Source organism: Hordeum vulgare, chromosome 3H (assembly GCF_904849725.1).
Source record: "Hordeum vulgare subsp. vulgare chromosome 3H, MorexV3_pseudomolecules_assembly, whole genome shotgun sequence".
In the NCBI taxonomy this organism is placed as follows: domain Eukaryota; kingdom Viridiplantae; phylum Streptophyta; class Magnoliopsida; order Poales; family Poaceae; genus Hordeum; species Hordeum vulgare.
The window spans coordinates 150,834,396-150,906,484 of record NC_058520.1 but is presented as its reverse complement, the minus strand read 5'-3'; the positions used below and the strand labels follow the sequence as shown (position 1 = coordinate 150,906,484).

The window sequence follows — 72,089 nt, the reverse complement described above, 5'->3', positions numbered from 1 at the left end:
ATAAGAGCAACCCAAATTCCTCAGAGCTTTCAAGAGTAAATCATCAGTGAGGAAATACACCACCCACCGAAACCACAAACCAAACCTAGTGATTGAGCATCACTGAAGAAGTTGTTCCTGTGTGGGACTGAAGCCTTTTACCTTTGAGGACTGTGCATCCTCCAGACGGTTAGGCGTCATGGTCTAGAGCAATCCAGCAGTCAATTCTGGATCGCCGGGTGACCGAGTTTGTGAGGGTTTGGAAGTCTGCCCTGAAGACTTACCATGAGTGTTGGGCGAGGACTGTGTGTCCTTAGCTCAAGGAGAGTACGGTAGGGACTGTGTGTCCCGGGACTGGGTGTCCTTTGGTTTCAATACCAAGCCGCTCCAAACCAGATGTACAACTGTCACAGCAGTTGGAACTGGGTCATCAACAACAGTCTTCACCAAGAATCGGGTTCTAATTCCTCAACTCTTTACATTCTCTGTATTATGTGTTGATGACATTCACTGTGACTGTTTGAAGAATTTGCTGAAGACTTTCTTTGAATTTCCTCAACCCCAAATTCTTCACTTGAGTTAATCATCATCTGTATTCTGCGTGCCTGCTTACTGTGCAATCTGTTTTCATAATCTTCACTCTGCAATACTGCTGTTGTGAACGATTGCACGACTGATCCTTAACTGTTTCCGCTGTAAGTTAGTCATCAGTGAGGAATTTCCTCAAAAGGAATTTCCTCAGTGATGAAATTCTAAAAATCTCCTATTCACCCCCCTCTAGTCGATATAACGCACTTTCACAAATCCCAGTCTTGATCCATACTAACTCAAGGACACCTTCGGAGATACCTGTAGAGCACCTTTATAGTCACCCAGTTACGTTGTGATGTTTGATACACACAAGGTATTCCTCCGGTACCAGTGAGTTATATGATCTCATGGTCATAGGAATAAATACTTGACACGCAGAAAACAATAGCAATAAAATGACACGATCAATATGCTACGTTCATAGTTTGGGTCTAGTCCATCACATGATTCTCCTAATGATGTGATCCAGTTATCGAGTGACAACACTTGCATATAGTCAGAAAACCTTGACTATCCTTCATCAACTGGCTAGCTAACTACAGGCTTGCTAGGGACATTGTTTTGTCTATGTATCCACACATGTATCTATGTTTTCCTTCAATATAATTATAGCATGGATAATAAACGATTATCTTGAAAGAGGAAATATAATGATAACTATTTTATCATTGCCTCTAGGGCATATTTCCAACAATCTCCCACTTGCACTAGAGTCAATAATCTAGTCCTCACATTGCCATGCGATTTACATTGTAATAAATCTAACACCCATAGTTCTGGTGTTGATCATGTTTACCCATCGAAGAGGTTTAGTCAACAGATCTGCTACATTCAGATCCGTGTGCACTTTGCAAATATTTACGTCCTGTCCTTCGACGTAGTCGCGGATGAGTTTGAAGGGTCGTTTGATGTGCTTGGCCTTTTTGTGAAACCTTGGTTCCTTTGGTAAAGCAATGGCACCAGTGTTGTCAAAGAACAGAGTTATTGGATTTAGTGCGCTCGACACAACTCCAAGATCCGTCATGAACTGCGTCATCCAGACACCCTCCTTAGCTGCCTCCGAGGTAGCCATGTACTCCGCTTCACATGTAGAATCTGCTGCGACGCTTTGCTTGGAACTGCATCAGCTTACCGCACCCCCATTAAGAATAAATACGTATCCAGTTTGAGACTTAGAGTCATCCGGATCAGTGTCAAAGCTTGCATCGACGCAACCCTTTATGACAAGCTCTTCGTCACCTCCATAAACGAGAAACATTTCCTTAGTCCTTTTCAGGTACTTCACAATACTCTTGACCGCCGTCCAGTGATCCACTCCTGGATTACTTTGAAACCTGCCTGCCATACTTATGACCAAGCTCACGTCCGGTCTAGTGCACAACATTGCATACATGATGGAACCTATGGCTGAAGCATAGGTGACGGAAATCATTTGTTCTCTATCTTCCGTAGTTGCTGGGCACTGAGTCTTACTCAATTTCATACCTTGTAATACTGGCAAGAACCCTTTCTTGGACTGATCCATTTTGAACTTCTTCAAAACTTTATCAAGGTATGTGCTTTGTGAAAGTCCTATGAGGCGTCTTGATCTATCCCTATAGATCTTAATGCCTAGAATGTAAGCAGCTTCTCCTAGGTCCTTCATAGAGAAACTTTTATTCAAGTAATCCTTCACGCTCTCCAAAAACTCGACGTTGTTTCCAATCAGCAATATGTCATCCACATATAATATTAGAAACGCCACAGAACTTCCACTCACTTTCTTGTAAATACAAGATTCTCCAACCACTTGTATAAACCCAAATGCTTTGATCACCTGATCAAAGCGCCTATTCCAACTCCGAGATGCTTGCACCAGACCATAAATGGATTGTTGGAGCTTGCATACTTTGTTAGCATTCTTTGGATCGACAAACCTTCGGGTTGCATCATATACAACTGTTCCTTAAGAAAACCGTTACGGAACGCCGATTTGACATCCATCTGCCAGATTTCATAATTGAAAAATGCAGCTATTTCTAACATGATTTGGACGGACTTAAGAATCGCCACTGGTGAGAACGTCTCGTCGTAGTAAACTCCTTGAACTTGTGAAAAACCCTTTGCCACAAGTCGAGCTTTATAAACGGTCACATTACCGTCTGCGTCCGTCTTCTTCTTAAAGATCCATTTGTTCTGAATAGCCTTGCGGCCTTCTGGTAATACTTCCAAAGTCCATACTTTGTTTTCATACATAGATCCTATCTCGGACTTCATGCTCTCCACCCATTTGTTGGAATCTGGGCCCACCATTGCTTCTTCCCAATTCGCAGGTTCATTGTTGTCTAACAACATAACTGATAAGACTGGATTACCATACCACTCAAGAGCAGTACGTGATATTGTCGACTTGCAGGTCCGATAGGAAATTGATCCAAAGTTTCATGATCATCATCATTAACTTCCTCCTCAACTGGTGTCGCTTCGACAGGGGTTTCCCCTTGCCCTGCACCACCATCTAGAGGGGTTAGAGGTTCGACAACCTCATCAAGTTCTATCTTTCTCCCACTCAATTCTTTCGAGAGAAACTCCTTCTCAAGAAAAGCTCCATTCTTAGCAACAAACACTTTTCCTTCGGATTTGAGATAGATGGTGTACCCAACTGTGTCCTTTGGGTAACCTATGAAGACACACTTTTCCGCTTTGGGTTCCAACTTTTTAGGCTGAAGCTTTTTGACCTAAGCATCACATCCCCAAACTTTAAGAAATGACAACTTTGGTCTTTTGCCATACAACAACTCATATGGTGTCGTCTCAACGGATTTTGATGGTGCCCTATTTAAAGTGAATGCAGCTGTCTCTAATGCATAACCCCAAAACGATAACGGCAAATCGGTAAGAGACATCATAGATCGCACCATTTCTAACAAAGTACGATTACGACGTTCGGAAACACCATTACGCTGTGGTGTTCCAAGCGGTGTCAAGTGCGAAACAATTCCACATTATCTTAAGTGACCACCAAACTCGAAACTCAGATATTCACCCCCACGGTCAGAACACAGGAACTTGATCTTCTTGTTACGATGATTTTCAACTTCACTCTGAAATTGCTTGAACTTCTCAAACGTTTCAGACTTGTGCTTCATCAAGTAGACATAACCATATCTACTCAAATCGTCAGTGAAGGTGAGAAAATAACAATATTCGCCGGGTGTCTTGCTACCTCTTGAGCTTGCGTTGGTTTTTCCCTTGAAGAGGAAAGGGTGATGCAGCACAGCAGCAGTAAGTATTTCCCTCAGTTTGAGAACCAAGGTATCAATCCAGTAGGAGTATCAAGCCAAGTCTAAAAAGTACCTACGTAAAAACAGCAAACTTGCACCCAACGCTACAAAGGGGTTGTCAATCCCTTCACGATTGATTGCAAGGTGAGATCTGAAGGCGGGAATTTCAACAAAGTAAAAGTGTAGGGCTGAAAATATGATGTTAAGTAGACCCGGGGGCCATAGTGTTCACTAGAGGCTTCTCTCATGATAGAAAATATTACGGTGGGTGAACGAATTACTATCGAGCAATTGATAGAACCGCGCAAAGGCATGACGATATCTAAGGCAATGATCATACATATAGGCATCACGTCCGAGACAAGTAGACTGATACTTTATGCATCTACTACTATTACTCCACACATCGACCGCTATCCACCATGCATCTACTGTATTGAGTTCATGACAAACAGAGTAACGCCTTAAGCAAGATGACATGATGTAGAGGGATAAATTCATGCAATAGATATAAACCCCATCTTTTTACCCTTGATGGCAACAACATGATGCGTGCCTCGCTCCCCTTCTGTCACTGGGTGAGGACACCGCACGGTATGAACCCAAAACAAGCACTTCTCCCATTGCAAGAACTGTAGATCAAGTTGGCCAAACAAAACTCACAACTCGAAGAGAATTACAAGGATACGAAATCATGCATATAAGAGATCAGAAGAAACTCAAATAAGATTCATAGATAATCTGATCATAAATCCACAATTCATCGGATCTCGACAAACACACCGCAAAAGAGGATTACATCGGATAGATCTCCATGAAGATCATGGAGAACTTTGTATTGAAGATCTAAGAGAGAGAAGAAGCCATCTAGCTACTAGCTATGGACCCGAAGGTCTGTGGTGAACTACTCACCCATCATCGGAGAGGCAATGGTGTTGATGAAGAAGCCCTCCGTGTCCGAATCCCCCCTCCGGCAGGGCACCGGAACGTGCCCCAGATGGGATCTTGCGGAGACAGAAGCTTGCGGCGGCAGAAAAGTATTTTCGTGGCTCTCTCCCGTGGTTTCAGATTTTTCGAGGATTTATAGGCGGAAGAAGTAGGGCAAAGGAGCCACGGGGGGCCCACAAGCCTGCTAGGCGCACCCCCAAGGCCGCGGCTAGGGGGCTTGTGGCCTCCCCCGGGAGCCTTTGCCTTGTTTCTCAAGCTTCCTGCGTATCGTCTGTTCCGGAAAAAAAATCTTTTCCGAGATTTTATTCCGTTTGGACCCTGTTTGATATTCTCCCCTGAAAAAGGTCAAAAACACAGAAAAAACATGAACTGGCACTTGGCACTGAGTTAATAAGTTAGTCCCAAAAAAGATATAAAATGCATATAAAACATCCAAAGTTTGACAAAATAATAGCATGGAACCATCAAAAATTATAGATACGTTAGAGACGTATCGTGCCTCCACACTCATTGGACCGCACACATCGGTATGTATGATTTCAAACAAGTCATTTGCACGCTTCATTGTTCCGGAGAACGGAGTCTTAGTCATCTTGCCCATGAGGCATGGTTCGCATGTGTCAAGTGATTCAAAATTAATTGACTCCAAAAGCCCATCAGAATGGAGTTTCTTCATGCGCTTTACACCAATATGACCTAAGCGGCAGTGCCACAAAACATGGCCCTATCATTGTTAAGTCTACATGTTTTGGTCTCAATGTTATGTATATGTGTATCATCGCTATCAAGATTTAATATGAACAATCCTCTCACATTGGGTGCATGACCATAAAAGATATTACGCATAGAAATAGAATAACCATTATTTTCTGACTTAAACGAGTAACCGGCTCGCAATAAACAAGATCTAGATATAATGTTCATGCTTAACGCAGGCACTAAATAACAAATATTCAAGTTCATAACTAATCCTGATGGTAACTGAAGTGAGACTGTGCCGACGGTGATTGCATCAACCTTGGAACCATTTCCCACGCACATCGTCACTTCATCCTTCGCCAGCCTTCGTTTATTCCGCAGTTCCTGCTTCGAGTTGCAAATATGAGCAACAAAACCGGTATCAAATACCCAGGAACTACTACGAGAGTTGGTTAAGTACACATCAATAACATGTATATCGAATATACCTGATTTTTCCTTGGCCGCCTTCTTATCAGCCAAATACTTGGGGCAGTTGCGCTTCTAGTGACCTAGTCCCTTGCAATAATAACACTCTGTTTCAGGCTTAGGTCCATCCTTGGGTTTCTTCGTCAGATTGGCAACATGCTTGCCTCTCTTCTTGGAGTTACCCTTCTTGCCTTTGCCGTTTCTCTTGAAACCAGTGGTCTTATTGACCATCAACACTTGATGCTCTTTCCGGAGTTCTGACTCTTCGACTTTCAGCATCGCGAATAACTCACCGGGTGAATTGTTCATCCCTTGCATGTTATAGTTCAACACAAAGCTCTTATAGGTAGATGGCAGTGATTGAAGAATTCTGTCAGTGATAGTCTCTTGCGGGAGTTGAATCCCCAGCTCAGCTAGACGGTTTGAGTACCCAGACATTTTGAGCACATGTTCATTGACAGACGAATTCTCCTCCATCTTGCAAGCATAGAATTTATTGGAGGTCTCATACCTCTCGATCCGGGTGTTCTTATGACAGATAAACTTCAACTCTTGGAACATCTCATATGCTCCATGTCGCTCAAAGCGACATTGAAGTCCCGGTTCCAAGCCATACAAGACTGCACATTGAACTACTGAGTAGTCCCCCTTATGTGTTAACCAGGTGTTCTTAACATCTTGGTCAGTCGTAGCGGGTGGTTCATCTCCTAGCGCAGCATTAAGGACATAATCCTTCTTCCCAGCTTGCACGAGCAGCTTTAGATTACGAGCCCAATCTACAAAGTTGCTTCCATCATCTTTCAACTTAGCTTTTCTATGAACGTATTAAAATTCAGGGTTGCTACTGCGTGAACCATTGATCTACAACACAAATATTGCAAAGTGGACTTAGACTATGTTTAAGATAATTAGAGTTGAACTAATCAAAATACTGATAAACTCCCACTCAAAAAGTACATCTCTCTAGTCATTTGAGTTGTAAATGATCGAAATCCACTAACTCAAGTCCGATCATCACGTGAGTTGAGATAAAGTTTCAGTGGTAAGCATCTCTATGCTAATCATATCAACTATACGATTCATGCTCGACCTTTCGGTCTCATGTGTTCCAAGGCCATGTGTGCACATGCTAGGCTCGTCAAGTTTAACCTGAGTGTTCCGCGTGTGCAACTATTTTGCACCCGTTGTATGTGAATGTTGAGTCTATCACACTCGATCATCACGTGGTGTCTCGAAACGATGAACTGTCGCAACGGTGCACAGTCGGGGAGAACAGAATTTCATCTTGAAATTTTAGTGAGAGATCACCTTATAATGCTACCGTCATTCTAAGCAAAATAAGGTGCATAAGAGGATTAACATCACATGCAATTCATAAGTGACAAGATATGGCCATCATCTTGTGCTTCTTGATCTGCATCACCAAAGCACCAACATGATCTTCTTGTCACCGGCGCCACACCATGATCTCCATAATCATGCCGCCATCGAGGTTGTCGTTCTATCTATGCTATTACTACTAAAGCTACGACCTAGCAGTATAGTAAATGCATCTGCAAACACAAACGTTAGTTTAAAGACAACCCTATGGCTCCTGCTGGTTGCCGTAGCGTCGACGTGCAAGTCGATATTAACTATTACAACATGATCATCTCATACATCCCATATATCACATCACATCATTGGCCATATCATATCACAAGCATACCATGCAAAGACAAGTTAGACGTCCTCTAATTTGTTGTTGCATGTTTTACGTGGCTGCTATGGGTATCTAGTATGATCGCATCTTACTTACGCAAAAACCACAACGGAGATGTGCAAATTGCTATTTAACCTCTCTCCAAGGACCGCCTCGGTCAAAACCAATTCAACTAAAGTTGAAGAAACAGGCACCCGCCAGTCATCTTTATGCAACGAGTTGCATGTTGGTCGATGAGACCAGTCTCTCGTAAGCGTACGAGTAAAGTCGGTTCGGGCCGCTTCAATCCAACAATACCGTCGAATCGAGAAAATACTAAGGAGGGCAGCAAATCGAACATCAACGTCCACAAAACCTTTTGTGTTCTACTCGAGATAGCATCTACGCATGAACCTAGCTCATGATGCCACTGATGGGGAACGTTGCATGGGAAACAAAAAATTTCCTACGCACACGAAGACCTATCATGGTGATGTTCATCTATGAGGGGAGAGTGGATCTAATACCCTTGTAGATCGCTAAGCGGGAAGAGCTAAGAAACGCGGTTGATGTAGTGGTACAACTTCGTGATTCAAATCACCGTCGTCCCACGATCTGTCCCACAATCTGTTCCGATCTAGCACCAAACGGACGACACCTCCGCGTTCAACACACGTACAAATCGATGACGATCTCGGCCATCTTGATCCATCAAGAGAGACGGAGAAGAAGATGAGTTCTCCGGCAGCATGACGGCGCTCCGGTGGTGGTGATGATCTACTCCTGCAGGGCTTTGCCCGAGCTACGCAGAAATCCGATCTAGAGGTAAAACTATGTGGTCTAGGTTTGAGTTGCATGTGGCAAAAGTTGTGTTTGAAAAACCCTAAAACCAGTAGTATATATAGGAGGAGGGGAGGGGCTAGCCTTGGGGCACAAGGGCCCCAAGGGTGCGCCGATCGAAGGAGGAGGAGGACTCCTCCTCCAATTCGGCTTGGGAAGGGGGAGTCCTCCTCTTCCTTCCCACCTCCCTCTTTCCTTTTTTTTTCTTTCTTTCCTTTGGTTTTTTCACATGTGGTGCCATAGCCTTCTTGGGCCGATTCCACCAGCCCACTAACGGATGGTGCGCCACCCTCAGGCCATGGGCTCACTCCCGGGTGGGTGGGCCCCTCTCGATGAACACCCGGAACCAATTCGTCACTCCCGATACACTGCCGGAATTGCCCGAAACTTTCCAGTAACCAAATGAAACCATCCTATATATCAATCTTCGTATCCGGACCATTCTGGAAACCCTCGTGACGTCCGTGATCTCATCTGGGACTCCGAATAGCATTCGCTAACCACACATATAACTCAACTATACTAAAACATGATCGAATCATAAGTGTGCAGACCCCGCGGGTTCGAGAACTATGTAGACATGACCCGAGACACTCCTCGGTCAATATCCAATAACGGGACGTGGATACCCATATTGTATCCAACATATTCTCCGAAGATCTTATCGGTTGAACCTCAGTGCCAAAGATTCATATAATCCCGTATGTCATTCCCTTTGTCCTTCGGTATGTTACTTGCCCGAGATTCGATCGTCGTTATTCGTATACCTATTTCAATCTCGTTACCGGCAAGTCTCTTTACTCGTTCTATAATACAAGATACCATTACTTACACTTAGTCACATTGCTTGCAAGGCTTTGTTTGTGATGTTGTATCACCGAGTGGGCCCCGAGATACCTCTCCGTCACACAGAGTGACAAATCCCAGTCTTGATCCATACTAACTCAACGGACACCTTCGGAGATACCTGTAGAGCACCTGTCACCCAATTACGTTGTGATGTTTGATACACCCAAGGTATTCCTCCAGTGCTAGTGAATTATATGATCTCATGGTCATAGGAATAAATACTTGACATGCAGAAAACAATAGCAATAAAATGACATGATCAATATGCTATGCTCATAGTTTGGGTCTAGTCCATCACATGATTCTCCTAATGATGTGATCCAGTTATCGACTGACAACGCTTGCATATAGTCAGAAAACCTTGACATCCTTGGTCAACTGGCTAGCTAACTAGAGGCTTTCTAGGACATTGTTTTGTCTATGTATCCACACATGTATCTATGTTTTCATTCAATACAATTATAGCATGGATAATAAACGATTATCTTGAAACAAGACATATAATAGTAACTATTCTATCATTTCCTCTAGGGCATATTTCCAACAAGTATTACCTGTGTGCTAAGATTATCCAGTTAAGAAGTAAAATTATGAATTTTAGGCAACTGGATAATGAACATGTTGCTCAAGCTTGGGAACGTATGAAATCTCTTGTTAAGAATTTCTCTACACATGGTTTGACTACTTGGATGGTTATACAAACTTCCTATGCAGGATTGAACTTTACCTCGCGGAATCTGTTAGACTCGGCCGCGGGAGGAACCTTTATGTCAACTACACTTGGTGCTTCCACAAAGCTATTGGATGAGATGATGACAAATTATTCTCCATGGCACACCGAGATAGCTCCAACAGGTAGGAAGGTAAACTTTGTTGAGGAGATCTCCTCCCTTAATGATAAGGTTAACATGATCATAACTTTACTTACTAAGCAAGATCCTATTGATCCTCATGATGCTCCTTTAAATTCTTTGGTTTCTCAAGAAAGAGAGCAAGTTGATGTTAATTTTATCTCTAGGAACAACTTTAATAATAATGCTTATAGGAGTAATTTTGGTAGCAATCCTAGACCGTTCCCATCCAACAACTATGGGAACAACAACACTTATCCTAGTACCTAAAACTCCACTTCTGAATTAGAGAGCATGCTTAAAGACTTTATCACTTCTCAAAAAGCCTTCAACAAGAGTGTATAACAGAAATTAGAAAAAATAGATAGTCTCTCTTTGAAGGTAGACAACATAGCTCATGATGTAGAGATGCTTAAAATTAGAACTTCCCCCTTGAGGAAAGGAACACCACACCCATGAATGCTATCCAAGTCCAAATTAATGAGAACATAAGAATGCTAGCCAATCTTAAATATAGGTGGGCTAGAGAAAAAGAAGAGGAAGATAGAATTAAGAGCCTTCCTACACATACTACCATTGCTACTATACAAGTTGTTGAGGACCTCAAAACTTTTAGCACCCATCACACCCCTAGTCCCAATGGACCTATTAATGGTGATGCTAATACCTCAACTATAGGCCAAGAAGGTCATTTGAATTTAGAGACTACCAAAAGAATGAACTTATATGACATTACCACCACTTTAATTAATGGTAGTAATCTTCATTTTGACAATTGTAGTCTTTCCGAAGTTATCACTTTTTTTTGCAAAGAATGGATAAAGACCCCCACACTAGTACACTCAATATTGCCTTCACCGAGCATATTACCAATGCTCTTATCAAAGCTAGGGAGGAGAAGATCAAGTTAGAGACTTCTATTCCTAGAAAACTAGAAGATTGTTGGGACCCTATGGTCAAAATTAAATTGAATAATATCTCTTGCTTCGCTTTATGTGATGTTGGAGCTAGTGCCTCCGTTATACCCAAAAGAATGTATGATATGCTTGATTTGAAACCTTTTGATCAATGTTCTTTTGGTGTTCGTCTTATTGATTCTTCCATAAAGAAACCTTTAGGGATAATTGATGATGTTCTTATTGTTTTCAATGATAATTATGTGCCCGTCGATTTTCTTATTATGGACATTGAGTGTGATCCCTCATGTCCAATTATTTTGGGACGTCCGTTTCTCCGCACCGTTGGTGCTATCATTGACATGAAAGAAGGGACCATTAGATTAAAATTTACCCTTAAAAAGGGAATGGAACACTTCCCTCGAAAGAATATTAAGTTACCTTGTGAGTCCGTTATTCGGGCAAGTTATTCTTATGGAGTTGATAATACTTGATCTTTTTGCATCATGCCTAGCTCAAAGGCATAAAAGAAAGCGCTTGTTGGGAGGCAACCCAATTTATTTTTAATTTAAGTTTAGTGGTCTTGATGCTTGTTACTACTGTATCAACATCATTGTATCTTTATTTTCAAGCTTTGTGCCAAGTTTTAGCCTCCGATTGCAAGAAAGTTCAAAAATTGTGACATGCTGTCCAGAAACAGATTCTGTCTGCTTGACCGAAAAATTCGCCAAAACTCACCAGTTTATCATTTTGATCTGAATATTATTGAAAACATGATTTATATAATTTTCTTTCTGGCATCTGTTCTGAGTTTTTTGATTTGAGTTGCAGAAGTGCCCCGAAAAAATTATTTACTACATGCTCTTGTGTTTTTCACAAATTCTGCCACGTTTTGCGTTTTGATCATTTTGCAAATCTTAAGCTTGATTTTCCTTTGCAAAAACCTTTTGGCAATCATGAATAACAATAGATTTTCAATAAAAGCTTTATTTACAGTAGATAATGAATTATTTTATCATGGGTACTAACCACTCTATTCAGCTTATGATGAGTTTCGTATGAAGAGAGTTTTCAAGTATGCGATGGAAGATGATGAAACAAGATCCAGGAATGTCAAGCGCTTAAGATTGTGGATGCCCCCATGCACCCCAAGAAATATTCAAGGAGACTCAAGCGTCTAAGCTTGGGGATGCCCCGTGCATCCCCTTCTCTATCAACAATCATTAGTTCGTCCATCTCCATGCTATATTTTTGTCACTTCATATGTTATGTGCTATACTTGAAGCGTCCCGCTCTTTACTTTTTAGTTTGTTTTAGTTTTCCTTGCTGTTCATAACAAGTCGGAACCTAGCCTTCCTTGTTTGGGAGAGAAACGCGCTCCATTCCACTCTAGAACACAACATAGGTTTGCATGCTTATCTTTTTTGTGTGTTCTCTATCTTTACATAGCCGTTGTCATGCTTAGCTCTTAATTTTCATGCTATATCTTTTTAAGAGCTTTTATTTAGGTTGACTTTGGAACTATCTTGAGTTATCATGCTTATCTTGTTTAGAGAGTTGGCTTGTTGCACTGAGTTGTGTGTCTTGCATGAATAGGTAATTGAGGTTGCGATTTAAGTATAATAGTAACTTGCAATAGTTCTGAGGTATTGATATAAGTAATGTTTGGACTGTTAGTGCCAACAACTTGAGCCTATTAGTGATAGGTGTCGTATTTTGGGAAATCTATGTGTTTTTCAAAAAACCAAAAATTAGTTGAGAATTCTAGCTACTAGATTGATCGCTAACTTCTGGAGGGGTTGGAATATATAGAGTACCCTCACGTTACCATGGGTCGAGGATGCGTAAGGATAACCAAACCCCCAAACACTCCTCCTCGGGGTACTTGTCTCTTTGTGAATTTCCTAACTAGATAGAGAGTTAGCGGTAATAAGTGTATGAGTTCTTTGGACTAATGCGAGTATTCGATGTTGGAACTTCCACCATCCATATTTTGCTAGCCTCTTCGGTACCTTGCATTGCCCTTTCTCATCTTGAGAGTTGGTGCAAACTTCGCCAATGCATCCAAACCCTTGGTATGATATGCTCTGTCATCATAAGATTCATCATATCTTTCCTCAAACAACCACCATACCTACCTATTAAGGCATTTCCATAGCCTTTCCGAGATACATTGCCATGCAACATCCACCATCTCATGACTTGATCTTCATGTCATACATGCTTTTGCTTGATCGAGGAGTCGCATGCTAGTTGGGCCTTGCCCTTATTATTGCTACATGACGCGCTAGTTTCATTGCATATCCTGCTACACTGCAAAGGCATACATTTGCATACATCATGATAGTTTTCATTTGTCTTTATGTGAGTACTTCTTATAAAGTGTGATGATCTTCTTTTTATTCTTGTAAAACATAGAGTGTTGCCCTTAAGTGAGGAAAAGATCCCAAAGAGGACAAATGAAAAGATCCCAAAGAGGACACATGAAAAGATCCCAAAGAGGACAAATGAGAGATAAATAGAAAGAGCCAAAGAGGCCACAAAAAAAAAGAAATAAAGAAATAAAAAGAGAGAAGGGGGCAACAATACTATTCCTTTTGAAAGATCCACACTCTTATTCGATTGTTATATTTGTACTCCATAGAGATTATCATTCATGCATAACTATGTGGGGACCCTTGCACTATAGAACTTTGATTGTAGATTCCAATGATGAGCCTCCTCAAATGAGCTCTAGGTCTTCATGAGCAAGCAAGTTGGATGCACCCCCACTAGTTCCATTGCAGAGCTTACCTTAGCTCATATGTGCATCCGTTGCATGGCAATCCCTACTCACATCATATCTATCATTTGGCTTTCTCCCACCTATGGTTGTCCTCATTGATGTGAGCCTTTCACACCTTTTTGTCTTCCTTGCCCATCATCATTGTTCCATGCTCTTTTGGGTGACATTGTTATATGTTTTGCTAAACTTTTATATCTTTTTACACATATTGGGACTAACCTACTAACTCAGTGCACCCAGTGCCAGTTTTTGTCTGCTGATGTCTTTTTTGCAGGGGCTTTTACCCAAATTTCCAGAGCCCAAAAAATTGTGAGAAAAATATATAAAAATCAGCATGACGGAAGCTTCCGGAGTAGCGAAGATGGGGCAGAGGGGAGCCAGGGGCTGCCCAGGCTACCTCCCGGCGTGGCCTGGCCCCTAGCCGTGCCCACAGGCCTCCTAGATGGGCTCCAGCTCCTCTGATGCCCTCCTTTGACCTATATTTACCCCTTCGATCGGAAACCCTTCCAGCATATCCAGAATCGCGAATTTCTCCATTGTTCCGCACCCTACCGGAGGGAGGATTGACCTCCGGGAGCTTCTCCACCGCCATGGACGCTTCCCGGACGTGCCGTGAGTAGTTGTCCTTGGACCATGAGTCCATGACCAGTAGCTATGTGATGCCTTCTCTCCAATCTTGTGCTTCAATGATTAGCCCTTGTGAGCTGCCCTACATGATCAAGGCATCTATGTATTTTTCTTGCTATTGCTATGCTCGGTTTGCTGGGATCCGATGGATTATGAGATTATGTTCAGATTGTGATGAGTTATATATTTGATTATCCTTTTATATTATGTTATTTAGTGATTCATGCATGTTCTCCGTTGCGTTTTATTGCTTTGGTTGAGTAGTAGATTGTAACTCCAAGAGGGAGCATTATGCATGATTGTGGGTACATGTCCCTCGATGTCTAGCTTGAGTGACAAAAACATGAGACTAGGGGATGTGTTGTTGCCACCAGGGAGAAATAACCATGCTTGCGACCGCGGTTGCAAGGATTATTGACCTTACACATAGTTCGTTAATGCAGTTGTTTGTTGCTTTGAGTTTACACTTTGGGTGGGGCTCGCAACTTAATACCAGCGAGATGTTCTCGATAGATATCTCAAGGTGGATGATTAGTAAGTAGATGCTGATGAATAAATGGTCTACTTGTCTTGGCATACTGCCCATTACTATTGAGCCTCTAACTTTCAAGTAGCATAATTAGCATTGCGGTGCGTTCATAATTCTGTCAATTGCCCAGCTGTAATTTGTTTACCCAAGCATAGTTTTTTATTGTATTTTGGGAGAGAGATGTCAGTAGTGAACATCATGTGACTCAGGTTCATATCACCACCATTGCTTACACCTCCACCATTTACTTCTTTCATTTACTTTTCTGTTGCAATCACTATCACTATTCCCGCTTGTGTTTTGATCCTTTGCAAACTACAAGGCCGGAGAGATTGACAACCTCTCTGTACTCGTTGGGAGAAAAGTTATTTGTTGTGTGTGCAGGTCCACAACTTCTGCTAGCGCCAAAGAAATGGACACCTACTTGTTGATCCTCGGAGTCCTCCTAGTTCGATAAACCTTACAGTCTTCGTGTAAGGGAAACTTGCTGATGACTACATCTCCACCTTCCACTTGGGGTAACCAAGGAGGGGTGAGAAGTATATCCCTCAACTCGTCATCAGATATCTGATAGAAATAGATATAAAAGATTGAAAGAACTAAAAGTAAAACAAAAGTAAATAAATGGCAGCAATATGTTTTCGGTATTTTTGGTTTATAGACCTGAAAATATAATGTGGAAAATAGACCTGGGGGCCATAGGTTTCACTGGAGGCTTCTGACATGAAGGAAAATAATACGGTGGGTGAACAAATTACTGCCGAGCAATGGATAAAAAAGTGAATAATCATGAAGATATCTAAGGCAATGATTATTCATATAGGCATCACGTCCGTGTCAAGTAGACCGAAATGATTCTGCATCTACTACTATTACTCCACACATCGACCGACTCCTGCGTGCATCTAGAGTATTAAGTTCATGAAGAACAGAGTAACGCATTAACTAAGATGACATGATGTAGAGGGCTAAACTGAAGCAATATGATGAAAACCCCATCTTTTTATCCTTGATGACAACAATACAATACGTGCCTCGCTACCCCTACTTTGTCACTGGGTGTGGACACCGCAAGATTGAACCCAAAAATAAGCACTTCTCCCATTGCAAGAACTACCAATCTAGTTGGCTAAACCAAACCAATAATTCGAAGAGACTTGCAAAGATATGAAATCATGCATATAAGAATTGAGGAAAGACTCAAATAATATTCATAGATAATCTGAACATAAACTCACAATTCATCGGATCTCGACAAACACACCGCAAAAGAGTAGTACATCGGATAGATCAACATGAAGATCATGGAGAACATGGTATTGAAGAACAAAGAGAGAAAAGAAGCCATGTAACTACTAACTATGGACCCGTAGGTCTGTGGTAAACTACTCACGCATCATCGGAGAGGCAATGGAGTTGATGTAGATGCCCTCCGTGATGGAATCCCCCTATGGCAGATTACCGGAAAAGGCTCCCAGATTGGATCTCTCAGAAAGAGAGGCTTCCAGCGGCGGACAAGTATTTTTTGGTGTCCTTCTCATAATGGGGGAATATTTGGGAATTTATAGGACAAGGATTAGGGTTAGGAGACCTGCTGGGGACACACAAGCCAGGGGGGCGCAGCCTACCACCCTGGCCGCGCCCTGCAGGCTTGTAGCCTCCCACCAGGTGCCCTGCCTCCCACTCCAAGTCTGGTAGGTCTCTTTTGTTCCAGAAAAAATCATTCCAGAGATTTTGTTCCGTTTGGACTCCATTTAATATTCCGTATCTGCAAAATCAAAAAATAAGAAAAAACTAAAACTAGCACTAGGCTCTAGATTAATAGGCTAGTCCCAAAAATAATATAAAACAACATATTAATGCTTATAAAACATCCAAAACAGATAATATAATAGCATGGAACAATCAAAAATTATAGATACGTTGGAGACGTATCAACCATCGCTTGCCATGCATCCTATAGAGACGTTTTGCTCTCGGTTAGTCATGTTATGCCAAGGTCATTATGTCCCTCCCATCTCTCGCCAAATCTGCTTTTGAGATATGGCAGGCCAAAGGTCCTCCACTATTGTTGCTTCCGATGCCTCTCCTACTGTCATCAATGGTGCGATTGCATGGATCTAGCTGTCTGCTAGCTTTGCTGACGGGTTGGCCACCTTAGCTTCTAATGCAGTCTTCGTGGCTCTGCCCCTTCGCCATCCCGAGAAGCTATAAGAGTTACCCCCTCCGCCCATAGTTCCTCTCCACCTAGCCCTAGCTACTCTCCTTCTTCGCTTGTTCACACACCGACGTGTTCAAGTCTCTCTCCCCTTTACCTAATGGAGCTCGTGGTTCATGGTCGTCCCACCTTGCTCGATGTCCATTACCCCATGATCCCTGATGAGAACACCATTGATTGCCTCATCAACATCTCCCCTCCTAATCCCAACTTCCTGCCAAGGCTCAAGCGGGTCTTCCAGCAGTGGCTCGGTACTACTTCAGTGCACTTCGCTGGGTGATAACCCACAAGTATAACGGAATGCGACAGTCTTCACGGGTAGTATTTCACCCTAATTTATTGATTCGACACAAGGGGAGCCAAAGAATATTTATTGTCCATAACAATTGAGTTGTCAATTCAACCACACTGGAATATCTTCCTGCAGCAAGTATTTAGTAGCACAACAACTTATAGTAGTAACAGTAATAGTGATAGCAGCAATTTTGGTAACAATAGTAACGGTAGCAATTTAGTAGCAGTTGTGACAGTAGCAGCAATAGTAGTAACTTCGCAAAATTCAGTATATGTGAAGCGTAGGCACATGGATCAGCAATGAATAATGATTCAGTAGCGTGACAGTAGTGTACACACTAGGGAGACACAGAACTAGCTCCAATACATCAATATAATGCAGGCATGTATTCTGTATATAGTCACACGTGCTTTAGATAAGAACTGGCATGGCATATGTTGTCCTACCCTCCCGTGGCAGCGGGGGCCTATTGGAAACTAAGGGATATTAAGGCCTCCTTTTAATAGAGAACCAGAACAAAGCATTAACACAGAGTGAATACATGAACTCCTCAAACCACGACAATCACCGGAAAGAATCTCAAGTATTTTCACCTTGGGGTATGCGGATCAAGACACGTAATAGGTAACTATAACTTGCAAGATAGGATCCAAATCACTATTATATTCATGAAAACATAATAGGTTCAGGTCTAAAATCATGGCACTCGGGCCCTAGTGACAAGCATTAAGCATAGCAAAGTCATAGTAACATCAATCTCATAACATAGTGGACACTAGGGATCAAGCCCTATGAAATTTAACTCGATTACATGATCAATCTCATCCAATCCCACTACTGTCTAGCAAGCCTACAAAGGAATTACTCACTCTCAGTGGTGATCATCATGGTGGTGTTGATGAAGAAGGGTTGGTGATGACAATGGCAACTTATCCCCCTCTCTAGAGCCCCAAACGGACTCCAAATCAGCCCTCCGGTAGAAGAACATGAGGTGGCAGCGGCTCCGTCTCGTGAAAAGTGATGAAAACTGAATACGAATTTATAGGAGTGGACTTAGGGTCAGAGGAGCCTCAATGGCCCCAGAAGCCATCAAGGCATGGCCTGGAGGCGCCCTGTTGTCTTGTGGCCCTCTGGCACTTCCCCTCCAGGAGGTCTTCACTCAATTAGTCCTTATAAATTTCAAAAATAATTCACAAAAAGTTTCATCCGATTCGGAGAACTTTTATTTCTGCACAAATATAACACCAAGGTAGTTCTGTTGAAAACAGCGTGAGTCCAGGTTAGTTTCATTCAAATTAAAGGCCAAAATGAGAGCAAGAGTGTTTTGAAAAGTAGATACGTTGGAGACGTATCAACTCCCCCAAACTTAACTGATTGCTTATCCTCAAGAAATTCAGTTGATAAACTGAAAGTGATAAACAAAACTTTTACAAACTATTTTGTACTCGTTGGTATACACATGGTTAGCTAGTGTTCAAGTTTTCAGCATAAATCATAAATAAACACATCCTTGATAGTAATTTATCATCATATCAAATCATGTCAATACATGACCAGCTAGTAAGCAATAATAATATATCTCACATGCCAACAATTTTTCAAAACAATCACGATATAATATGGTGACATGGTATCTCGCTAGCTCTTTCTGAGACCACAAAACATAAATGCAGAGCACCTGTGAGATTTAAGTAGTGACTAAATATTATAATTTAGAATAGAAAAGATCCTAGTCATAATAACCAATATTGACTAGACTCAATGCATAAAAATGACAATATTGCTCTCTGGTCGGGTGCTTATAGTAATTGGGTGATGACTCAACATAAAAAGGTAAATAGATAGGCCCTTCGAAGAGGGAAGCATTAATTTACAGCAGTACCACAACTCAAGTCTTAAAGCAGAGTATGAATAGTTTTTTGAGTGGTGTTCTTTACTATCAATGTCGCGACAAAGGTTTCAGTATCTTCCATGCTAAACTCATTATAGGTGGTTCCCAAATGGAATTGTAAAGTTTTACTCCCATCCACCATCCATACACAACCATGGCTAGCCGAATTCATGGGTGCCCTCTAACATATCATCTTGCCCAAGGAGTTCTATTTTAATTTAGTTTTGGTTAAGCAGGGCTGGGGACCCTTGTTACCAATGTCCCACGTGCAATGACAGCGAATAAATGCATGTCTTGAGAGTAACTTACTTAGCATGGAAGATATTGATCGCTCCGTTGCTCCACGAGCAGTACGAGTGCACAAAATAGAGGTTTATTTGAAAAAATTTAGAGGTGGCAGATGCAAATTTACTTGGAACGGTAGGGTAATACCGCATATAGGTAGGTATGATGGACTCATGTGGAATAGCTTGGTTTTAAGGATTTCTGATGCACAAGCAGCATTCCCGCTTAGTACAGGTGGAGGATAGCAAAATATTGAGAAGCGGCGAGCTGGAGAGGAATAACGGTCATGAACATGCATTGAAAATAATCAACTTTGGATAAATCATGAGTAGGATATAAACATTCTGGATTTAAATATCATGAAGGCTGCATTGTTTTTGAATCAACAAAATTTTTTCACATGTGCCAAGCTAAACCGCTTGAATTATTCAGAGGAAAATACCATGATGTCTTATCACATCATAACCATTTTAATGCGTGTTGACACATAAGTTAAATGATTACTCCTAGCTATTTAAGGATGGCATGAAAAGCTATGATCTCTAGTTGTCATCACAAACATGTTCAGTCATGATATACTGAATCAAGATCGAACGAGCCAACAGATTTACAAAAACGAAAAACAAGAAGAGTTCATACCCATTTCCTTTGCCACGGTCACTTCATCAAATATCGTCATTATTGCCTTTCACTTGCACAACCGAATGATGTGATAATAATATAAGTGCAAGGGTGCCATGGACTAAGCTGGAATCTGCATGGAAGTTTTAAACAAAGGAGAAGACATGGTAATATTGGCTCTTTGTTAAGTGAACAACAAAGCATGTGGGAGTCACTTGACACTTTCATTGTGGTCTTCTCATTTTATGACTCATCAAACAAGAAAAGAAATTTAGAGAAACATGCTGAAATATTTTTGGAGTTTTTGTTTTTCTAAGGCAAGTAAATAAACTACGGGAAAACAAGAATCAGAAAAACTATTTACGCATGAAAGATCCTAACAAGCAAGAAGAAATCTTTTTTGGGTTTTCTTTTAATACTGCAACTAATTGAACAGGAAGGAAAACTGAAAAGAAGCGAGAAATATTTTTGTATTTTCTTAAGTTTTTCAAACACACAAGAAGAAAGAGGAAACATAAAGCTAACATGGATATACAATGAAAGAGGATGAACACCGACAATTTTTATGAAGTGTGTGAACATGAATGTAATGTCGATGGGAAATACGTACTCCCCCAAGCTTAGGCTTTTGCCTAGCTTGGTAAATACCACTCGTAGTCTAGGAAGTGGTTGAGATGGTAAATTTTTGTGGCATTCCTTGCTGCCTCTTTCGCCAGGCAAGCGGCCTCTAATGTAGCATTGTACTCCCGCACTTCGTTCTCAAGAACATAGTATCTGTGACGAGCCTCAAATGTAAAGAGAGCAAGCACATGGAAAATAACACGCAATGATGTGTACTTTTCAAAAATTAAGTTATACTCCTATCCAGTAGCACGGTTTACAATAAATTTATGATAACGTATAGCTTGAAAGTCTAAATATCTATTAGGCAAAATATGATCATTAAATTGGGGTGTCACTCCTAATTGTGCAGCTACACGGGAGGCATAAATTCCTCCATATAAATCAACATTGCTAGAGTTGGAATGCAACCTTCAAGCAACAATTTCACCAAGGCTAGTGTCGGTCACCAACCAGAGTGGTGTGAATAAGGCTCAAGTCAGGGCCACATAGCACACTGCAATCTTGTTTCCCTACTATGCATTTTTCTTTAAATAGTGCAAAGTAGCGGATGGAGGGAATATGAATGCTTTTAATTCCAGCATGCGTTGGTCCTCTATTTTCTCCAATACAGAGGCTCTCAAGAAACATATTATAATCAGTTTTTGAAGGTTTCTCTAATGAACCCCAAAGTGCAAGTTTGCATGCAATAGAAAATTCTTCTAGGCTCATGCTCAAGGCTCTATCATAGAGAGTAAATAATACTCTGGAAGTACTACAGATATAACAGAATCCATTCGTGAAAGTGCGTGTAAGGTTGTAATGTTGGGCACACTTATTTTTTAGAAAGTCAGTGAGCCCGGTATTGTAAATTAAACGATTGAATTCCTCCTTGATACCTTCACCATTCATCAACTCATCGCTTGGCTACCGACAAGATTTTGCGTCCGCCGTGACTATTTGATTGGCATGAGGTCAATGTAAGCTCGTCGTGTCGAGCCCTCACTCGAGGATTCGCCAGGATTACGCCTTCTTGAGGAGCTCCTCCTAAAGAAACGCATCTCCCTGCGCACCATTTTTGAAATTTTGGACCACAAAAACTATGTCAATAAACTTTGCAAGATTGATAGAGCCACTCATATGGGTACTTAGAGGCTATATCAAACATTCATGCTACTTGGAACTCAAAGTTTTTAACATGCAAGCTCGTATTCTGTAGCACCAAGTGAAGTAATTTAAATAAAATATAAACTGCTATGGAAAAAACTAATTGGGGGGATGGAGGGGTCACATACCGAGGAGCAATTCCCTCAAAACAGTTTCGGAAATGAAGTACCGAGCAAAGAGATCGCAAATTTTAGTTTTAGGGGAATAACACGGGAAAAGAGAACTAGGAATTTTTTTATAGAGGTAGGAGATGATGTGAGAAAAATAGATAAGGCATGAGGGGCCCTCTAGGCCCCACAAGCCATCAGGACGCGGCCCCAGGGGCCCCCCTGTTGGCTTGTGGCCCACAGGTGCACCTCCCTGCTACAATTTTTACAACAAAAATTCTGATTTATTCCAGAAAAAATCGTGTTAAATTTGGCGGCAATGTGAGACTTTTCATTTTTGGCTACTTTTCTAATGCACGAAAAACTCAGAAAACAGGAAAGTCATGTCATTTTCTTTTTATATAGCTAAAAGAACAGTGAATAAACTTGGGGTACAAAGAGATGTGAAAACTAATTTCATCAATCTCATGTCTTTCGAAGAGGATTCATTAATAAGGTTGGTCAAGTCTTATAAATAACCGATTCCAGTTAACATGGAACCGAAGAACTTTCGTATGACACGAGGTTACCTCAATGGGGATTTGCATATCCCCCACAATAAGATTATATTATTTCTTTTTCTTGGCAGTTCGTAGAGGGGTTTGAAAGTCTCCAATGATCTCTGTGGCACAAGGCTCAGTAAACTTAATAATATTAACCAAAAATTGTTTCTTCATAAAATACACGGTATGGTGCTTGCGATTGACACTGAAGGTAACCTTGCTTTTGTTGTAATCAATAAGAGCCCCTGCAATATTTAAAAAGGATCTACCAAGGATGATTGACATGTTGTTATCCTCGGGCATATCAAGAATAACAAAGTATACAGCGGGAACATCCTCACAAATTTCAATAGGTAGAGAAGTGGATTTATCAGCCATTTGCAAAGATATCTCAGTGGGTGTAAGCCTATTCAATTCAAGTCTTTTATAATGGGAGAAAGGCATAATACTAACACTGGCTCGTAGATCACATAAAGCAGTTTTGACATAATTTCTCTTAATGGAGCAATGTACAGTGGGGGTACGAGGATCTCCCAACTTCTTAGGCAATTCACCATCAAAATAATAATTAGCAAGCATGGTGGCAATTTCAGTTTCACGTATCTTTCTTTTGTTGGTAATAATATCCTTCATATATTTAGCATAGAGAGGTATTTTTAATATATCAATTAAGCGAGTACGCAAAAAGATAGGCCTAATCATTTCAGTAAAGCGTTCAAAATCTTCATCATCCCTAATTTTGGAAGACTTTTGAGGGAATGACATAGGTTTTTGAACCCATGGTTCTCTTTCCTTACCATGTTTTTAGCAGGTTCTATTTCTATATTGTTATCATGTTCTTTATTACTATCCGGTGGAACATCTGCATGCACCTTATTATTCTCACCTTCATTTTCATTATCAATAGGTGCATGTTCACTACGAGATTGTGTCTCAGTATCAGAAATAGAAACATCATTGATTCTCTATAGGTTTTTCTATATCAGGTTCACTAGGAGCATGCAAAGTCCTATCAATTTTCATTTTGTTTTTCTTCTTAGAAGGACTAAGTGTATCACCATTCATTCTTTGAGAATCATGTTTAATTCCTTCAGGGTGGCCTTCAGGATAAAGAGGCTCTTGAGTCATTCTACCTCCTCTAGTCACTACTCTAAGAGCATGATCATTAATATTATTTATCTCGGTAAGCAAATCATTTTGTGACTTAGCTACTTGATCTAGTTAGGTGTGAACCATAGAGGCATGTTTACCTAGACCACTCACATCATTAGCAATTCTAAATATCAAGTCACTCAAACGATCTATCATCATTCCATTATTCCTCAATTGATTCTTAACATAATTATTGAAGTGCTCTTGCTTAACAATGTAATTATCAAAATCATCCATGCATTGATCATGAGTCTTAGCATAAGGTATATCGTTCTCATTAAAGAAATAGAGAGATTTTACCTCTACTACCCGTGTCGAGATATCAAGTCCATATATTTCCTCGATCAGTGGTAATTTTTGAATATCCTCAATTTTAATACATTTCTCCTTCATAGTTCTTTTTGCTTCTTGCATATCTTCAGGGCTGAGAAATAGAATACATGTCTTATTTTGGATAGGATCATATAGTGGTTCATGGAGTGCCCAATCATTAGTGTTTTGCAACATATTATTTAATATCTTTTCGGCTTGTTCAACGGTTCTTTACCAAAAAACACAACCAACACAACTATATAGGAAATTCCTAGAAGGGTGTGTTAGTCCATTATAAAAGATATCTAGAATTTCATTTTTCTTAAGAGGACAATGAGGCAAAGCTCTTAGTAACCGGAGAAGCCTCCCCCAAGCTTGAGGGAGATTCTCTTCTTTAATTTGAGCAAAGTTAAATATTTCTTGTAAGGCAGCTTGTTTCTTATGAGCAGGAAACTATTTTTCGGAAAAGTGATAGAGCATATCTTGATGACTAGGCATGCAGCGAGGAGAAAGTGAAAGGAACCATTCCTTGGCCTCGCCTTTTAGCAAGAAAGGAAAGAGCTTAAGGATATTAATAGTATCGTATTTTTCAACATTGGTAAACAAAGCAGCACTATCATTCTATTTCATAAGGTGTTCTACCACGGTTTCATTTTCATAGCCATGGAAAGGATCATATTCCACCATAGGAATCAGTTCAGGGTCTATTGCAAATTCATAGTCTTTATGAGTGACAAGTATAAGAGAAGTAGCAAATTTAGGATCATATTTCATTTTCTCCATCATAGATTTTTCTTTTAGTTTGCCTAGTAATTTCTTCAAATCATCTCTATCATTACAAGCAACAAAGTCCTTAGATACTTCACCATACATAATATAACCTTCAGCTACGTAAGGCAATTCATATCTATTAGGAGGATGGGGTGTAGCAAGTAGTTCAAAGTCTTCATCAGTTTCACTATTTTCGAGTTCACTAGCTCTAGCTATATGGGCATCAAGTAATTCACTCAGTGGCGTAGTTTCAACTTCATCGTGTGTAGCAATAATATCATCATTAATTTCAGAAGTAGCATCATTAAATTCATGTGGCATATCAGGTCGAGCAACAGGTGGCGGTGTAACAAGCTCATTCAAAATAGTAGATGAATCCAAAGTAGATCTAGATGGCAGTTCCTTACCCCTCTTGTGCGAGAGGGGCCGCTGTTGGTTCGATTGTCTTTCAGATTCTTCATAATGTCAATTGGATATCCTCAAGCTAACACAATAAGTAGAGCTATGCTCCTCGGCAATGGCGCCAGAAAAAGGTCTAGATAACCCACAAGTATAGGGGATCACAACAGTGTTCACGGTAGTATTTCACCCTAATTTATTGATTCAACACAAGGGGAGCCAAAGAATATTTATTGGCCATAACAGTTGAGTTGTCAATTCTACTCCACTTCGGATATCTTCCTGCAACTAGTATTTAGTAGCACAACAAGTGATAGTAGTAACAGTAACAGTACGAGTGATAGCAACATTTTTGGTAGGAGTAGTAATGGTGGCAATTTAGTAGCAGGTGTGACAGTAGTAGCAACAGTAGTAACTTAGCAAAATTCAGTATATGTGAAGCGCAAGAGCATCTCCACTCGCCCCCAACAACCCCATGGGCGCCTTTTTTGCGCCAACGGTGCAAAATCGGCCCAGTCATGCCCCCAACTCCTCATTTAGCGTCGGTTCGGGCCAAAATAAGAGCCGGCGAACCCGATCCGATCCCAGCCCCCCCCCCCCCCGGGGGGGGGGTGCCTGGGAGCACTTGTCGAAGCAAAAAAGCCAAGCGGGCATTCTTTGTCGATGGTAGTCGAGCCATTCCTGCCATTTTGTCCCCCTTCGTCCTCCCTTTCCTTCCATTTCCTCTTCCTCTCCCGCCATTCTTCTCCCGCTCCCGCCATTCGGCCGCCATGCCGCCGAAGAAGAAGTACACCTTTCCTCGCCCCCAGCGCTGTCGATTCTATCCAGCCGAAGCAGAGGAAATAGAGGAAGCCGATGCCTAGGCCGGCAGGCGTTTCGGACACCGAGTGGCGGGCGGATGTCCTACGCCAGGAGGCGGTCACAACAGACTGGTGGAGGAGGCTCAACGCCAAGAATATTAGGGACGCGGCGGAGGCGGCAACGGCCGTCGATCAGGAAGACGCATCCTACGCGGGGATGATGAATCCGCCCGGCCGCAACCCGTGGGCCGCATGGAGGGGTCGCGAGGGTATTGCGCCGGCAACCCTCTCGCGAGCGATGCTGCCCTCGGGGTACGTGCCCGCCTATCTACTCCGACAGCAACACGCATAGCGGCTTCAACCCCAACACCACCATCCCGCATTGTGTGCCGCAACTTTCCTCCCTCACCGGTTTCAGCCACGACCCGCGCACTCCCTCACCCGCATTCAACACCGGCCTAAACACCCAATACAGCTACTCGTTGTCGGCGTACTCGTCAGCAGCCTCACCTGCGCCGTCTCTGCGCCGTGGTGTCCTTCGATTCGTGCCCACTTTGTCGTTGCAGTTAACAACACGAATGCCGACATGGACGAGATCATCACAAGCGACTCCGTCGCCACCGCGTCGCACTCGGAGTTCGGCATGCGGGATGAAACAATGGACACCACTGACAACATTGACAACGAGCTCGATGACGCCGAGGAGGGGGAGTGAGAGGAAGAGGTGGTGGAGGTGGAACCGGAACAAGTGCCGCAAAAGAAAGAAAGGAAGAGAAAGCGGGCGGCGAATGCCAAGCCAGCCGAACCACGCATCAAGTGGACGTCAAAGGAAGACAAGTGCCTTGCGAAGCTTGGAAGACCGTCAGCATCGACCCGATCACCGTCGTGAATCACAACACTGACACGTACTGGGGGAGAATCAAAACGGTGTTCGACAAACGCAAACTGGTCGACCCCGACTTCACCAACATCCGCGTCAACCAAGGCGAGAAGGCCATGGCGAACCGCTGGTCGATGTTCTAGACATCCTGCAACAAGTGGCATGGAATCGTCGAGGAGGTTGTTGCTTGCCTGGAAAGCAACACAAATGTCGAGGGTCAGGTATGGCAAAAGTTTGCCGACCCTAGTTCGTCGCGTTGCTGTGTACTTTGCCGACATGTTTTGTGTGCGGTTTTGTGCAGATGATTCGGATGTTCACCATGTATCGTGCCGACAACGAGGACCAAGAGTTCAGGTTCATTCACATGTTCTCCAGGATCGACTCGTGCGAGAAGTGGAGGGAAGTTTGGCTCGCTCTCGACAAGGCCAAGGAGACCTACAACCCATACGTGTCTACCCTGGCTGTGGCAGAAGGGCGACCAGATGGCACCAAGAAATCCAGGGCGGCGAGGGATGCGGCGCCCGATGCTGAACGGCTGCAGGCTTCGATCAAGTAATGCATCGCCGACGTCAAGAGTAGTGTTGCCAGGAGAGAGGAGAAATTCGGCGCGCGGTGGCCGGTGTTGATGATCAACATCGCTGCGAAGAAGAGGAACACCGACCTGGAGTTCTTGATGGGGGTAGACATGTCAGCGATGGATGAGAAGGTGAAGGCGGGGTACATAGTGCAGCGCGACCTCATCTTAAGACAGATGCCACCACCGGTGGCGACCACAACGGCGACCACAATGGCGACCACAACGGCGACGACAACAGTGACCACAACAATGTCGAGCCCGAGCGCAGAAACCATGGCGATGACGATCCTGACTACGCTGACGACGAACAACCCTACTATGCCGACGGCGTGTCCGACCAGTCCCGCGACAGAGGAGCCGCTGTTGGAAATATGCCCTAGAGGCAATAATAAATAGGTTATTATTATATTTCCTTGTTCATGATAATCGTTTATTATCCATGCTAGAATTGTATTTATTGGAAACTCAAATACATGTGTGGGTAGATAGACAACACACTGTCCCTAGTGAGCCTCTAGTTGACTAGCTCGTTGATCAAAGATGGTCAAGGTTTCCTGGCCATAGGCAAGTGTTGTAACTTGATAATGGGACCACATCATTAGGAGAATTATGTGATGGACAAGACCCAAACTATAAACGTAGCATATGATCGTGTCAGTTTATTGCTACTGTTTTCTGCATGTCAATGTATCTGTTCCTATGACCATGAGATCATGTAACTCCCGGACACTGGAGGAATACCTTGTGTGTATCAAACGTTGCAACATTACTGGGTGACTATAAAGGTGCTCTACAGGTATCTCCAAAGGTGTCTGTTGGGTTGGCATGGATCAAGACTGGGATTTGTCACTCCGTGTGACGGAGAGGTATCTCGGGGCCCACTCGGTAATACAACATCACAACAAGCCTTGCAAGAAATATGACTTAGGAGTTAGTTACGGGATCTTGTATTACGGAACGAGTAAAGAGACTTGACGGTAACAAGATTGAACTAGGTATGGAGATACCGACGATCGAATGTCGAGCAAGTAACATACCGAAGGACAAAGGGAACATCATACGGGATTAAATAAATCCTTGACATAGAGGTTCAACTGATAGAGATATTCATAGACTATGTAGGAGCCAATATGAACATCCAGGTCCTGCTATTGGTTATTGACCGGGGAGTGTCTCAGGTCATATCTGCATAGTTCTCGAACCCGCACGGTCTGCATACTTAAGGTTCGGTGATGTTTCGTTATTTTTGAGTTATGTGTGCTTGGTAACCGAAAGTTGTTTGGAGTCCCAGATGAGATCCCGGACATCACGAGGAGCTCAGGAATGGTCCGGAGGTAAAGATTGATGTATTGGAAAGTGGGTTTTGAACTCCAGAAAAGTTTCAAGCATTTCCGGTAGTGTACGGGGAGTGACGAATGGGCTCCGAGGGTCCACCAGGTGGGCCCACACACCCCAAAGGGTCTCATGGTCTGTGGTAGGATGTGGACCAGCCCTTAGTGGGCTGGACGAAGCCTCCACTAAAGCCCAAGGCCGATTGGAGGTGGGAAGGAAAGAAACCCAAAGGTGGAAAAGGTGGAAAGGGTTTCCAAGTGGACAAGAGGAATCCTACTCCTAGTAGGATTGGAGTAGGACTCCTCCACTTCCAATTTCGGCAAAACCTTTAGGGTTTCAGGCTGCCTCCTCCCCTCCCTCCCTCCTATATATACTAGATATTTTAGAGGTGAGGTCTAACCCTAATTGCCACGTGCGCCATCTACTTCTCTCTAGATCTGTTTCTCCTCTAGTCTAGTTCGGCGGTGCTTACGCGAAGCCCTGTTGGATTACTACCACCACCACCACGCCGCCTGGGGAAATCATCTACCTCTCCGCCCCTCTTGCTGTATCAACAAGGCGGGGATCGTCATCGAGTTGTAAGTGTGTTGAACGCGGAGGTGTCGTCCGTTCGGCACTAGATCGGGATGGATCATGATGGGATCGCTGGACGGATCATGATGACACCGCGGGACGGGATGCGATTTGGATTGTGAAGATGTTCCACTACATCAACCGCATTATATACGCTTCCGCTTAGCGATCTACAAGGGTATGTAGATTCACTCTCCCCTCTCATAGATGATCATCATCATGGATAGGTATTGCGTGTGCGTAGGATTCTTTTGTTTCCCATGCTTGATTTCCCAACGGTGGTATCAGAGCTAGGTTCATGCATAGATGATATCTTGAGTAGAACACAAAAGAGTTTGTGGGCATTGATGTTCAATTTGCTGCCCTCTTTAGTCTTTTCTTGATTCAGCGGTATTGTTGGATTGAAGCGGCCCGGACAAACTTTACTCGTACGCTTACGAGGGATCGGTTTCATCGAGTGACATGCAACTTGTTGCATAAATATGACTGGCGGGTGTCTGTTTCTTCAAATTTAGTTGAATCGGATTTGACCGAGGCGGTCCTTGGAGAAGGTTAAATAGCAATTTGCATATCACCGTTGTGGCTTTGCATAAGTAAGATGTGATCATACTAGATACCCATAGCAGCCGTGTAAAACATGCAGCAACAAATTAGAGGACGTCTAACTTGTTTTTGCAGGGTATGCATGTGATGTGAAATGGCGAAAGACATGATATGATATATTGGATGTTTGAGTTGATCATGTTGTAATAGTTAAATATCGACTTGCACATCGATGCTACGGCAACCAGCAGGAGCCATAGGGTTATCTTTAAACTAACGTTTGTGCTTGCATATGCTTTTACTATATCGCTAGGTTATAGCTTTACTACTAATAGCGTAGATAGCGTGACAACCTCGATGGCAGCACGATGATGGAGATCATGGTTCAGCGCCGGTGATGATGGAGATCATGCCGGTGCTTTGGTGATGGAGATCAAGAAGCACAAGTTCTTGGCCATATCATGTCAATTATGATTTCCATGTGAAGTTAGTCCTTTTATGCACCTTATTTTTCTTAGAACGACAGCAGCATTATAAGGTGATCCCTCACTAAAATTTCAAGATAAAATTGTGTTTCCCCAACTGTGCACCGTTGCGACAGTTCGTCGTTTCGAGACACCACGTGATGATCGGGTGTGATAGACTCAACGTTCACATACAACGGGTGCAAAACAGTTGCACACGCGGAACAGTCGGGTTAAACTTGACGAGCCTAACATGTACAGACTTGGCCTCAGAACACAAGAGACTGAAAGGTCGAGCATGAATCATACAGTTGATATGATCAACATGGACATGTTCACCATTGAAACTAATCTCAACTCACGTGATGATCGGACTTGAGTTACTGGATTTGGATCATGCGCCACTCGAATGACTAGAGGGATGTCTATTTGAGTGGGAGTTCTTAAGTAATATGATTAATTGAACTCATTATCATGAACATAGTCAAAACGTATTTGCAAATTATGTTGTAGCTCGCGCTGTAGCTCTACTGTTTTTGATATGTTCCTAGAGAAAATTTAGTTGAAAGATGATAGTAGCAATTATGCGGACTGGGTCCGTAATCTAAGGATTGTCCTTATTGTTGCACAGAAGGCTTATGTCCTTAATGCACCGCTCGGTGTGCTGAACCTCGAGCATCGACTGTGCATGTTGCGAACATTTGACATACACATTCTTTATGACTATGTGATAGTTGAGTGTGTAATGCTTAACGGCTTAAAAATTGAGGCGATGAAGATGTTTTCAACGTCACAGAACATATGAGATGTTCCAAGAGATGAAATTGGGATTTCATGCTCGTGTCCTTGTTGAGAGGTATGAGACCTCCGACAAGATTCTTTATCTACAAAGTAAGGGAGAAAAGCTCAATCGTTGAGCATGTGCTTAGATTGTCTGAGTGCTATAATCGCCTGAATTGAGTGGAGTTGATCTTCCAGATAAGATTGTGATGGTTCTCCAAAGTCATTGCCACCAAGCTACTAGAGGTTCGTGATGGATTATAACATATCAAGGACAGATGTGATGATCCTTGAGCTATTCGTGATGTTTGACACTGCGAAAGTAGAAATCAAGTAGGAGCATCAATTGTTGATGGTTAGTAAAACCACTAGTTTCAAGAAGGGCAAGGGCAAGAAGGGATACTTCATCAAACGACAAACTAGTTGCTGCTCTAGTGAAGAAACCCAAGGTTGAAACCAAACCCGATACTAAGTGCTTATCTAATGAGGGGAACAGTCACTGAAGCGGAACTACCCTAGATACTTGGTAGATGAGAAGGCTGGCAAAGTCGACAAAAGTATATTGGATATACATTATATTGATGTGTACTTTACTAGTACTCCTAGTAGCACCAGGGTATTAGATACCGGTTCGGTTGCTAAGTGTTAGTAACTCGAAATAAAAGCTACGGAATAAATGGAGACTAGCTAAAGGCGAGGTGACGATATGTGTTGGAAGTGTTTCGAAGGTTGATGTGATCAAACATCACACGCTCCCTCTACCATCGGGATTAGTGTTGAACCTAAATAAGTGTTATTTGGTGTTTGCGTTGAGCATGAACATGATTAGATCGTGTTTATTGCAATACGATTATTCATTTGAAGAGAATGAATGTTATTCTATTTGCTTGAATGAAAACCTTCAATGGTTTATTGAATCTCGATCGTACACATGTTCATAATATTGATGCCAAAAGATAGTAATGATAGTACCACTTACTTGTGGCACTGCCGCTTGAGTCATATTGGTATAAAACGTATGAAGAAGCTCCATACTGATGGATCTTTGGGATCACTCGTTTTTGAAACGTTTGAGACATGCGAACAATGTCTATTGGTGTAAACGCATGAAGAAACTCCATGAAGATGGATCGTTTAGACTCACTTGATTTTGAATCACTTGAGACATGCAAATCATGCCACATGGGGAAGATGAGTGAAGGCATCATTTTTCCAGTGAGATGGAACAAGAAAGTTGCTTATTGGAAGTAAAACATTTTGATGTATGCTGTCCAATGAGTGCTGAGGCACGCAGTGGATATCATTATGTTCTTACTTCAGAGATGATTTGAGTAGATACTAGTGTATTTGCTTGATGAAACACACGTCTGAATTATTGAAAGGTTAAAATAATTTCAGAGTGAAGTTGAAGATCGTCGTGACAAGAGGATAAAATGTCTACGATATGATCATAGAGATGAACATCTGAGTTGCGAGTTTGGTACACAATTATGACAATGTGAAAATTGTTTCACATCTCATGCCACCTGGAACACCATAGTGTGATGGTGTGTCCGAACGTCATAGATGCGCCCTACTTGATACGATGCATACTATGATGTCTCTTATCAAATTACGAGTGTCGTTTATGGGTTAGGCATTAGATACAACCGCATTCACTTTAAATAGGGCACCACATAATTCCGTTGAGATGACACCGTATGAACTATGGTTTGGAGAAACCTAAGCTGTAGTTTCTTAAAAGTTTGAGGCTACGATGCTTGTGTGAAAAAGTTTCAGCTTGATAAGCTCGAACCCGAAGCGGATAAATGCATCTTCATAGGACACCCAAAACAGTTGGGTATACCTCCTATCTCGGATACGGAAGCAAAATATTTGTTTCTAGAAACGGGTCCTTTCTCGAGAAAAAGTCTCTCTTGAAAGAATTGAGCGTGAGGATGGTGGAACTTGATGAGGTTATTGAACCGTCACTTCAACCAGTGTGTAGGAGGGTGCATGAAGTTGTTCCTGTGGCACCTACACCAATTGAATTGGAAGCTAATGATAGTGACCATGAAACTTCAGATCAAGTTACTACAAACCTCATAGGTCGACAAAGGTCATGTACTGCTACAGAGTGGTATGGTAACCCTGTCTTGGAGGTCATGTTGTTGGACAACAATGAACCTACGAGCTATGGAGAAGCGATGGTGGTCCCGGATTCCAACAAATGGCTGGAGGCCATGAAATAATAGAAAGGATCCATGTATGAAAACAAGGTGTAGACTTTGGAAGAACTACTTGATGGTCATAAGACTATTAAGTATCTGTGGATCTTTAAAAGGAAGACAGACGATGATGGTGAAAAGTCACCATTAAGAAAGCTCGACTTGTCACAAAGATGTTTCCGACAAGTTCAAAGAGTTGACTATGATGAGACTTTCTCACTCGTAGCAATGCTAAAAGTCTGTTGGAATTATGTTAGCAGTTGTTGCATTATTTATGAAATCTCGTAGATAGGATGTCAAAACATTATTTCCTCAACAGTTTCCTTGAGGAAAGGTTGTATGTGATACAACCAGAAGGTTTTGTCAATCCTAAGGATGCTGACAAGTATGCAAGCTCTAGTGATCCTTGTATGGATTGGAGCAAGCATCTCGGAGTTGGAATATGCGCTTTGATGAGATGATCAAAGCTTTTGGGCTTATACAAGGTTTATGAGAAACTTGTATTTCCAAAGAAGTGAGTGGGAGCACTATAAAATTTCTCATGAGTAGATGTGGTTGACATATTGTTGATCAGAAATAATGTAGAATTTTTGGAAAGCATAAAGGATTGTTTGAAAGGAGTTTTTCAAAGGAAAACCTGTATTAAGTTACTTGAACATTGAGCATCAAGATCTATAAAGATAGATTAAGACGCTTAATAAAACTTTCAATGAAATACATGCCTTGACAAAGTTTTGAAGGAGTTCAAAATAGATCGGCAAGGAAGGAGTTCTTGGCTGTGTTGTAAGGTGTGAATTTGAGTAAGACTCAAAAGCTCGACCATGACAGAAGAAAGAGAAAGGACGAAGGTCATCCCCTATGCTTTAGCCATAGGCTCTATAGTATGTTATGCTGTGTACCGCACCTGATGTGTGCCTTGCCAGAAACTGTCAAGGGGTACAAAAGTGATCCAGGAATGGATTACTGAACAGCGGTCAAAAGTTATTATTAGTAACTAGTGTACTAAGGATTTTTTTTCTCGATTATGGAGGTAATAAAAGAGTTTGTCATAAAGGGTTACATCGATGCAAGATTTGACACTAATCCGGATGACTCTGAGTAGTAATCCAGATTCGTATAGTGGAGCAGTCATTTGGAATAGTTTGAAATGGCGCGTAGTATCAACATCTATAGGATGACATAGAGATTTGTAAAGCACACACGGATCTGAAAGGTTCAGATCCGTTGACTAAAAACCTCTCTCACAAGCAAGACATGATCGAACTCCAGAACTGTATGGGTGTTAGATTTATTACAATCACACAGTGATGTGAACTAGATTATTAACTCTAGTGCAAGTGGGAGACTGTTGGAAACATGCCCTAGAGGCAATAATAAATTGGTTATTATTATATTTCCTTGTTCATGATAATCGTTTATTAACCATGCGAGAATTGTATTGATTGGAAACTCAAGTACATGTGTGGATACATAGACAACACACTGTCCCTAGTGAGCCTCTAGTTGACTAGCTCGTTGATCAAAGATGGTCAAGGTTTCGTGGCCATAGGCAAGTGTGTCACTTGATAACGGGATCACATCATTAGGAGAATGATGTGATCAACAAGACCCAAACAATAAACGTAGCATATGACCGTGTTAGTTTATTGCTACCGTTTTGTGCATGTCAATGTATCTGTTCCTATGACCATGAGATCATGCAAATCACGAACACCGGAGGGATACCTTGTGTGTATCAAACATCGCAACGTTACTAGGTGACTATAAATGTGCTCTACAGGTATCTCCAAAGGTGTCTGTTGGATTGGCATGGATCAAGACTGGGATTTGTCACTCCGTGTGACGGAGAGGTATCTCGGGGCCCACTCGGTAATACAACATCACAACAAGCTTTGCAAGCAATGTGACTAAGGAGTTAGTTACGGGATCTTGTATTACGGAACGAGTAAAGAGACTTGCCGGCAACAAGATTGAACAAGGTATGGAGATACCGACGATTGAATCTCGGGCAACTAACATACCGAAGGACAAAGGGAACATCATACGTGATTAAATGAATCCTTGACATAGAGGTTCAACCGATAGAGATATTCGTAGAATATGTAGGAGCCAATATGGACATCCAGGTCCCGCTATTGGTTATTGACCAGAGAGTGTCTCAGTTCATGTCTGCACAGTTCTCAAACCCGTAGGGTCTGCACACTTCAGGTTCGGTGACGTTTCAGTATTATTCAGTTATGTGTGTTTGGTAACCGAAAGTTGTTCGGAGTCCCGGATGAGATCTCAGACATCACGAGGACCTCCGGAATGGTCCAGAGGTAAATATTGATATATAGGAAAGTGGGTTCTGAACTCTGGAAATGTTTCGGGCATTTCCGAGAGTGTATGAGGAGTGACGAATGGGTTCCGGGGATCCACCAGGTGGGCCCACCCACCCCAAAGGGTCTCATGGGCTGAGGTAGGACGTGACCAGCCCTTAGTGGGCTGGCCGAAGCCTCCACTATATCCCAAGGCGGATTGGAGGTGGGAAGGAAAGAAACCCATAGATGGAAAATGTGGAAAGGGTTTCCAAGTGGAGAGGAGGAATCCTACTCCTAGTAGGATTGGAGTAGGACTCCTCCACCTCCAATTTCGGCCAAACCTTGAGGGTTTGAGTCTTCCTCCTCCCCTCCCTCCCTCCTATATATACTAGAGGTTTAAGAGGTGAGGGCTAACCCTAATTGCCACGTGCTCCCTCTACTTCTCTCTAGATCCGTTTCTCCTCTAGTCTAGTTTGGCGGTGCTTACGCGAAGCCCCGCTGGATCAAGAAGGCGGGGATTGTCATCGAGTTGTACGTGTGCTGAACGCGGAGGTGTCGTCCGTTCGGCACTAGATCAGGATGGATCATGATGGGATCGCGGGACAGATCATGATGAGATCGCGGGACGGGCTGCAATTTGGATTGCGAAGATGTTCCACTACATCAACCGCCTTATATACGCTTCCGCTTAACGATCTACAAGGGTATGTAGATTCACTCTCCCCTCTCATAGATGATCATCACCATGGATAGGTTTTGCGTGTGTGTAGGAATTTTTTTGTTTCCCATGCTACGTTTCCCAACAACCGCACCACGCAGAGCCGGTCGTTTGATCTTTTTATCCTTTCTTCTTGATCGCCGAACTATTGGTGTGTTTGATCGCCTGACTATGGCATTCTAATAGGCGACTTGTGGCATGATGATTACCGAAATCGTGGCGTCTTTTTGGCAGCGGGAAAGAATAATTTGAAAACGTTGGTGTCTGGGGGCCAAAACCTGGTGGCGTGGCTGGAAACTCGCTCGACCCGAGGGCGAAAGTAGCTCCGACGCAATGCGAAAAAGATTATCGCCGGGGTATGCTGGGACCAAACAACTCGAGATGATCTAAGCCATGGATCAGAAGTGAATAATGTTTTAGATGCCATTGGTCATATAAAAACTACACACTTGGGCAACATAGAACTAGCTCCAATTCATCAACATAATCTAGACATGTATTCCGCATATAGTCATGCGTACTTGTGATAAGAACTTGCAGAACATGTTTTGTCCTACCCTCTCATGGCGGCAAGGTCCTGTTGGAAGCTAAGGGATATTAAGGCCTCCTTTTAATAGAAAATAGGAACATAGCATTAACACATAGTGAATACATGAACTCCTCAAACTACGACAATCACCGAAAAGAATCCCAATTATTGTCACCCTTGGGGTATGCAGATCAAGAAACATAATAGGTAACTATAACTTGCAAGATAGGATCCAAATCACTCTTATATTCATGAGAATATAATAGTTCAGAGATGAAATCATGGTACTCACGCCCTACTGACAATCATTAAGCATAGCAAAGTCATAGTAACATCAATCTCGAAACATAGTGGACACTAGGGGATCAAGCCCTATCAAACTTAACTCGAATACATGAACAATCTCATCCAATCCCACTGCTATCCAGCAATCCTACAGAGGAATTACTCACTCCCGGCAGTGAGCCTCATGGTGGTGTTGATGAAGAAGGGTTGGTGATAACGATGACGGTGAATCCCCCTCTCTAGAGCCCCAAACAATCTCCAGACCAGCCCTCCGGAGTAAGAACGGGAGGTGACGGCGCCTCCTTCTCGTGAAACGCGATGAAAACATCTCTCCTATTTTTTCTCGGGGAATATGAATTTATATGAGTGGAATTAGGGTCGGAGGAGCCTCATGGGCGCGGCCTCAGGAGCGTCTTGTTGGCTTGTGGCCCGCTGGCACTTCCCCTCCAACAGGTCTTCATTCCATAAATCCTTATAATTCCAAAAATAATTCACAAAAAGTTTCTTCCGATTCTAAGAACTTTAATATTAGCACAAAAAGAACACCAAGGTAGTTCTGCTGAAAACAGCGCTTGTTCGGGTTAGTTTTATTCAAATCATGCAAATTAGAGGCCAAAATCAGAGCAAAAGTGTTTGAAAAAGTATATACGTTGGAGGCGTAGCACTGGGTACGCATTGGGCACTTTCTTCGTAGTGCTCCATCGTGAGGATGCGCATGTGGCTTCCCTTCATGCTAGCTCAATCTTCGTCGGCTCTCGTACCGTCAAGATCCTGCCACATAATCATCGGGACAATGCCTTCTCCTTCTCCTTCACGCACGTCGTCAACCTCTTGCTGGAGAAGCTTGATACTCGTGATCTGCGTTGGGTTTTCCATGAAGAGAAACTGGTAATCGCAACAAAAACTGGGTAAGTATTTCCCTCAGTTATGAAACCAAGGAATATCAATCCACAACCGTCTTCAGCGGTTGTGCACAAAAGAACAAACAACTTGCACCCAACGCACGCAAGAGGGTTATGAATCCCCTTGGTCTCGTTATTTGCAAACGAATGAGGTGTGTATATAATTGTAAAATGCAAAATAAAATAAAAATAAATAGATGGCAGAAAGGTGTTGGAGGTTTTAGCAATATGTTATGAATAGACCCCGGGGCCATAGCTTTCCCTAGTGGCATCTCCCATGAAAATAAGCATACACTGGGTAAACAAATTACTGTTGGGCAATGGATAGAAGATAGGATAGTTATGCGATTTTCACGTCAATGATCATGTACATATAGGCATCACATCCATAAACAAATAGGCCGACTTCTTCCTGCACCTATTACTATTACTTCACTTTAAGAGCACTTCTTTGCTTGCCTCTCTACTTATTAAGTTCATGACAAAATAAGTAATGCTTGGAGTAAGATGACATGATGTAGCCAAAGTAAACTCAACCAATATGAATAAACCCCATCGTTTGACCCTTAGTAGCAGAAACACAAATACACAATTTGTCCCCTTCTGTCACTGGGATATAGAAACTCGTGAGGTTGAACCTACTAGAACACACCTCTCTCACTGAATAAATGTCAATCTAGTTGACCAAACTATTTCAATAGGTCGGGGAGAACTACGAAGCTATCATAATCATGCACATAATAATCATATTATATATCAAAGGAGACTCAAATATTTATCATGAATAATCTAAACATAAACCCACAATTCATCGAACCCAACAAACGCACCGTACATTAGAGTTACATCATATGGATCAAAGCGAAGATGCGATGATCATTGTATTGAAAATCAAAGAGAGAGAGAGATATGCCATCTAGGTACTGCCATGGACCCGTAGGTCTGTGGTGAACAACTCACACATCATCATGAGGGCAACAAGGTTGATAAATAAGCCCACCGTGATAAACCTCCCCCTCCGGTACAGTGTTGGAACAAAGCTCTAGATGGCCTCCCGTCGGAACGGAGACTTGCGGCGGCGTAAAAACTGTTTCGGGGCCTCCTTTGGAGTTATTAGGGTAAATAGGAACTTATAAGCTAGAGAACAGGGCCGGGAGAGCCACGTGGCGGCCAACAGCCATCAACCCCTAGGGCGCGGTCTGATGGCTTGTGGGGGGCTTGTGTGCCTCCCACCCTTGTTCCGATGCTTGGCGGTCTACTTTTGGTCCAGAAAAAAATTCACAGAAAGTTTCAGGTAAATTGGGCTTCGTTTGGTACTAGAACATGAAAAGTGGAAAAACAAATAGAAAACAACAACTCGCACTGGGCACTGCGTCAATAGGTTAGTGCTAAAAAACAATATAAGTTGGTAGATAAGTGCCTAAAAGTGTTCTAAAATGATAACATAGTAGCATGGAACAATAAAAAATTATAGATATGTTGGAGACGTATCAAGCATCCCCAAGCTTAATTCTTGCTCATCCTCAAGTTGGTAAATGATAAAAACAGAATTTTTGATGTGACATGTTATCCATGATGTATTCTTATGCATGTATGCTCATTGAGAAATGATGAATTAACAAGTATTGACACATCAATATTTATAATTAAAAAGCAGCAAATTAAAATCTTTCAAAGTGTATGATCCTCAAATATTGTTCCAACCCTTTCCAGCTTTATTATATTTGCAAGGCATGGCTCTATCTTCATCACAAAACTACATATGTCAAGCACCATGGTTCTCAAGTCAAGCAATTGGATCATACTTTTTCAATAGGCATCAACTTTTTATTCTTCACGCAATACATGAGTGTGAACAATTCGACATAACATGTAGGTGGAATAGAGTAAGGTGGTTGGTTTCAAAGGGGTTGAAAGGTGAAGAAGACCGGCTCATATCAACTAGGCATACCAACGGGTTATGGAGATACCAATTGATAGATATTGATACAAGGAGTAGGGATTGCCATGCAAATGATGCACTAGAGCCATAAGTGTATGAAAGCTCTAGTGAAGCTAAGTCGGGTGTGCATCCAACTTGCTTGGTCATGAAGACCTCGAGCACTTGAGGACGCCCGTCATCAGAATATACAAGCCAAGTTTATATTTTTATTCCCACTAGCATAAGAATGATATAACATGAGACCCTCTACATGATGAACATGGTGCCACTTTGAGCCACAAGTGTGGTAAAGGATAGTAGCAAAGTCCCTTCTCTATTTTTCTCTCATTTTTTTATGGTGGGCTCACTTGGCTTCCCCCATCTTTATTTACTCACTGGGACAATGCTCTAATAATGATGATCATCACACTTTTATATACTTACAACTCATGGATAACTCGATATGATGAATGACGCAACATGGCTCCAATATGAATGCCTCTCGCAGTGTACCAGGATGTGCAATGAGCGTGACATGTATTCAGCATATGAATTTTTGGGGGATTTACCAGAAATGCTATTATGAATGGTGGCTTTGCCACAAATACTATGTGAGCTCTATATGATCATGAAAGCAATATGATGATGAACGAACTAGTCATGTGAAGTGATGATGAAATTTGTATGGAAATATATCTCGAAATGGCTATGGAAATGCCATAATAGGTAGGTATGGTGGCTCTTTTGAGGAGAGTATAATAAGAATTATGTGCAATAGAGTGTATCATGTTACAGGGTTTGGATGCACCGGCGAAAGTCATACCAATCCTCGAGGTGAGAATGGGTTATGCACGGTACTAGAGAGGATAGAAAATATGAGGAGGTGAGATTGTGTATGTCCATGGTGTCACATTAGTCATAAAGAACTCATATAGTTATTGCAAAGTTTTATTAGTCTTATCACAAATCAAAGTAGTACTCGCATGCCCCGAGGGAGGGGGTTGGTAGGAATTAACCATCGCGCGACTCCGACTCAAAACAACACTAGGTTTTCAATGAGGAATAGAAATGCTCCCACATCATCACCATGCCCTTTTAATTTTTCACATGTTCAAGAAGTTTTAACATCTCTTAATATCAACACCTCTCTGAATTAATAGTTATGTACTCACCCACCTTTTCATATCACCACATCAATGTCATTAACCACAATTTCTCTATATGTGTTACATGATGGTTTTAATTATCACTTATTGAACACTCATTATTTTTGATCTAGTCTTATGACCCATCCAAATTACCATCTCTATTTTTCCAGCTCTCAAACAAATATATTTGAATAAGGAGAGCATATTATTTCTGTAAAATCTACACCCCACCGTGCTCAAGAATATATAAGTGAAGTAATAGAGCAACTGCTAAGCTCAAAAGGTATAAGTGAAGCACAAAGAGCATTCTAACAAATCATGATGATGGTTTCTCTCTCTCAAATAGGTGTGTCCAGCAAACAATGATTGTGGCAAACATAAAGTAAAATTAAACAAAAGCAAACGATGCTCTAATTAAAACTCATATCATGTGATGAATAAAAATGTAGCTCCAAGTAACATACCGATGGATTGAGACGAAAGAGGGGATTGCTTCCCGGGGCAACCCCAAGATTAGATGCTTGATATTCCTAAAATATTTCCTTGGGTTGACTTGGGACTCCCCAAGCTTAGTCTCTTTCCACTTCTCATTCCTTTGTCCATCGAAAGAATGCCCAAAACTTGAATACTTGAATCACACAAAATTCAACAACACTTCATGAGATCCGTTAGTATAGGCAACATAATACACAAATTTAGGCACTATTATGAATTGAATCTTCTATTATTTTAGCATAAGGTAATGTATTATAACTTCTCCATGGCTTATACCCCCCCATATAATCCATAGCATAATCAAAACAAGCGAACTATGCATGCAAAAATAGAATCATTTTAAAACAAAACAGTCTGTAGTAATATATTTGATTACCATACTTATTTAAATCCAAAAATTCTGAAAAATTAGGAAGACCTGGGTAATTTGTATATCAGTATTGTGTAAAACATTTGTCTTACAATGATGTACCAGTAAAATCATAGAAATCCTACACCAGGCGTCAAAGTTACTGTTTTTGCATGGTATCAATTCTACTCATCATGCAAATCATCCCGAAGGCTTTACTTGGCACAAACACTAATTAAAACATAAAAACACAATAATTATAGCATAAATAATCATGTTATAGCACACTAACAGAAATTAAAGGAAAAATATAAGATAACTATTGGGTTGCCTCCCAACAACCGCTATTATTTTATGCCCCTAGCTACGTAATGCATAGTTTCAAGTGTTGTCATCTTTGAAATCAAGTTCCTCAATAGTACAACCAGAAATACTAGGAACAATAGGAGACTTGAAAATAGGTTCTTTTATCAGGTTGAAAAAGTCTTGGTGAACACTAATCATTTTAAGATCTTCATTTCTTTTGGTAGGAGTTGTACTAATGCTCTTAGGAATGTAAATAAATTTAGGACTTTTACTTCGAGAAGTGCTAACATTAGTTCTGGATGGTGTGAAAGCGGAACCTACTTTGTCAATCACCGCCTCCATTTTATCAATTCTACCAGAACCTTGTTCCACCTTCTCATCAATAATAATGTCCTTTTCCTTTAAGGATTTCAAAGTCATTCCTATATGTGACCCAAGTTGAGTGATATGATTGTGCGATTTTTTATCTGATTCCTCGATTGGATGTGAGTAACCATTTTCCTTTAAATAGCATCAAGTATCTGCATAGCATGTTCCATGGTTAAATTTGTTTCATTAATGATAATGGGTGGTTGTAACAGCCCGAGATCGACGCTCCACAAGATTTCCCTTTTAGTCCCTTGTCATCGTGTGATTGATTTGTTTATCGCATTCATCATCGCATCATTCACATCATTTTCATTGCATTGGCACTTCGTTGCCGCCAGTTTTCAAATTTGCATCCATTATTACTTGTCGGTTCTCTTTGTTTTCGTCGTTGACCGTTTCGAGACCAACCACACACGCACGCGCCCACGGCATCGAAAAAATCTTGTTTTCAAAAGTGTGTTTAAAATATTCTCGGATTGGGTTGAAACTTGGCGTGCGGTCTTATTTTATTTTAGGTAGGCCGCCTGCCAAATTTCATCGCAATCGGAGTTAGTTTGATAGCCGAACGGTCGACCGTAGAGGCACCGTCACCGGTTTATCGTCACACGTTTTTTCGGTGTTTCAAAACCTTTTGATGGGCCACAAATCCCCCTCTCTTCTCAGCCCAACCTATTCTACACAGCCCAACACCACCCACCTAGCCTACCTCTCCGTTTCGGACTGTCCAATCAAGATCCGACGGCCCGAAAACGGTGCAAAACCCCTACATAATCCCACATGTTATAAATAGATGTCGACACTAAATTCTAGGCACCTTGTCCCATCCATCCCCTCAGCCACCGCCACCTGCTGTCTCCCACTTCGGGATCCCCAGATGCAAGCCGAGCCAACCATCGAGCCCCTCCCGATCCACTTGCAGCCAACCAGATCGAGCCATCCACCACCATGCACGAAGCTCCCCGCCAGCCCGTGCAACCTCTCTCGCACCGAAGCCGCAGGAGCAATCGGCTCCATCGCTGAACCGTAGCTCAGCCCACCGTCGTTCATGCGTTGTTGACCGCGCCCCTGCAGAAGCTTGAAGCCACGACCGAGCCTGCCCACCGCGTTAGCTCTCAGCCTCCCATCCTCACCTATCGGGGCCCCTGCTCCGTCGCGTTGCTGCAGGAGCGGCGAGCCAGCGCTGTTCGCCTCTGCATCGGACAGAGCGGCTCCAAACAGCCAGCTCAGGCCCAAGGTAAGAATCGAGCAGCCCCTGCGCTCCATCCCCATGCCCGCCGGACCAGGCCATAAGCTCCCCCGTTGCCTCACTGTCTGTCCTTCCTCTCTCTCCCCGTTCCATCTCCCAGCTCTCTCTTTTCTCTTGTTCACAGGAACTGGGAATGGCTCTGTCTGTGCTTCTATGAGAGCTTGACACCGCACCTTGGAGGAGCCATGGGAGCATCGTCCTCCTTGCATCCGGGCGGATCCGAAGTCTCAACGCTGGACCCCGCCGTCTCTGTTGCTCCCTGGCCTCCCGCCCTGCAAGCCCCGCCGCCGCGTGCTGCATCTAATGGTGTGATCGGCATGAGTTCAACGGAAACCAAGTCTCGGCCATCGGTTTAGTTTAAATTGCGTAGCGCCCATTGTTGTACACAAGTACAGTTTTGGTGAAGTGGTTAGCTCCATTGGTTAACATCCAGGAGTCTTGGGTTCAAATCCCACACAATCCTATTTTCCTTTTTGGTCCTTTTCCAATGGACCCCGCCGCGTGCTCCATTGGTTCAAGTAGGCTTCATAGAAAGCAAAACCCTGCTTCGTTCATAGTCTCTTCGTAGCCCAGCTCTTCAGTGAGCAGCGCTAGCACCACGGAGGTCGTGGGTTCAAATCGAAGACGCTCCAATTTTTTTGCTTGTTCCTGACTAGGCCACTTGTTACGCACACTCAGCCTCTCAGGCTTGATCCAATTCTGGACGCTACACTATGTTGCAATTCAGCCCATCCATATATTTTGTTCTACTGTGATTCTATCAAATTCGATTCATGCATTGTTGTATGAGTTGTGATGTTACCTGTTTCGTAGATGCCATGTTAATTGCACGTACCTCATATTCATGCCTCCGGCACATGGGAATCCGGTAACCGGGACCACTCCATCATTCTTTGGCATGACACGCATACACTCCCAATTCGTTTGCACCGGTAATTCATCGAGTTATCGGAACCGGAACGTGTCATTACTGTCATTTCCATGCATTTTGCATCCATGTCATATGATCTTATGTTGCTCGTATCTCTTAGGACGTAACTCTGTTTGCAATGTTATATATTTGTAAATTGACTAGAATGCCGTGTAGAATCGCATGCTTCACCTCTTGCCATGTTAACAACATTTTAATATTGCCGTGTACCTAAACAAGAGAGAACTAAATATTTGAATGTGGAGTATCGTCAATATGCAACTCGTTGCATATTGAGCTTCACTTATTGTGTAGTGTTTAATTGTTGTGAATTGCCATGCCATGCCTTGCATAATTAAACCGAGCATGCATCATATGTGTTGTGCATCATGTCATGCATGTGCCGTGGTGATATTGTGTGTTGATTCTTGTTTCTAGTTTGCTTCTTCTTGATAGAGTTCCGCAAGCGTGTTGAAATGAGAGGATCCGTTCGACTATGTTGGTTTGTCTGCTTCACGAATTTGTTCTTCTTCCAAGCAGGATCACATGCAAGATGACCATTTTCCTAGATACCATTACTATCATTGCCATGTAGTTGTTTTGTTTCTATTGCTATGTCTCGCTGCCTACCACCCATTAAATGTTAGCCTCTCAACATTGCCTTGAAAACCTTTAACCTTTCTACAACCTAGCAAACCACTGTTTGGCTATGTTACTACTTGCTCAGCCTTTGATAGCGTTGCTAGTTGTAGAGGCGGTTGCTTTCGATGTGCTAACATGGGTTCCTTGTTATATCATCATATTATTGCTAATTAATTTAATGCACCTATATACTTGGTAAAAGGTGGAAGGCTTGGCCTTCTAGCCTGGTGTTTTGTTCCACCTTTGCCGCCTTAGTTTTGGCTACTGGTGTTATGTTCCATAAATGAGCACTCCTAACATGCTTTGGGTTGTTATGGGGACCCCCTAGATTTTTGTTTTGGGATAAAACTCGTCTGGCAAGGCCCAACATTGGTACTATCTTTGCCAACATAATAATTTTGTTAATAATGAAAACATAGGGCGTCATGAACCTGAGGAGTAATTGTACATAATATAGGGGGGGCAGTCCTGCTGGTGCTGGTCCAAAACAGAGCACCGTGCGGGGCCAACCCGGGGCAACTCGGTATATGTCTATCAGGTGACCGTACACTTTGCTTATCCTTCGTGTCCCGAGAACGAGATACGCGGCTCCTATCGAGATCGTCGACACGCTGGGCGGACTTGTTGGACTTGTTTTACCTTTCTCGAGCGTCTCGTGCATGGGATTCCGAGGATACTTTGGGCTATCTCGAGGTTGAGGTTTTCTAATAGGAACCCGAGGATATCACGGGTTTTCCCTGATCGAGGTTATTCCGGCGTAGCGTGTGGTAGTTTGTGATAGACTAGTTGGAGCACCCCCGCAGGGTAAAATCTTTCGAAAAGCCATGCCCGTGGTTAGGTGGCAAACTTGGAACTTTGTTTAACCTTCGGTTCTAGATAACTTGAAGTAAACTTAGTTAAAACTTGCTAACTGAGTGCGTAACCGTGATTGTCTCTTTCGTGAGCTCATTCTCCGATCGAGGACAAGGTAGGGTTATGTTTGATGTAAGTAGGTGATCAGGATCATTCATTTTATCATTATTAGTTCACGTCCGATATGCGTTGATCATGCCCCTCTTATTATTGTACTCGTAAGTTAGCCACCTCAAACAAATCCTTAGTCGCTTGCTGAAGCCTCACCACTTAACGACACCTCACCCATTAAGCTTTGATAGTCTTGATACCTTTGGAAATGAGATTGATGAGTCCCTGTGGCTCACAGATTACTACAACAACAGTTGCAGGAATAAGTAAAACGATACTTTGATGTGAGTGTGATGCTTGTTCTATTTGGAGTTTCTTCTTCTTCGATCTAGGATGGGTTCCAGGCCGACAGCCTGGGATAGAAAGGATGGACGTCGTTCTTTTATCGTTTGTTTTCGTCCGTAGTCGGACCCTGCTCTTCTTCATGATGATTGATTATGTTGTTGTATTAATGTAACTCTGATGTAGCTTGTGGCGAGTGTAAGCCAATTCCACATACTCATCTTTTCAGTACATGTACTTGTAACGATATCCATTCTTGCAAAACAACGAGATGTGCTTCTATCCCTGTCGAAGCCCTCGCACCAAAATAAGGAAATGATTTCATCTTGGACGTTACAAGTTGGTACCAGAGCAGTACCGACCTAGGAGCCCCTTAAGTCGAGTCAAGAAAAAAACTGCTTTGAGTCTAGTTATATATCAGAGAGTAGGATTCTTTTTTCACCTCTTCTATGATCTGTGAGGAATCTTGACGTAAGAATTTTAATTATACTCCTCTTCTCATTAAAAAAAATTAGGATCACGCAGATATTTTTGGAATCTGTATGATGTCGATGTGATGGAGTTCTTTCTTGGTGCCTCCTGTCTGACTTGATTTCTTCCGGGGAGTTGAGTTCTAGGGGATTCTTGAGCACATCGCTATCATTTAGATTTCTTAGTATATGAGGACGGAGGATGTTTGAAATTGCTTGAATACTAGTAGTGGCGAGAGGAGTCTAGCATCCCGAGAACTGGTGCACAGAGGTCTGGATGTATCGCCATACTTAGTATCATTGTGATTATCAGTGTCTAAGATAGACGAGGTTCCCATATTCTGGTTATGTGTTGACGGGTGTGATACACTGGACGGGTTAGTGTTATTGCTAGGAGTTGAGTGATAAATTTCTCCTTGTATCCGTGGGCCCGATTGCATGACCAAAAATTTCGGAAGTTCTTAGGTAGGAATTCAAGTAGATACCTATAGGATAATCTTCCAACAGATGCATGATGTGAGGTTGGGGTTAGACATCTAGTGGAATACCATGAAAATATCGGACGAAATATGTGTCATAAATTTCTTTTGGCTTGTTTCGTCAGCCTCATCCTTTGTTTTGATGGAGTATGGTAATTCAAGTTGCTTCATTGACAAGTGGTGATTTCATATCGTTCCTAAGTGGTGTGCTCATATTTCTATGAGACTGCTATTCTTTTGCTCAATTAATTATCTTATCAATTCTTTTCAATTGGAGCCGTCATGTCAATTCTTTTTCAACCGGTGTGCTTCTCGTCAAGTCAATTCTATCCTCTCTAATGTTTGCAAGAACGATCTCCCATTTCTTCTGAAGTTCATCTCATCTGTCCCAAGTTGTCTTTGTTTTCCCCGCCCCCACCCCTTTATTTCGTGATTCATTTATCATCCAAGTGTCTTATTTTTATTCTTGCTTCCGCTATCTTCTCTTTCGTGTTGTATCCGGTGATTCTTTGTGAAGATTCTCAGGAGTTTTGAGTTCATCATTTCTTCATTCTTGTTGTCTTCTCTAGTGGATTCAATTCAAGATCTCGGTGTTCGTCATATCCTTCTCATTTGTCCAATGTTTTTTTCTTCGTCTTGTGTTGGAAATTCTCATCAAGTCTCTCTTGTTTATTCATCAATCTCTTTCTACCCGGAGTGTTGAAGACATCTGTAGCGACCCGACTCAAGACGAGTCAAGCCTCTGTGTTTTCTGTGCCATCCCTGGATCAGTATGCTGGCACACACAGTACATCAATGTATATATCAAAGTGCAATCACATGTAAAATAGCATAAAACTGATATATACCTTAATTATCTCAGCGGAAGCGGTCAAGGGAGTGGAGTCCCACTAAACACCAACGGCAAGTTGAGTGTAGACCGTAACCCTGAATCGTACTCTTACTCGTCGAAGAAAAAAATCTGCAACATAAGACGTTGCAGCCGTGTAGGTCAGCATATTGAATATGCCGGCAAGTCACATAAGAGAGGGGGTAAAGTAATAATCAACTATCTCTACATGCATATTTGGTCGGTGGAGCTAAGTTTTGCACAAAGCCAGTTTTATCCTACAACAAGAGGGGTTGAAAGCAAAATGTTACTACAATGTTTGTTGTTAAGGAGATGGTTCCGCCAACCAGTTCTCATACCCGAGTTGTCAATAATTACCCTCACCAAATATATATAATGGTGTTGAGAAATCCAGATAACTTCAGTTCCTTTGGCTCAAGTTCTCCATGACCGTGGACACGACTAATGGATTAGGTTGGAGTACTCTGCAGAGTTTTGCACACATTCCCCACAAGATTTGATCGCCTCCGTACATGTCCTCGCACTTCAGGGTGTTTGAAGACCGGATGATCAAAACATGGTCTTTCAACGGGTCCCTCTGAATCCCTGTCGGTGCCCATCCATTCCTACCGTTCGTCTACATCTGCTAGCACCGCCTGTCCAGAGTCACCGTGTTGTCCAACCAAGCTAGAGCCCATAATGACTTGTGGCTGTGCAGGTAAGCCTTGGATCCTGAAAATATCCGTCCGTCTCTTTGAGCCTGGGTGAAGCTTTCCGCAGGATGACATGGCCTCTCCAGCATCCCGGGCATCCACTGGGTTTTCCAGGGAGCCGATCAACCGTCCTTCACCCAGTGTTGCATTGCGTCCGAGGTCTTGAAAATCTTGTCTTAGTCCAGTCTTGATTATTATATCAACCTCGCATCACTCGTGGTATACACTCAACTGGTAACCCGTCTACTCAAGCATAGCATATATAACATTGTCGTCCCGGGGCCAAGTGTCGGGGTTGTTGTGTTCCTACCACATGATACTACAACTTATGCTAAAGTTTCCAAGTACCTAGGCAGCATGCAATTGGGCACAGGATGGTAGAACTACAATGCATAAAACATATGTGATAGTATGATCAAAGTGACTTGCCTGTGATGTTGACGAAGAAGAATTTCTCGAGAAAATAACTTGATAGACTACTCGTCACTCTCCGATGAAATCTATATAACAAACATATCATCCACATAAGCACTCATACTAGCAATCATCCTAGCAATCAAAACAAAAGAGCGAGAGCGAATAAGAACCGAAAGAAACTTCAAAAAAGACTAGGGAGTCTTCTACTACGTCAAACACTAATTAGTTTCGTCTAACAGAAAATAATAACAAAGAACTAAGTTATAAGTTTAACTAAGATAAAATAAAGTGTTTTTTTTCACAAAACCTTTGAAAGTATTCCCAAACGGGATTTGAAACAACGATGAAAACAATTGCACGTTACTACGGAGCTAGAATTGTTTTCATAAAAACAATTAAAACTAAAATAAGAACTTGTTGCAAAACTACTGTTAACTAACATAACCAAAACAATAATAATGTTTCTGAAATAATAAAGGAAGTATTTTAAAACAAAAGTAGAAAATGAATTAGCCGAAAATTGAAAAGCGGTGAAACAGAAACTGTTTCACATGAAATAATGAGTTAAAATACTCAAACCAATTTGAAATGTTTACCACTTATAAATAGGATCACTAGTGATCAGTACCAAAAGGAATCAAATCAAAAGCTATTTTTAAACTCCTGGAATAGGCAAAACAGTGTTTAAACTAAATCTGCTCTAACTTATATTTAAAAATTTCAAACATATACAAATTATATGTTTTTAAAAACTAAAGGAAATTTGTGAACTACTGGAAAACGAATCAATGTCATTGGAATTTGGGATCAAAAGTTGTGGCGTAAACAAGATTGAAACTTGCTGTTTTTGCAATTTAGACGGAAAAAACTGGAGATAACTAGCTAGCTATTGGGGTACACGTGGCAAGTTGCTAGTGGCTGTGGAGGGGTGTTTGTTTCATGGTTTGGAGAAAACGTCCTATGGCTAGCAAAACCACTGGCTAAATCTTAAGTGAGCAAAAGATCCGTTGGTTTTCTAAACTAAACCGAAAGGTTATCTAGTGATCTAATCTAGGCCTTCTAAATAGGATCTAAGGGCTAAACCAAAACATGAACAAAAAAGAAAGGAGGGAGGGGCCTTACCTCGGCTGGGTGCTGCTCCCGTGGCTGATGGGAGCCGATGGGGGGAGGACGTGCTCCGGTGGGGGGTCGCCGGTGGGGAGGGGAGGGGCCGGCGGGAGTGGGGAAGGGGGGGGGGGCGAAGGTGGGGGTACTCCTGGGAGGGGAGGGGTGCGAGGTGGAGGGGTGGGCTGTAGGGGCGAGGTGGGAGAAGCTTCTGCTCCTGGCAATGGGGAAACAGGGGCGATGGGGAGGGGTTATGGCGAGGGGAGGAGCAGGGGGGCGAGGTGGAGGGGTGGCGGTGGTGGAGGAGGGGGGTGCCGCGAGGGAGGAGAGGTGGAGGGGTCGGCGAGGTGGAGAGGGAAGCTCCTGTTGGTGCTCTCCTATGAGTTTCCGGTGGCGACTCCGGCGAGGTGAGGCACGAGCTAGGGGCGAGGAGAGGTGAACTTTTCGACGGGAATGGAACGAGGAGAGGTAGGGGCTTCTTATAGAGGCGACGGGAGGCGCCGGGAAGGTATGTGCGTCGCGAATCCCGGAGGAGGGGATCTCCTCTCCATGGAGGGAAAGTTTCTCTCTCACGTGAAAGGAGGAGGAGGAAGAAGATGATCTTCTTGGGCCAAGAATAGGAAAGTGTTTAATGGGCCAGGGGTATTTCCTAATAAAAGTGATCTCCTTCCTATTTTCCAAACTAGGAAACTAAAACGTTAAAAAGGAAATCAAATCAATTCGGAATAAAGAGTTTTTATATACTAAAATTATCAGAAAAATAAAATATAAATGATGGGCATTTTCCACGGCAAAAATAAAAACTTTAGAAAAAATGTTTTTTCCAAAAATCCCTAAAAGCATTATTTCTTTTTGCAAATAATTTTCAAATGACCCTCTAAGTTTTGGGGTGCAAATAACATTCAAAATGCCCGGGTATTTGAGGGTCATGTTCCTCCGCTCTTTAGAATTTATTTCCCGGCATTTCTTGCACGAAGAAAACGAATGGAAATGCAAAAGAATTCAATGCAAATATCTCCGTTCGAATTCTTTATAGTTGAAGAAGTGATGTCATCTTCTCTCGTTGCTTTTAAAAGCTTGAATTTGAATTCACCGGAGAAGGCGAAAGTCATTTTATTCCCTCTCTTTCAAAAGTTTCGAAAAGTTTCAATTTCACGCAAGTTTCAATCACTCAGCAAACAAACAAACAAGCAAAACTAATAATTATATTAACATTCCAAAATTTATAATTTTGGGATGTTACAAACTACCACACTTAAAATGAATCTCGTCCTCGAGATTTGAAGAGGCTAGAAAGAAAGGTTAGGGTTTGGGGGTCTTCTAAAAAATCCAATCTCCGGCAAGGTGTGATGCTACCACACTTAAAATGAGAGATACTGGTCCCTCAAAATGCTTTAACGATCCTCTGGGGTTTTGGCAACTGACATCGCACAGTCTTCATATTAAATCCTTTGGTGATGCTCTCCGTTGATATAAGCTTCTTCCATCACTGGGTCTTCTTAACTGACAGTCTCGTGGTCAATTCTAAATAACATATCGATGGTTCTCATGGTGGTCTACCATTTGTGGTTATCCTCCAGAGAGAAGGGTCTTGGCTTCATCCTCACCGTAAAATTTCCTACGCGTGACAACAAGTGCCATGTATATGGGCTTTCCTAGTACCATTCTAAGGCTTAAACAAAAGCTTCAAAGAACGTCGTCTCTTTACATGGGTAAGTCTCTCAGATTTACTATTCCAAATAGCAAGATAAATGATACGAGTAAGACGTCATGGTGATCAATCCATTCCGCACCCAAATCATTTCTCTGTATAAGGTTTAGCGAATCTCGCATTCTAACACTTAGGCATCCTCACAAGCGTTGCAGAATTTCTCTTGTCCACGAACGAAGTTCGGATAATCCATTGGTTCTGCAAGCTGAACAAAACATCTATCGTATCTTCACAACTCTCAGGTTTTCGTATGCTCCTAAGAAAATTTTTGCTGATCCATCATAGCTTCTTCCATAAATCATATCCATTTCATAATCAATCCTTTATTACATCCTTTATTACATCCTTAATTTATCCTCAAAAACTCCAATTCAAAAGTACTCTATTTCAAATGCTGCCATCCACTTTGTTCGGTATGGTCAAGCATTTCTGCCCACTTTATTCATCTGCCTCTCTTGGAGGTACTTTAGTTCCACTCGAACTTCCCGATGTGTTCCTTGAAATCATCCATCTTTTGCTTCATCATGGTGGTCCTAAGCTTTATTTCCATCATCTCTGCACGTACTTCACTCAGGTATTCCTGGGTATGACGGAGTCTTGCTTCAAGTATTTCTCCAATCTGACATATGGCTTCCATGGCAGCTTCACGAACTGCATCAAAGAAGGTTGCTCGTGGTACGCGTGAAATGAAAAAGTATTGCCCCATAGTCTTTGGACAAACTCCTTTCACATGGTGGAGGTGTACTTCCACGTACCAAAGTTCCACTCCATTTTCCACGAATGGGTAGCCTTTGTAGACTGCATCTCCTTCAATATGAATGTGCTTCATCATGTCCTTTAGGATTTTCGGGTAATCATGATCGCTGGTCAGGGTCATGATCGTTTCTGGGCCCTTGAGGAATGACTCGTAGAAAGTTGTCATCTGCAGGGGTCAGTAAATAGGTACTCAGAGGAATGTATATGTCTCCTTGGTAATGCATGGTACATTCCTACTCAATGGATCCTGTGGGTTTTACCGATTACTACCACACTTAAATGAATTATACTCATGCCTGCATAGACCATATTTTCTCATATCCTCATAATGTTCAGAGATCTTTGCTCGTAGAGAAACAATGCATACATTTTCAACATAGGCAATCATGAGACAATAAATTCCATTTATTCATGATGTTATTACAATCTCAGGGACTTCTGTTACAAAAATTTCACTCCATGATCTCATGAAAAACAAGAGTGCTTTGGATTACACTTATTGCCATGGTCAAAACTTAACTACTCCATTCTAGCTTTCTTCCTTTGTGGACAATCGCTGGCAAAATGTCCTGCTTCCTTGCAACAAAAGCAAATGATTTGTGACAAGTCTCGAGGCTTCTTAGCTTCTGCTTTTGCTCCTTGGATTTCCGGCTTCCTTCCTAGGCACATGTATTTGTGGTGGCCAAATTTCATACACTTGTAACATCTGACATGACTCAGGTCTGTGTCTGCAGAGATTTGGTTCTTCCGAGGGTACCTTTTCTTCTTTCCGGACTCCTTTATTTTGGCTAGTTCTTCTATTTCAAGTGGATCAAACTCCACTTCTTCTGTCGGGAAATATCCCAGATACTCTTGGCTTCTCTTCGTGCAATCCTGTGAATAATGTCCTTCTTCTCCACATGAGTAGCATGCGTTGGAGAAAAATCTGGTCAGACCTTGTCCATGAGGGTCTTCAATCATCACAGGTTCTTCTAGAATCTTCTTCTTGAGTGTTTCCTTCATTGCATATTTCTGCTGCTTGACAACTTGTTGCACCTTGGGGTAAATGTGACACTGAGCTGGGTAGTGGGTGGTTCCTTCACACAAGAAACAAGTCACCTGACTACTTGGGCATTCCTCAGCTGGGTGATTTTCTTCACAATGAGTGCATCCATCCTTGTGTTCCTCCTGGGTGTGTCCTATGTCTCCACAGATCTTGCATGCACAAGTCTTCTTCTTCGGATTATCATAGCTCTTCTGAATGAGACAGGATCTTAACAGAGTCTTCTTGAATTCTTCCCAATTTTCTGCTCCACTAAATCCTTGTATGGCATGGTGCATTTTCCACGAGATAGCAGCACTTTGGGTAAAGTACTGGAGAGCGTGTTCCACTTCATACTTCCTTGAGATCAAGTTGCTCCCGAAGTGGTTCTCCATGTTCTGAATCCATATATCAGCCTCCAGCTGGGTCATGGGTCCAGAGACTACAAGTCCAGCTTCATACTCCATCTGGTAGGGTTGAGGTTTTGGGGATGAGATGGGTAAGAGAGGGAGATACACACAATACAAACAACATTTTTTTGAGAATAGGTTTTATCTGTGGCCGTCGGAAAACACACACCAACTACGGCTCACAATTCATCGTATCTAACGTGGGTACATAAAAGGGGTTTGGACTTCTAATGGTCATATAATTATTCGAACACTTCAGGGTCTTTGAGTTCTTCGGGTCTTGGGAGTCCTCTGTTGGTGTAGCGTCAATTCTTCAAACGCGTGGTGAAATCCTCTTTACTTTGAAGTAGAACTCCGTTGATTCTTCATGAGGTCGAAAGGGTAAGGGTATTGTCTAACTATTGGAGGTGAGAGAGAACATTTGATGAACTCAGAAGAGATGAGAAGCAAAAGGTGTTCTTGAAAATAAAGTTTTTTGAGAGATCCTTTCCTAAGAAATTTCCAGTTTCTAGGGGTCACGTCCTACAGTCAACATGTGCTCTGATACCATCTCTGTAGCGACCCGACTCAAGACGAGTCAAGCCTCTGTGTTTTCTGTGCCATCCTTGGATCAGTATGCTGGCACACACAGTACATCAATGTATATATCAAAGTGCAATCACATGTAAAATAGCGTAAAACTGATATATACCTTAATTATCTCAGCGGAAGCGGTCAAGGGAGTGGAGTCCCATTAAACACCAACGGCAAGTTGAGTGTAGACCATAACCCTGAATCGTACTCTTACTCGTCGAAGAAAAATATCTGCAACATAAGACGTTGCAGCCGTGTAGGTCAGCATATTGAATATGCCGGCAAGTCACATAAGAGAGGGGTAAAGTAATAATCAACTATCTCTACATGCATATTTGGTCGGTGGAGCTAAGTTTTGCACAAAGCCAGTTTTATCCTACAACAAGAGGGGTTGAAAGCAAAATGTTACTACAATGTTTGTTGTTAACGAGATGGTTCCGCCAACCAGTTCTCGTACCCGAGTTGTCAATAATTACCCTCATCAAATATATATAATGGTGTTGAGAAATCGAGATAACTTCAGTTCCTTTGGCTCAAGTTGTCCATGACTGTGGACACGGCTAATCGATTAGGTTGGAGTACTCTGCAGAGTTTTGCACACGTTCCCCACAAGATTTGATCGCCTCCGTGCATGTCCTCGCACTTCAGGGTGTTTGAAGACCGGATGATCAAAACATGGTCTTTCAACGGGTCCCTCTGAATCCCTGTCGGTGCCCATAAATTCCTACCGTTCGTCTACATCTGCTAGCACCGCTTGTCCAGAGTCGCCGCGTTGTCCAACCAAGCCAGAGCCCATAATGACTTGTGGCTGTGCAGGTAAGCCTTGGGTCTTGAAAATATCCGTCCGTCTCTTTGAGCCTGGGTGAAGCTTTCCGCAGGATGACATGGCCTCTCCAGCATCCCGGGCATCCACTGGGTTTTCCAGGGAGCCGATCAACCGTCCTTCACCCAGTGTTGCATTGCGTCCGAGGTCTTGAAAATCTTGTCCTAGTCCGGTCTTGATTATTATATCAACCTCGCATCACTCGATGTATACACTCAACCGGTAACCCGTCTACTCAAGCATAGCATATATAACATTGTCGTCCCGGGGCCAAGTGTCGGGGTTGTTGTGTTCCTACCACATGATACTACAACTTATGCTAAAGTTTCCAAGTACCTAGGCAGCATGCAATTGGGCACAGGATGGTAGAACTACAATGCATAAAACATAGGTGATAGTATGATCAAAGTGACTTGCCTGTGATGTTGACGAAGAAGAATTTCTTGAGAAAATAACTTGATAGACTACCGTCACACTCCGATGAAATCTATATAACAAACATATCATCCACATAAGCACTCATACTAGCAATCATCCTAGCAATCAAAACAAAAGAGCGAGAGCGAATAAGAACCGAAAGAAACTTCAAATAAGACTAGGGAGTCTTCTACTACGTCAAACACTAATTAGTTTTGTCTAACAGAAAATAATAACAAAGAACAAAGTTATAAGTTTAACTAAGATAAAATAAAGTGTTTTTTTCACAAAACCTTTGAAAGTATTCCCAAACGGGATTTGAAACAACGGTGAAAACAATTGCACGTTACTACGGAGCTAGAATTGTTTTCATAAAAACAATTAAAACTAAAATAAGAACTTGTTGCAAAACTACTGTTAACTAACATAACCAAAACAATAATAATGTTTCTGAAATAATAAAGAAAGTATTTTAAAACAAAAGTAGAAAATGAATTAGCCGAAAACCGAAAAGCGGTGAAACAGAAACTGTTTCACATGAAATAATGAGTTAATGTACTCAAACCAATCTTAAATTTTTACCACTTATAAATAGGATCACTAGTGATCAGTACCAAAAGGAATCAAATCAAAAGCTATTTTTAAACTCCTGGAATAGGCAAAACAGTGTTTAAACTAAATCTGCTCTAACTTCTATTTAAAAATTTCAAACATAGACAAATTATATGTTTTGAAAAACTACAGGAAATTTTTGAACTACTGGAAAACGAATCAATGTCATTGGACTTCGGGATCAAAAGTTGTGGCCAAAACAAGATTGAATCTTGCTGTTTTTGCAATTTAGACGGAAAAAACTGGAGATAACTAGCTAGCTATTGGGGTACACGTGGCAAGTTGCTAGTGGCTGCGGAGGGGTGTTTGTTTCATGGTTTGGAGCAAACGTCCTATGGCTAGCAAAACCACTGGCTAAATCTTAAGTGAGCAAAAGAACCGTTGGTTTTCTAAACTAAACTGAAAGGTTATCTAGTGATCTAATCTAGGCCTTCTAAATAGGATCTAAGGGCTAAAACAAAAGATGAACAAAAAAGAAAGGAGGGAGGGGCCTTATCTCGGCTAGGTGCTGCTCCTGTGGCTGATGGGGGCCGATGGGGGGAGGAGGTGCTCCGGTGGGGGGTCGCCGGTGGGGAGGGGAGGGGCCGGCGGGAGTGGGGAAGGGGAGTGCGAGGGGGGGTACTCCTGGGAGGGGAGGGGTGCGAGGTGGAGGGGTGGGCTGTAGGGGCGAGGTGGGAGAAGCTGCTGCTCCTGGCAATGGGGAAACAGGGGCGATGGGGAGGGGTTATGGCGAGGGGAGGAGCCGGGGGCGAGGTGGAGGGGTGGCGGTGGTGGAGGAGGGGGGTGCCGCGAGGGAGGAGAGGTGGAGGGGTCGGCGAGGTGGAGAGGGAAGCTCCTGTTGGTGCTCTCCGGTGAGTTTCGGGTGACGACTCCGGCGAGGTGAGGCACGAGCTAGGGGCGAGGAGAGGTGAATTTTTCGACGGGAATGGAACGAGGAGAGGTAGGGGCTTCTTATAGAGGCGACGGGAGGCGCCGGGAAGGTATGTGCATCGCGAATCCCGGAGGAGGGGATCTCCTCTCCATGGAGGGAAAGTTTCTCTATCACGTGAAAGGAGGAGGAGGAAGAAGATGATCTTCTTGGGCCAAGAATAGGAAAGTGTTTAATGGGCCAGGGGTATTTCCTAATAAAAGTGATCTCCTTCCTATTTTCAAAACTAGGAAACTAAAACGTTAAAAAGGAAATCAAATCAATTCGGAATAAAGAGTTTTTATATACTAAAATTATCAGAAAAATAAAATATAAATGATGGGCATTTTTCCACGGCAAAAATAAAAACTTCAGAAAAAATGTTTTTCCAAAAATCCCTAGAAGCATTATTTCTTTTTGCAAATAATTTTCAAATGGCCCTCTATGTTTTGGGGTGCAAATAACATTCAAAATGCCCGGGTATTTGAGGGTCATGTTCCTCCGCTCTTTAGAATTTATTTCCCGGCATTTCTTGCACGAAGAAAACGAATGGAAATGCAAAAGAATTCAATGCAAATATCTCCGTTCGAATTCTTTATAGTTGAAGAAGTGATGTCATCTTCTCTCGTTGCTTTTAAAAGCTTGAATTTGAATTCACCGGAGAAGGCGAAAGTCATTTTATTCCCTCTCTTTCAAAAGTTTCAAAAAGTTTCAATTTCACGCAAGTTTCAATCACTCAGCAAACAAACAAACAAGCAAAACTAATAATTATATTAACATTCCAAAATTTATAATTTTGGGATGTTACAAACTACCACACTTAAAATGAATCTCGTCCTCGAGATTCGAAGAGGCTAGAAAGAAAGGTTAGGGTTTGGGGGTCTTCTAAAAAATCCAATCTCCGGCAAGGTGTGATGCTACCACACTTAAAATGAGAGATACTGGTCCCTCAAAATGCTTTAACGATCCTCTGGGGTTTTGGCAACTGACATCGCACAGTCTTCATATTAAATCCTTTGGTGATGCTCTCCGTTGATATAAGCTTCTTCCATCACTGGGTCTTCTTAACTGACAGTCTCGTGGTCAATTCTAAATAACATATCGATGGTTCTCATGGTGGTCTACCATTTGTGGTTATCCTGCAGAGAGAAGGGTCTTGGCTTCATCCTCACCGTAAAATTTCCTACGCGTGACAACAAGTGCCATGTATATGGGCTTTCCTAGTACCATTCTAAGGCTTAAACAAAAGCTTCAAAGAACGTCATCTCTTTACATGGGTAAGTCTCTCAGATTTACTATTCCAAATAGCAAGATAAATGATACGAGTAAGACGTCATGGTGATCAATCCATTCCGCACCCAAATCATTTCTCTGTATAAGGTTTAGCGAATCTCGCATTCTAACACTTGGGCATCCTCACAAGCGTTGTAGAGTTTCTCTTGTCCACGAACGAAGTTCGGATAATCCATTGGTTCTGCAAGCTGAACAAAACATCTATCGTATCTTCACAACTCTCAGGTTTTCGTATGCTCCTAAGAATTCTTGGTGGTGTTTCCTACCATCATTCTTAGCTTGAAGACTGAAGATGTGTTTCTCTTGAATCTTTGTCTCTTTTGAAGACTCGTCATTTCAGCTTTGTGTGGTCCTCTCAATTGTTTCCAATCGTGAGAAGTTCCTTCCATGTCCATATGGTGCATTTGAGTGTTGTGTTCATTTCTCGATCCTTCGAAGGCCATCATTTCAGAAGATTTATTTTTTCTCAGCTTTTAGCTTTCATTCTCTAATTCTTCTCAATTGTTCTCTTCGTTCGTCTCTGAATTATTCCGGTGCCTTGTTAAAGTTTTTCTCTCACGTGGATCAAGGTCTCTTCATTCTCATGTATCTCCATTCATTCTTGGTATTCCCATTCATTTGCAATTCTTACTAGTGCTTGTTAGCAGATCCCTGGAAATGGCTAGAAAAATGCTATTCTCGATTGCTCAACAATTAGAAATTGTCTTGCAATGACCCACCAGCACGTGGGATCGAGGCAGTTTTCGAGGTTAGAGTATTCAACCCAAATTTGTTGGTTCGCCGGACAGGAAGTGAGAGGATACTCTCAAGTATTAGCAGTTGAATGTGTCAGATTCAACCACACCTGAAAGATTAGTATCTGCAAGCAAAGTATCAGCAGCAAAGTAGTACAATAACAACGGTGTCAGAAATGATCTATTGACGACAGACTATTCCTAACGATTGTATCAATGGCGCCAGAAGTTGCCCGTGGACGGGAAATATTCTTTCCCGTCAACGTCGTGTGAACAAGTATTGTAGCAGGAAGCAGTAGTGTAACGAGTAACAACAATGGCAAGGTACAGCAATAGTGACAGCAGTAGCAAGTAGCAACAGTAGCAAGTAACAGCAGAGCAAGCAAGTAATAACAGCAGCAACAGTAGTAACAGCAGCAGAGCAAAACAAGTAACAGCAGCAGCAATAGTTGTAACAGCAGCAGAGCAAAACAAGTAACAACAGCAGTGGGACAAACTCGTAGGCAATGGGTCGGTGATTTGTTTGGATGATATTCATCATGCAACAATTATAACACGGAGAGATATGTGGCTAGCTCCCTTTCGTCAATGTGATGTAGGCATGGATTTTGTGTGTCGTCATATGTGCTTAGGGAAAAGAACTTGCATGACATCTATTGTCCATCCCTCCCGTGGCAGCGGGGTCCAAAAGGAAACTATGGGATATTAAGGTTCTCCTTTTAATAAAGAACCGGACCAACGCATTAGAACTTGGTGAACACATGAACTCCTCAAACTATGGTCATCACCGGGAGTGGCTCCGTTTATTGTCACTCCGGGGTTGCCGGGTCATAACACATAGTAGGTAACTACAACTTGCAAGATCGGATCTAAGACACACATATATTGGTGACAATATAATAATTTCAGATCTGAAATCATGGCACTCGGGCCCTAGTGACAAGCATTAAGCATTACAAAGTACTAGCAACATCAATCTCAGAACATAGTGGATACTAGGGATCAATCCCCGTCAAAACTAACTCGATTACATGATAGATCTCATCCTACTCATCACCGCCCAGCGAGCCTACGAATAGATTACTCATGAACGCTGAAGAACTTCATGGAATTGGAGAGGGAAGAAGGTTGATGATGACGATGGTGCTGATTTCCCCTCTCCGGAGCCCAAAATGGACTCCAGATCTGCCCTCCAGATGAAGAACAGGATGTCGCGGTGCCTCCGTATCCCTAACGCGATGAAATCTTCTCTCTTTATTTTTTCTGGGATGAAAGTGAATTTATAGAGCTGAGTTTGGGGGCGGCAGAGCCACGTGGGCCACACAAGCTTTCTAGCCGCCACCAGGGGGGGTGGCGGCTACAGGGCTTGTGGCCCAGTGGCCCATCCCCTCCGGTGGATCTTTGCGCAGGTATTTTTCATATTTTCCAGAAATATTCTTCGTAAATTTTCAGGACGTTCCGAGAACTTTCATTTCTGCACAAAAACAACACCAATGCAATTCTGCTGAAAACAACGTCAGTCCAGGTTAGTGCCATCAAAATCATGCAAATTAGAGTACAAAACAAGGGCAAAAGAGTTTGGAAAAGTAGATACGATGGAGACGTATGAGTGCTTTGTTGATGACCTTTTCAAGTTTGTGCTCTATCTACGTCTCTTAATCTTTTCAAGAAGAATAAGTGGTATGCTAAATCCATTGCTCGTCATCAATTTAACTTGATGAAGGATAAGCATAACATAATTCTTATTGTTGTTTCATCAAATGATTTCAATTATTTTCTCAAGTGCTCTTTTTTCTTTTCTGGAGTTCCAAGTTTTCTCAAGTATTCCTTCGTGAAGCTTCATCTAAGTCATGGCAGGGCCTGAATCTTATTCTTTTCATCCTTCATATCTTTTCACCATTCTTTTGTAGACAGAGGTGCATCATGGTGGTTCTTCATAGGTTTCATTCCGTCTCAATGGTTTCTTGAATATTCTTGTTGGAGAACCTCAAGTATTCTTTCTATTGCATTTCAAAGTGAAATTCTTCCTCATTTATCCTTTGTGGTGGTGTTATAGCATTTTGATTCATGAGAAGTCTCGAAGAGAATTTGTTTCAAGAATGAGATATTTAAACCCAACAATTCTTTGATCATGGGTCATTTTCAACCCATGGTTTCTTCATTGATTTATCCTGGTTTAGATTTCACCTAAATCTTTTTCTAAGGATTGTTGCTATTACGGTGATTATCATTGATCCAAGTTCTCAATGTTTCCTCTTGGTGTAACAAGTTTGCCAATCTTGTTGTTCTTAAGCAATCCTTGTCTCCTTTAGTGGCTCGTTCCCACCTCATTATTTGAGATGGTTTTTGTAAGCCCACAACAAGCTTGTTCTTTTCGTTGTTGGTTTGCGAACAACTTTGTTCAATTATTATTTCAAGGATGCTTACCAAATTCAATTTTGGTAGAAGTTTTCATTTTCTTCCTCATTCTTTCTTCCCAATGATCTAGTTTCTATTCTCTTCTTGTGGAGTTTTTGTGATGTTGCTCTCTGTTATCCAATATCTAGTTTTGTCAAGATCGTATTCTTTCCTTTCTTATTCATTTAATCGGAGTGTTGTGTCTTCTTTCATATTCTTTCCTTGCTTATCAATTTAGTTGGTTTGTTGTGAATCTTGTCAATATTTTCCATCTCATCAAATTTTTCCTCAATTTCCTACCGAAGTGCTATCGAAATTTTGTTTGAATTCTTTCTTGTTCCTCATGTCATTTTTCATCTCGTTGCAACCTTCAAGGTTCGTTGGTTTCACTCATTTGTCTCAGAAGCGACTGAGTTTTACCTCTTGATCTTCTCATCCTCTCCCCCTTCCATTCTTAGATCTCGAGGAAAGATCTCTTGTTAGTGTAGGAGAGTTGTAACAGCCCGAGACCGATGCTCCATAAGATTCCCCTTTTAGTCCCTTGTCGTCGTGTGATTGATTTGTTTGTTACATTCATCATCGCATCATCCGCATTGCATCGGCACTTCGTTGCCGCCAGTTTTCAAATTTCCATCCATTATTAGTTGCGAGTTCTCTTCATTTTCGTCGTTGACAGTTTCGAGACCAACCACACATGCACGCGCCTACATCATTGATAAAATCTTGTTTTTAAAAGTGTGTTTAAAATATTCTTGGATTGGGTTGAAAGTTGGAGTTCAGTCTTATTTTATTGTAGGTAGGCCGCGTGCCAAATATCGTCGCAATCGGAGTCAGTTTGATACCCGAACGGTCGACCGTAGCGGCACCATGATGACCCACAAGTATAGGGGATCAATCGTAGTCCTTTCGATAAGTAAGAGTGTCGAACCCAACGAGGAGCAGAAGGATCTGACAAGTGGTTTTCAGCAAGGTAATATCTGCAAGCATTGAAATTGTCGGTAACAAGTAGTTGTGTGGTGAGATGATTCGTAGCAAGTAGCAAGTAACAAAAGTAGCAACGGTGCCGCAAAGTGGCCCAATCCCTTTTGTATCAAGGGACAATCCTGGACAAAGTCTTATAGGAGGAAAAACACTCCGGAGGACACATGCGAATTTCTGTCACGCTAGTTTTCATCATGTTCATATGATTCGCGTTCGTTACTTTTGATAGCTTGATATGTGGGTGGACCGACGCTTGGGTACTGCCCTTACTTGGACAAGCATCCCACTTATGATTAACCCCTCTCGCAAGCATCCACAACTACAAAATAAGAATTAAGACAAAGTCTAACCATAGCATTAAACTAGTGGATCCAAATCAGCCCCTTACGAAGCAATGCATAAACTAGGGTTTAAGCTTCTGTCACTCTAGCAACCCATCATCTACTTACTACTTCCCAATGCCTTCCCCTAGGCCCAAATAATGATGAAGTATTATGTATTCAACGTTCACATAACACCACTAGAGGAAAAACAACATTCAACACATCAAATTACCGAACGAATACCAAATTCACATGACTACTATTAGCATGACTTATCCCATGTCCTCAGGAACAAAAGTAACTACTCACAAAGCATAATCATATTCATGACCAGAGAGGTAATGAGTAGCATCAAGGATCTGAACATAAACTCTTCCACCAAGTAATCCAACTAGCATCAACTACAAAGAGTAATTAACACTACTAACAACCTTACAAGTACCAATCAGAGTCGCGAGACGGAGATTGGTTACAAGAGATGAACTAGGGTTTGGAGATGAGATGGTGCTGATGAAGATGTTGATGGTGATGAGTCCCCTCCGATGAGAGGAGTGTTGGTGATGACGATGGCGACGATTTCCCCCTCCGGGAGAAAAGTTTCCCCGGCAGGATTGTCCTGCCGGAGCTCTAGATTGGTTCTGCTCAAGTTCCGCCTCGTGGCGGCGGCGAATCCACGAAAAAGCCTCCTCCTGATTTTTTTCCGGACGAAGCCCTTCATATAGCAGAAGAGGGGGGCCAGAGGGCCAGCTGGGTGCCCACAAGCCCCCTAGGCGCGACCAGGGGGGTGGCCGCGCCTAGCAAGTTTGTGGCCACTTGCTGGCGCCCCTCTGGCGCTTCTTCGGCCTAGTATTTTTTATAATTCCCGAAAAAAATCCTCGTTGATTTTTACGGCGTTTGGAGTTGCGCAGAATAGGTATCTCAAACTTGCTCCACTTTAAGGCCATAATTCCAGCTGCCGGCATTCTCCCTCTTCATGTAAACCTTGCAAAATAAGAGAGAAAAGGCATAAGTATTGTACCGTGAAGTGAAATAACAGCCCAAAAAGCAATAAATATCAAGATGAAAGCATGATGCAAAATGGACGTATCAACTTCCGCAAGCTTAGACCTCGCTTGTCCTCAAGCGAAAGCCTAGCTCAATAAATATGTCCACATGTTTAGGGAGAGAGGTGTCTACAAAACAATATACGAACATGCATGCATCATGATCATGATCAGAACAACAATACCAACATATAATCTCTCATGCTAAAGTGATAATTCCTTCATAAAGTAAAGCATGGATCAAGAACCTTACCGAGAAGTAACAACCGATAGCCTGTAGTCATTGAAGCAATTGCAGTTTATCACAACATTAGAAAGAGTCAAATAAGAGCTTGTAAAGCAAATCCACATACTCAATCATCCTTTCGTTCTCTACAATTTCTACAACTCATGTGGTACTCATTAGATCAAAGTTTCAGCTCGACACAAAGAAAGATACGGGCTTATAGTTTTGCCTCCCAACCATTTACCTCAAGGGTAAAGTCAACAATAATAATTCATGAATACTTACTTGCAAGTTGACATATGAATATAGATATTTCCCAAGGATATGACGTTAGCCAAGATAAAGGCGAGACAAGGAATTGGTGAAGATCACCATGACTCTTTCAAGGGCAAAAAGTAAAGGTACAAGATAGGCCCTTCACAGAGGGAAGCAGAGGTTGTCATGCGCTTTTGAGGTTTGGATGCGTGTCCTCTTAGTGCGGAGGAACGTCACTTTATATTGCCACCTGTGATAAAGAACTTTATTATGCAGTCTGTCGCTTTTATGCCTTCCTCATCACAGGTTCGTACTTAGTGCGGGAGTTTTGGCTAATAAGAGGTGGAAGCAATCGTCACATGCTATGGGATCTCTAATCATATAACATTGTTCGGAACCAAGCAAACACAATTCATTATGTTGTCTTCCTTGTCCAACATCTACTTCTAGGCATGCAATAGTTTAGTGAGTGTTCACAACCATAGATGGTGTCAAATATGATATATTTATATGTGAACCTCTCCTTCTTTATCACTTCCTATTAATTGCAACCATGACCAAGGTCTACGTTTGTCTACCCTCAACATGTTTCAATCAACATTCTTTTTATATGTGAAGCCATCACTTCCCATAAGATCATTACATGATCTTTCATGCTTTTGTTGTTTTCTCATTCTTTGATTATGGCAAGAGGAAAATCCCTTAAACTAAGACATACTTTATTATATGGATCACGAGCTCGAATAAATCGGGGGTGACACAAAGAAAAACTCAAGACTAAACACTAAGACTTTTAATCTACTAGAGAAAGAGAAAACTGAAAAGGAACAAACTGAAACAAAGGTAAAGGCAAAAGATGTGATGGTGATATGATACTTGGGAAACTCCCCAAGCTTGGCACAAGCCAAGGGGACTGCCCATACACATGCTCATTTGTCTTCCTTTGGAGGTGATGGTGGAGGAGTTGTTGCAACATGGGCTTGATCCTCCGTCTTCCACGTCATAGGTGCTCCATCATGGAAAGATGAACGAGTCTTTGGAATCCTCAAATCTGCAGCCAACCGTATTGATTTAAATCTATACTCATACTCACAGTTTTGGTTCTGCAGGTCATAGATCTGGGCCCGGAGTTGATCAATCCTGTCATAGAGCCTAGAGAGGTGCTTCCCAATGTCATTGGCATCAATCATGTGCTTGTTGGTGAACTTTGTGATCATCATGTGGTTGGCGTTGAGTCCACGCTCCACCATCCCTTGGCACTTGAAGACTTGTTGCTCCATTGCTTCGAGCCTAGTCTCCATGCTTCCGGTCTTCTTGGGCCCCTCAACATCACGGATGTGCAACATCCCCTCACGCATCTCGATAGATTGAGGGTGTTGCAGCACTCCCGTGAGGTAGGGATTGATGACCTTCTCAAAGATCTCATCCTTCGGAGCTTTTGGGGACGTCATAGCGATCTAGATCTGCAACACAAATAGTCTCGAAACGAAAACAGAAGAAATCTGCATGATACAAGGGTCAGACCTTACGGGAGAATATATAATGATTTTTTCCAGACCAGAAGGAGTACTCCGCATGAAAACAGAGTGGCCACAAGCCCCCAGGCGCCACCAGGGGGTGGGCCCGCGCCTGGCAGGCTTGCCGCCTCCTCCCGCGCTTTTTGGACTACTTCCAGTTTTTGTATTTTTTCAAATATTCCAAAACGGAGAAAAATTCCTACTGGAAAAGTTTTGGAGTCTGTTTTCTTACCGAATCACATCCCTTAGGTATTCTTCCGGAGTTATGGTATTGATAATATTGCTTTCAACATTTATGGGAGTACCTGAGATATAATGCTTGATTCTCTGCCCATTTACAACTCTCGAACAATTACCTTCCGTGTTGTTGATCTTGATAGCACCGGAACGATATACTTCCTCAACAACATAGGGACCTTCCCATTTAGAGAGAAGCTTGCCTGCAAAGAATCTTAAACGAGAATTGCATAGCAAGACATAATCACCTACATTGAACTCACGCTTTTGTATCCTCTTATCATGCCACCTCTTAACCTTCTCTTTGAACAACTTGGCATTCTCATATGCCTGAGTTCTCCATTCATCAAGCGAGCTAATGTCAAATAACCTCTTCTCACCAGCAAGTTTGAAATCAAAGTTGAGCTCTTTGATTGCCCAATAAGATTTATGCTCTAGCTCAAGAGGTAAATGACATGCTTTTCCGTACACCATTTTGTACGGAGACATGCCCATGGGATTCTTATAGGCAGTACTATAAGCCCACAGTGTATCATCGAGCTTCTTAGACCAATTCTTTCTAGACCTGTTGACAGTCTTTTGCAGAATCAGTTTAATCTCTCTATTGCTTAGCTCTACTTGACCACTGGACTGAGGGTGGTAGGGAGACGCAATTCTATGGTTGACATCGTACTTGGCAAGCGATTTACGAAAAGCACCATGAATGAAGTGTGAACCACCATCGGTCATTAGATATCTAGGGACTCCAAATCTAGGGAAAATAACTTCTTTAAGCATCCTGATAGAGGTGTTGTGATCAGCACTACTAGTGGGGATAGCTTCTACCAATTTAGTGACGTAATCAACAGCAACTAGGATATGAGTATACCCGTTGGATTTTGGAAAAGGTCCCATATAACCAAAGCCCCAAACATCAAATGGTTCAATGACAAGTGAATAGTTCATAGGCATTTCATGACGCTTACCAATATTACCTATTCTTTGACATTCGTCACAAGACAAGACAAACTTACGGACATCCTTGAAGAGAGTGGGCCAATAGAAACCTGATGGCAATACCTTGTGTGCAGTTCTATCTCCCGCATGGTGTCCTCCGTAGGCCTGAGAGTGACACTTCTGTAGGATCTGTCCCTGTTCATGTTCAGGTACACAACGTCTAATAACACCATCTAGTCCTTCCTTATAAAGGTGAGGATCATCCCAGAAGTAATATCTCAAGTCAAAGAAGAATTTCTTATTTTGCTGGTATGTGAAACTAGGTGGTATATATTTGGCAACGATATAGTTTGCATAATCAGCATACTACGGTGCACTACGTGAAGCATTGATGACATTCAATTGCTCATCAGGAAAGCTATCATCAATAGGTTGTGGGTCATCAAGAATGTTCTCCAACCTACACAAGTTATCTGCTACGGGGTTATCAGGACCCTTCCTGTCGACAACGTCCAAATAAAATTCTTGTAGCAAGAGAAACCATCTAATAAGTCTAGGTTTAGCTTCCTTCTTCTCCATGAGATACTTAATAGCAACATGATCAGTGTGAATAGTGACTTTGGAATCAACTATGTAAGACCTGAACGTTTTACATGCAAACACGACTGCTAAAAATTCCTTTTCCGTAGTAGCATAGTTTCTTTCGGCACTGTCTAGAGTTTTACTAGCATAGTGAATAACATTCAACTTCTTATCAACTCTTTGCCCTAGGACAGCACCAACAGCATAATCACTAGCATCACACATAATCTCAAAAGGTAAGTTCCAATCAGGTGGTTGAATAATAGGTGCAGTTATCAAAGCCTTCTTAAGTATTTCGAAGGCTTCCTCACAATCATCGTCAAAAACAAAAGGAATATCCTTTTGCAAGATATTGGTAAGAGGCCTAGAAATCTTAGAGAGGTCTAAAAATGAACCTTCGATAGAAACCAGCATGACCAAGGAAACTTCTTTAAACCTTAGATATCTGTGGGTTATGGCATTTTCTCGATTGCATCAACCTTAGCCTTATCGACTTCAATACCTCTTTCAGAAATTTTATGTCCTAAGACGATGCCTTCATTAACCATAAAGTGGCACTTCTCCCAATTCAAGACAAAATTGGTATCTTTACATCTCTGCAAGACTCGATCAAGGTTGCTGAGGCAATCATCAAAAGAAGACCCTTAAACGGAGAAGTCATCCATGAAAACCTCAAAAATCTTTTCACGAAAGTCAGAGAATATAGCCATCATACATCTTTGAAAGGTGGCAGGTGCATTACATAAGCCAAAAGGCATACGTCTATAAGCAAAGGTACCGAAAGGGCAGGTGAAAGTGGTTTTCTCCTGATCAGATTGTGCAACTGGTATTTGGGAGAAACCAGAATAACCGTCTAGAAAGCAGAATGTGTGTGTTTAGACATTCTTTCTAGCAATTGGTCGATAAAAGGCGAAGGGTAATGATCTTTCCTAGTGGCCTTATTCAATTTCCTAAAATCGATCCCAATCCTATAGCCAGTAATAATCATCTGTGGGATCAATTCATCCTTATCATTAGGGACGACGGTAATGCCTCCCTTCTTAGGAACGCAATGCACCGGACTCACCCAATCGCTATGAGCAACAGGATAGATAATACCCGCTTCCAGGAGCTTTAGTATTTCTTTTCTTACTACCTATTTCATCTTAGGATTCAATCTCCTTTGATGATCAACAACTGGTTTCGAAACAGGATCATTTTTAAACTTGTGCTGGCATAGAGTGGGACTAATGCCCTTAAGATCATCAAGAGTATATCCAATAGCACCACGGTGCTTCCTCAAAGTTTTTAGTAACTTCTTTTCTTCTTGCTCTGAGAGGCTGGCACTAATAATAAGAGGATATATCTCTTTTTCATCAAGATAAGCATACTTAAGAGTATATGGCAACTATTTAAGCTCGAACAGAGGATCACCCTTTGGTGGAGGTGGATCCCCAAGCAGTTCAACACGCAATTTATTCTTAAGGATAGGATATTGTTCTAAGACAACTCTATCTATCTCATCCCTTTCATCCATATGCATATCATTTTCATGCTCAAGCACGTATTGCTCTAAGGGATCAGTAGGAGGCACTCCAATAGAAGCTAAGGCAATAATTTCAACCTTACTAGGCAGCTCTTTTTCATGAGGTAGTCTACCAAACTTGGAGAAATTGAACACATGTGACACGCCTTCAAAGCCAACAGTGACAGTTTGCTTCTCACAGTCAATATGAGCATTGACGGTATTGAGAAAGGTCTACCAAATATGATGGGACAAAAGCTATCTTGTGTGGTAGCAAGAACGAGGAAATCAGCAGGATACTTCGTTTTACCACACAAGACTTCAACATCCCTAACAATTCCCACAGGGCAGATAGTATCTCTATTGGCAAGCTGAATAGTGACATCAATAAGCTCTATCTCAACAGGTGCAATCTCGTCTTTAATTTCATCATATAAGGATTGAGGTATTGCACTAACACTAGCACCCACATCACATAAACAATGATAGCAATGATCTCCTATCTTAACAGAAACAACAGGCGTGCCAACAACAGGCCTATGTTTGTCTCTAGCGTGAGGTTTAGCAATTCTAGCAGCATCTTCACAAAAGTGAATATTATGTCCCTCAACATCATCCGATAGAAGATCTTTGATAATAGCAATGCTAGGTTCAACTCTAATTTGCTCAGGGGGTGTAGGTGTTCTAATGTAGCCTCTACGTATCACAGTTGAAGCTTTAGAATGATCCTTCATCCTAACAGGTAAAGGTGGTTTCTCAATGTAAGCACTGGGGACAACATGATCATTATAGGCAATGACTTTCTCTTCAACTGGAGTGGGTTTAACTACATTGACTTCTAAAGGAGGATGATATTTAGACCACTTCTCTTTGGGGAGATAAATATGAGCAGCAAAAGATTCACACAATGAAGCTACTATCTCAGAGTCAAGTCCATACTTAGCGCTAAAGTCACAAAAAGTATTTGTTTCTACAAAGGATTTAACGCAATCAAACTTGAAATTCATACCTTACTCCTTACCTTCTTCAAGCTCCCAATCTTCAGAGTTGCGTTTAATTCTCTCCAATAAATTCCATCTGAAGTCAATATCTCTCTTCATAAAAGAACCGGTACAAGAAGTGTCAACCATGGTGCGATCATCATGAGAAAGCCGAGCATAGAAGTTCTGAATGATAATTTCTCTTGAGAGCTCATGATTGGGGCATGAATATAACATTGATTTAAGCCTCCCCCAAGCTTGAGCGATGCTTTCTTTGTCACGAGGCCAAAAATTATAAATATAATTCCGATCACAATGTACTAAATGCATGGGATAAAACTTTTGATGAAATTCCAATTTCAACCGATTGTAGTCCCATGATCCAGTATCATCACATAGCCTATACCATGTCAACGCCTTATCCTTCAAATATAAAAGAAAGACCTTCTTCTTGATCTCATCCTCGGGCAAACCTGCAAGCTTAAATAAACCACAAACTTCATCTAGATAGATTAGATGCAAGTCTGGATGTGATGTTCCATGTCGTGTAAAAGGATTAGCCAGTAGTTTCTCAAGCATACCCAAAGGAAATTCAAAGCATATATTTTAAGTAGGTGCAGCAGGTTGATGAGCAACTCTTTGTGCTTCTGTTCGAGGTGAAGATACACCGAACAAGCCCCTAAAAGGATTAGTATCCATAGTGACAAGTGACAATAAATTTGAGCACACTATATGAATGTTCCCTTACCAAGTTCCACTTACCAAAGCCGCTTCACTCCCCGGCAATGGCGCCAGAAAAGAGTCTTGATGACCCACAAGTATAGGGGATCAATCGTAGTCCTTTTGATAAGTAAGAGTGTCGAACGCAACGAGGAGCAGAAGGATCTGACAAGTGGTTTCCAGCAAGGAAATATCTGCAAGCACTGAAATTGTCGGTAACAAGTAGTTGTGT

General features: G+C 42.1%; 1 long non-coding RNA gene across 1 annotated transcript; it reads left to right on the top strand.

Annotated features, from left to right (window-relative positions):
• The first annotated feature begins 43,671 nt into the window (after positions 1 to 43,671).
• LOC123439709 lies at positions 43,672 to 44,571 on the top strand. The gene is made up of 2 exons (XR_006630142.1): positions 43,672 to 44,078; positions 44,215 to 44,571. It is a non-coding gene; the product is annotated as an uncharacterized LOC123439709 (long non-coding RNA).
• The last annotated feature ends 27,518 nt before the right edge of the window (positions 44,572 to 72,089 follow it).